We start from the raw sequence: 72,089 nt of genomic DNA, 5'->3' as shown, positions 1-72,089 counted from the left end.
TTGGCAACAGGTGCTAAACATCAGAAACAGCTTTATATGTTATATTTTGGAAGAACATGGTTCTCTCAATTGTTTCTTCAGTCATCTGGAGAAGTGCACCATATGAAGCTACTCCAATTCCATCTGACTTGATTTGCTGTACATCAATCATGTTAAGCAGATGGGAGGATATCAACAAGAGCTCAGATAGATTCTCATGAACTATAGTATTTCCCCATTGAACCACTATTTGGTGGATCACTGTCGACTTGTCATTTATAGGTCTGTGAGGGGATCTCCATTTCTCCCAGATCAGACTTGAGTTTTAAAAGGATCCTCCAATAGTTTGCCTGGACATGCCTGCCCTTTCAGCAGGTAAAATAGAAGCTTTTTGACCTCACCTTTCATCTCAATACCAGCATTGCTGCCCTGAGGAAGGCTCCCCACATTTCCTTATTTCCCATGGGCACTCAATTTCCCGTCATGCTCTCAGCTCCATCCTTTCCAGATGGTTGGGGTGGATAATGAGGGGGAACAGGGATTTGCGGATCACCTCAGCATCATCAGCCTGTCCAAAATCAGTTACCCCTCTTGTCCTCCGGGGCATTCTTATTTGGGCAGGAATGGGGTTTTTGAGCTCCTTTCGGGGAATTCTTTCACAATGGCTTCTGTCTGAAGTATCCATGCGCACTGATCAAAAGCAAGCTGCTTAAATCTTTCAAATTCCAAGTATGTCTGCTTAGACTGTTTCCTGATGTTCCAGAATTTTTATTGGATCATCTTCAGTACCACCTGGTATGCACCTACGGTAAGCTTTTTTACAGCATTGTAATCAGTGGCACTCCTCAGGCATGAGGGAGTAAAGGCTTGTGCAATTTTTCCGAAACTAGCTCTGCAGTCCTCAGAACCAATGTTGGACAGGCCACTTTAATGATATGTTATCTGATTGAAAGAGACAAAAATGCTTCTACCTTTGCTTCATGAAACTTTGGAATTAAATGAGCAAAGTGAGTTGTCTCCACAATTAAGTCTGAGCCAATGATGACTTCATGGGACACAGTAGGATTTCTGCTCCTAAGGTTGAGCTGTCTTAGTGCAAACTTCCTTGTTTTTCATCTTTTTTTTCAATTCCCCTCTCTCTCTTTCTTTTTCCCTTTCCTTTTCATTTTCTTGAAATTTTAGTTTCTACTGCTTGAGCTTTAACACCTCTACCACTATCCTTTCCATTTAATAATCTTCAATTTCCACACATAAACTCTTGGCCTCACTTTTAAAATGTTGGGTTTCTGAGTCTTCGAGTAAAATTCTAATCCCATTTGCTTTGCTAATTCTTTTAACTGTTTGAGAAACAGAATTTACATATCCTCAAAAATACACTCCTCTAATTCCTATAAGAATACATTGGTATTGACTGCAGACCTATCCATACTGGCAGGATAGGCTGGAACATTTTTCTCTAGGGCATAGGATGTTGAGAGGTGACCTTATAGAGGTTTAGAAAATCATGAGGGATTCAGTTAAGGTTAATGATAGGTGTCTTTGCCCTAGGATGGGGGTTTTCAAGACTAGGGGGTATATTTCTAAGGTGAAAGGAGAGAGATTTTTTAAAAATATGAGAGGCAAATCTTTTACACAGTGGGTGATTCACATGCTGAATAAGCTTCCTGAGAAAGTGGTGAATGTGGGCACAGTTACAGATTTTCAAAGACACATAGATTAGTACGTGCATAGGAAAGGTTTGTAGAGATATGGACAAATGCAAGCAGATGGGACTAGTTTAATTTAGGATTGTTTTCAGCATGGACTGGCTGGACCGAAGGGTCTGCTTCCATGCTTGAGAGTGTGGTGCTGGAAAAGCTTAGCAGGTCAGGCAGCATCCAAGGAGCAGGACAATCAACATTTCGGGCATAAGCCCTTCATCTGGAAGGGCCGGGGGACTGAGAGATAAATGGGAGGGATTAGGGTTGGGGGGAAGGTAGCTGGGAATGCGATAGGTGGATGAAGGTGGGGGAGAAGGTGGTAGGTCAGAGAGGACGATGGAGCGGATAAGTGGGAAAGGTGATGGACAGGTCAGGAGGGCGGTGCTGAGTTGGAGGCTTGGGACTGGGATAATGTGGGGAGAGGAGAAATAAGGTAATTTTGAAATCCACATTGATCCCATGTGATTGCAGAGTCCCAAGGCAGAAGATGAGGCATTCTTCCTCCAGGCATTGGGTGGTAAGGGTTTGGCAATGGAGGAGGCCCAGGACCTGCATGTCCTTGGCAGAGTGAGAGTGTTGGTTGAAGTGTTTAACCATGGTGGAGTTGGTTGGTACGGGTGTCCCAGAAATATTCTCTGAAATGATCCGCAAGTTGGCGTCCTGCCTCCCTGATGTAGAGGAGACCACGTCGGGTGCAATGGATACAATAGATGACATTAGTGGAGTAAATTTCATTTGGCTGTGGAAGGATTCTTTGGGACCTTGGACGGAGGTGAAGGGGAGGTGTGGGCGCAGGTTCTGCACTTCCTTTGGTGGCAGGGAAAGGTGCCGGGAGTGGTGTGTGGGTTGGTAGGGGGGCGTGGATCTGACGACAGTGTCGCAGAGGGAATTGTCTCTCCGGATCACTGGTACGGTGGGGAGGGAAATATAACTCTGGTGGTGGGGTCCGTTTGGTAAGTGGCTAAACTGGAGGAAGATGAAGCGATGTATAAGGAGGTTGGTGGGGTAGGAGATGAGGACTGGAGAGTTCTGTCCTTGTTGCATTGGGAGGGGGTGGGGTTCAAGGGCGGAGGTGTGGGAAGTGGAGAAGATGCGCTAGAAGGTATCGTTGACCGCATGGGAAGGGAAATTGTGATCTTGGAAGAAGGAAGCCATCTAGGATTTTCTAAGGTGGAACAGATACAGTGGAGGCATTGGGAATAAGGGATGGCATTTTTACAGGAGGTAGGATGGGAGGAGGTGTAGTCTTTTGTGTTGGTGGGTTCATAGTAGATGTCCATGGTTAGTTGGTTGCAGGAGATAGAGATGGAGAGGCCCAGGAAGGAAGAGAGTGTCTGAGATGGTCCAGGTGAATTTGAAGTCGGGGTGGAAGGTGTTGGTAAAGTAGATGAAATGTTCAGTCTCCTTATGGGAACATTAGGCGGCACCAGTACAGTCATCAATGTAGTGGAGGAACAGGTAGGGGGTGGTGCCGGTGTAGCTGTGGAAGATGAACTGTTCCACATACTGACAAAGAGGCAGTCTTAGCTGAGTCCCATGCGGGTCCTGGGACTCCTCCATCGTCAAACCCTTACCACTCGCCGTCTGGAGGAGGAATGCCCCATATTCCGCCTTGGGACCCTGCAGCCACAGAGGATCAGTATGGATTTCCTCATTTCCCCTCCCCCCACATTATCCCAGTCCCAAACCTCCTCTTGACCTGTCCATCACTTCTCTCATCCATTCATTCCAGCCTCCTCTCTGACCTTCTCCCCCACCTTCATCCACCTAACACATTCTCAGCTTCCTCCCCTCCCCCCCCACCCCCCACCCCAATCCCGCTCCTATCCCATTTATCTCTCAGCTTCCCGGCCCACAAGTCTCATTCCTGATGAAGGGCTTATGTCCGAAACATCAATTCTCCTGCTCCTCGGATGCTGCCTGACCTGCTGTGCTTTTCCAGCACTTTGATTTCCAGCACCTGCATGTTTAAACCTTAAACTCAGGAATTCCCTTCCGAAATGTGTCTACTTCTTTTAGCAATTCAGATCGTCATCAGATCATAGTATCCCTACAGTGTGGAAACAGGCTGTTAGGCCCAGCAAGTCCACACTGATCCTTCAAAGAGTAACCCACTCACAACCATTCCTCCACTTACTCTACATTTACCCCTGACTATGCATCTAGCCTACACTTCCTTGAGCACTATGGGCAATTTAACATGTCCAAATCACCTAACCTGCATATCTTTGGACTGTCAGAGGAAACGGGAGCACCCAGAGGAAACCCACGTAGATCATTTAGCCGCCTTTTAAAAATCTCCTTTGATTGTGTTTTTTGTTCTCCATTCTTTCACTTGGCATTGATTTTTGTCTAATTATACTTCTTGGAAAAATCATGGAACAATTGGCTGCATTCTCATCCATGAAGTTGAAAATGTTGCAGATAGCATATTTAGTGAGCTGGTTATGTCATCAGCAAGGGTTACACGCACACAGAAGAATTGAATGACCACCTAGAAGATGAGTAAGCATGGGTAGGAGGCGCAGGAGTTCTCTGTGGTCATTCTCCTCTTAAACAGGTATCCTGTTGGGAGTGATGGCTTCTCAGGGAAAACAGCAGCAGCAGCTATATCAGCGGCATCACAAGTGGCACTATTATGCAGCAGGGAGATTTGAAGTACAAGCGAGCAATAGTGATAGGGGCTGTATGTCAGGGGTATAGATAGGCACTTCTGAGGCTGCAAAAGAAAGGGAGGCAAGAGAGGAGTGGGAGTGGCATTTTTGAGAAGGGATAGCATTACAGCTGTGCTGAAGGAGGACATTCCTGGAAATACATCCAGGGAGGTTATTTGGGTGGAACTGAGAAATAAGAAAGGGATGATCACCTTATTGGGATTGTATTATAGACCCGCTACTAGCCAGAGGTAAATTGAGAAACAAGCTTGTAAAGAGATCTCAGCTGTCTGTAAGAGTAATAGGGTGGTTATGGAAGGGGATTTTAACTTTCCAAACATCGACTGGGACTGCCATAGGGTTAAGGATTTAGATGATAGGAATGTGTACAAGAAAATTTTCTGATACAGTATGTGGATGTACCTACTAGAGAAGGTGCAAAATTTGACCTGCTCTTGGGAAATAAGGCAGGGTAGGTGACTGAGGTGTCAGTGGGGGGAGCACTTTGGGGCCAGCGACCATAATTCTATTAGATTTTAAATACTGATGGAAAAGGATAGACCAGATCTAAAAGTTGAAGTTCTAAATTGGAGAAAGCCCAAATTTGACGGTATTAGGCAAGAACTTTCAAAAGCTGATTGGGAGAAGATGTTCGCAGATAAAGGGACGGCTGAAAAATGGGAAGCCTTCAGAAATGAGATAACGAGAGTCCAGCGAACGTATATTCTTCTTAGGGCGAAAAGAAAGGCTGGGAGGTATAGGGAATGCTAGATGACGAAAGACATTGAGGGTTTGGTTAAGAAAAAGAAAGAAGCATATGTAAGGTATAGACAGGATAGATCGAGTGAATCCTTAGAAGAGTATAATGGCAGTAGGAGTATACTTAAGAGGGCAATCAGGAGAGCAAAAAGGGGACATGAGATAGCTTTGGCAAATAGAATTAAAGAGAATCCAAAGGGTTTTTACTAATACATTAAGGACAAAGGGGAACTAGGGAGAGTATAGGGACCCTCAAAGATCAGCAAGGCGGCCTTTGTGTGGAGCCACAGAAAATGGGGGAGATACTAAATGAATATTTTGCATCAGTATTTACTGTGGAAAAGGATATGGAAGATATAGACTGTAGGGAAATAGATGGTGACATCTTGCAAAATGTCCATATTACAGAGGAGGAAGTGTTGGATGTCTTGAAATGCATAAAGATGGATAAAGCCCCAGGACCTGATCAGGTGTACCCAAGAACTCTGTGGAAAGCTAGGGAAGTGATCGCTGGGCCTCTTGCTGAGATACTTGTATCATTGATAGCTACAGGTGAGGTGCCGGAAGACTGAAGGTTGACTAATGTGGTGCCACTGTTTAAGCAGGGTGGTAAGGATAAGCCAGGGTACTATAAACCAGTGAGTCTGACGTAGGTAGCGGGCAAGTTGTTGGAGGGAATCCTGAGGGACAGGATGTACATGTATTTGGAAAGGCAAGGACTGATTAGGATAGAAAACATGGTTTTGTGTGTGGGAAATCATGTCTCACAAACTTGATTGAGTTTTTTGAAGAAGTAACAAAGAGGATTGATGAGGGCAGAGCGGTAGATGTGATCTATATGGACTTCAGTAAAGCGTTTGACAAGGTTCCCCAGGGGAGACTGGTTAGCAAGGTTAGATCTCATGGAATACAGGGAGAAGTAGCCATTTGGATACAGAACTGGCTCAAAGGTAGAAGACAGAGGGTGGTGGTGGAGGGTTGTTTTTCAGACTGGAGGCCTGTAACCAGCGGAGTGCCACAAGGATCGGTGCTGGGTCCTCTACTTTTTGTCATTTACATAAATGATTTGGATGCAAGCATAAGAGGTACAGTTAGTAAGTTTGCAGATGACACCAAAATGGAGGTGTAGTGGACAGCGAAGAGGGTTACCTCAGATTACAACAGGATCTTGACCAGATGAGCCAATGGGCTGAGAAGTGGCAGATGGAGTTTAATTCAGATAAATGTGAAGTTCTGCATTTTGGGAAAGCAAATCAGAGCAGGCCGTATACACTTAATGGTCCTAGTAAGTGTTGCTGAACGAAGAGACTTTGGACTGCAGGTTCATAGCTCCTTGAAAGTGGAGTCGCAGGTAGATAGGATAGTGAAGACGGTGTTTGGTATAAGACCAGAAGATCATAAGACATAGGAGTGGAAGTAAGGCCATTCGGCCCATCGAGTCCATTCCGCCATTCAATCACGGCTGATGGGCATTTCAATTCCATTTACCCGCATTCTCCCCGTAGCCCTTAATTCCTTGTGACATCAAGAATTTATCAATCTCTGCCTTGAAGAAATTAAGCGTCCCGGCCTCCACTGCACTCTGCGGCAATGAATTCAACAGGCCCACCACTCTCTGGCTGAAGAAATGTCTCCACATTTCTGTTCTGAATTTACCCCCTCTAATTCTAAGGCTGTGTCCACAAGTCTAGTCTCCTCGCCTAACGGAAAAAATTCCTGGCGTTCACCCTTTCCAAGTCATGTATTATCCTGTAGGTTTCTATTAGATCTCCCCTTAATCTTCTAAATTCCAATGAATACAATCCCAGGATCCTCACCCGTTCCTCGTATGTTAGACCTACCATTCCAGGGATCATCCGTGTGAATCTCCGCCGGACACGCTCCAGTGCCAGTGTGTCCTTCCTGAGGTGTGGGGACCAAAACTGGACACTGTACTCCAAATGGGGCCTAACCAGAGCTTTATAAAGTCTCAGTAGCACAACGGTGCTTTTACGTTCCAACCCTCTTGAGATAAATGACAACATTGCATTCACTTTCTTAATCACGGACTGAACCTACATGTTTACCTTTAGAGAATCCTTGACTAGCACTCCCAGCTCCCTTTGTACTTTGGCTTTACGAATTTACTCACCATTTAGAAAGTAGTCCATGCTTGTATTTTTTTTTCCAATGTGCAAGATCTCACATTTGCTCACATTGAATTCCATCAGCCATTTCCTGGACCACTCTCCCAAACTGTCTAGATCCTTCTGCAGCCTCCCCACTTCGTCAGTACTACCTGCCAGTCCACCTGACTTTGTATCATCAGCAAACTTCACTAGAATGCTCCCAATCACTTCATCCAGATCATTAATATATAACGTGGACAGCTGCGGCCCCAACACTGAACCCTGTGGGACACCGCTCATCACCGGCTGCCATTCCGAAAAAGAACCTTTTATCCCAACTCTCTGCCTTCTGTCAGACAGCCAATCCTCAATCCATACCAGTAGCTCACCTCGAACACCATGGGCCCTCACCTTGCTCAGCAGCCTCCCGTGTGGCACCTTATCAAAGGCCTTTTGGAAGTCTAGATAGACCACATCCACTGGGTTTCCCTGGTCTAACCTACTTGTCACCTCTTCAAAGAATTCCAACAGGTTTGTCAGGCACGACCTCCCCTTACTAAATCCATGTTGACTTGTTCTAATCTGACTCTGCTCTTCCAAGAATTTAGAAACCTCATCCTTAATGGTGGTATCTAGAATTTTACCAACAACCGAGGTTAGGCTAATTGGCCTATAATTTCCCATCTTTTGTCTTGATCCTTGCTTGAACAAGAGGGTTACAACAGCGATCTTCCAATCATCTGGGACTCTCCCTGACTCCAGTGACTTTTGAAAGATCTCAACCAACGCCTCCACTATTTCCTCAGCCACCTCCCTCAGAATTCTAGGATTTATCCCATCGGGGCCAGGAGATTTAGCAATTTTAAGACCTTTTAGCTTTTCTAGCACTTTCTCTTTTGTAATGGCAACCATACTCAACTCAGCTCCCTGACTCCCTTTAACTGTTGGGATATTACTCATGTCTTCCACTATGAAGACTGACGCAAAGTACTTGTTAAGCTCTCCTGCTATTTCCTTATCTCCCATCACTAGGCTTCCAGCATCAGTTTGAAGTGGCCCAATGTCTACTTTTACCTGTCGTTTGTTTCTTATGTATTGTGCTTCTTATGCCTCCCTTTATTGGTCAGAGTATTGAGTACAGGATTTGGGAGATCATGTTGTGGCTGTACAGGACGTTGGTTAGGCCACTGTTGTAATATTGCGTGCAATTCTGGTCTCCTTCCTTTCAGAAAGATGTTGTGAAACTTAAAAGGGTTCAGAAAAGATTTACAAGGTTGTTGCCAGGTTCGGAGGATTTGAGCAATAGAGAGAGGCTAAACAAGCTGGGATTGTTTTCCCTGGAGTGTCGGAGTTGAGGGATGACTTTATAGAAGTTTACAAAATCATGAGAGGCGTGGATAGGATAAATAGACAAAGTCTTTTCCCTGGGGTCGGGGAGTCCAGAACTAGAGGGCATACTTTTAGGGTGAGAGGGGAAAGATGTAAAAGATGTGTTGTGTTCTGTTGGCCGAGCTGGGAATTTGTGTTGCAGATGTTTTATCCCCTGTCTAGGTGACATCCTCAGTGCTTGGGAGCCTCCTGTGAAGCGCTTCTGTGATGTTTCCAGAACATCCAAGTCAGCTGGAACTGACAACCAGACGCGGCAGATACAAAGGACAGATATAAAAGAGACCTAAGGGGCAACATTTTCACACAGAGGGTGGTATGTGTGTGGAATCAGCTGCCAGAGGAAGTGGTAGAAGCTGTACAATTGCAACATATAAGAGGCATTTGATTAGGGATATGAATAGGAAGGGTTTGGAGGGAAATAGACTGGGTGCTGGCAGGTGGGACTAGATTGGGTTGGTATATCTGGTCGGCATGGACGGATTGGACCGAGGGGTCTGTTTCCGTGCTGTAAATCTCTACAAATCTATGATTCTAAGTGATGATGTGTTGGCTCCCTGGTGCCAGGGTCAAGGATGTACAGAATATTCTGAAGGAGGAGTGTAATTAAGCAGAGGTTGTGGTCCATATTGGTGCCAATAACATAGCCAGAAAGAGAGAGGAGGTCCAGCAAAGGGAGTTCACGGAATTATGTAGGAAGTTGAAAAACAGGACCTCTAGGGTTATAATTTCAGGATTACTTTCTGTGCCACATGCAAGTAAAGTTAGGTATAGGAAGAAAATACAGTTAAATACATGATTAAAGAGGTGCTGTAAGAAAGAAGGCTTTAGTAACATGGATAATTTGGATGTCTCCCAGGACAAGGAAGACATATACAACAAGGAGTTGTTGTACCTAAAGTGAAGGGACATCAGTATCCTAGCAGGGAAGTTTAGTAGTGTCATCCAGGAGCATTTTAACCCATGTAGCAGGGTGAGCAGGAACCTGAGCAATAACTCAGCAAGTAAAATGACCAAGAAGAAGTCTGAGACAAAGGCCAGTATGACTCAGAGGAAGAACAGACACGGAGAGGTTCGTGAACATGATGGGAATAACAGTTTGAAGTGTATTTGTTTTAATGTGAGGAGTATGACATGTAAAGCACATTAACTTAAAGCTTTGTTTAATACATATAACTATGATGTTGTACTGATTTGGAGACACCAGTGTTGGACTAGAGTGTACAAAGTTAAAAATCACACAACACCAGATTATAGTTTAACAGGTTTATTTGGAAGTACAAGCATTTGGAGTGCTGCTCCTTCATCAGGTGGTTGTGGAGTATAAGATCAGAAGACACACCACTACCTTATTGCCCCTACATCTTTCCTGATGGATTCTGACCCAGATGCAGATTTGATTTGATTTGGTTTGATTTATTATTGTCACACATCCCAAGATATAGTGGGAAGAATTATTTTGCATGCTAAACAGACAAATCATACCTTACATAAGTATATTAGGGTAATGGAACACAATGCAGAATATAGTGTTACAGCTGCAGCGAAAGATGAACTTAATATGAGAGGTCTGTTAACAGGAGGGAAAAAGCTGTTATTAAGGAAGAAGACAGGTAAAGGAGGCAGGTGAGGAAATTACTTGGGCCTTGTACAAAATATTTGTATCATCTTTAGTCATAGAGAAGGTCCCAAAGGACTGAAGAATAACTAAAGTTGTTCCTTTGTTTAAGAAGCTGAGAATGTGTTGCTGGAAAAGCGCAGCAGGTCAGACAGCATCCAAGGAACAGGAAATTCGACGTTTCAGGCATAAGCCCTTCATCAGCAACACATTTTCAGCTCTGATCTCCAGCATCTGAGACCTCACTTTCTGCTCCTTTGTTTAAGAAGGGCAACAGAGATAATCTGGGAAATCACAGGCTGGTGCACCTTAAGTCGGTGGTAGGGAAATGATTGGAGAATGTTCTTAGGGATAAGATTGATTCATATTTGGAAAAATATAAACAGGCTGCATGGCTGTGTGCAAGGGAGGTCATGACACACAAACTTGATTGAGTTCTTTTGAGGAAGTGCCAAAGATGCTTAATGAATGGAGGGTGCTGGATGATGTCTATATGGACTTTAGCATGGCCTCTTATGCCGACTGATACAAAATGTGAAGTTACATGGTGAGCTGATAAGATGGATATAAAACTGACTTAGGCACAGAGGACAGAGAATAGCAGTAGAAGCGTATTTTTCTGACTGGACACCTAGGACCAGGGGTATTCTGCAGGGATCACTGCTGGGGCCCTATATATATGTGTGTGTGTGTGTGTGTATATATATATATATATATATATATATATACACACAATATAAAGTTTTGGAGTATGATATAGGTAGCACGATGAACAAGTTTGTGGATGTCACCAAGATTCGGATAGCTGTGTATACTCAGGAGGATTGCCAGAAGGTACAGAGGATACAGAGAGGCTGAAGACTACATGGAGAAATGGCAGGTGGAGTTTAACCTAGACAAATGCAAGCTGATGCATTTTAGAAGATCTAATGTAGAATCTAATGTATCACCTGATGAAGGAGCGTCGCTCCGAAAGCTAGTGTGCTTCCAATTAAATCTGTTGGACTCTAACCTGATGTTGTGTGATTTTTAATAATGTAGAAAGGAAATATACAGTAAATGGTAGAACCCTGAGAAGCAATGACATTTAGAGGGATTTAAGTGTACAGGTCCACAGATCCCTGGAAGTGGCAACACAAGTGGACCACGTGGTGAAGCTTGCATTTGCCTGTTTGACTTCATTGATTAGGGCATAAAGATAAAAATTGGCAAGTCAAGTTGCAGCTGTATAGAACTTTAGTTAGGCCACATTTGGAATATTGCGTATTGTTCATATTGTCACAAAAGGCTGTGGAAGCTTAGGAGACGATACAGAAATGATTTAACGGGAAGTTGCCTTAGCTGTGAGGAGAGTTTAGATAACTTTGTTGGTTTTCACTTGAATGTTGAAGGATGAAGGGTGACCTGATAGAAGTTCACAAAATTATGCCTGGCATGGATAGAATAGGTAGTTGAAGCCTTTTTCCCAGGCGAAAAATGTAAATTACTACGGGATAGAGGGTTAAGGTAAAGAGAACAGTTTAAAGAAGATGTGAGAGGAAATTTTATTTTAAAAAAGTATGATAAATGCTTTGAATACTTGGTCAGATGAAGTGGTGGAGGTGGATACAGTAGCAATATTTAACAGGCATTTTGACAGATACATGAGTAGCAGGATACGGACTGCTCAGAGGCAAAAGATTTTTCGTTTAGAAAAGCATTTGTGTCGGCACAGTCTTGGTGCTGAAGGGCCTGTTCCTGTGCTGTATTGTTCTTTATTCTTAAAGTAACATGAACAGAGTCCTGCTTCTCATTAGTGTGAGATGTCTGGAGGCGGTTTAACCTGAGGGTCCCTGGCAGTGTGAGGCAGCAATACTAACAATTGTGGTACTGCCCCACCACTCCAGCAATACTGCAGCAAGAACACTATGTGGCAAGCTCATGGACAGAGCAGCCACTGTCAAGGCCCTGCACAGTCATACGGTATGAGGAATCGAATGATAGGTGGCATACCATTAACCTTGACCCTTTCTGCTCTGTTGTGAGCTGTTTTCCTCAATGAATTAGAGAGAAAGGCAAGGATTATGGGAGATGACAGTGGGTGGCACAGATATTACTATTGTTGAAGAAATGTTCCAAACAAGTGATTAGCCAGTTCAGAGGGTGTGTAGAGTTGGGTATTGGGGGTGGGTGAGAGCAAGTGAGATAAGCTGTTGCAGCCAATAGTGAGAGTGCTAGAGTATGAGCCTTGGTGTGATGTGTGTCCAGTTACAGAGATAAGTTGAGTATGAGGTATCAGAGAGAAGATGGTGAAACGTCCCCTGGCAGAATGGCAAAGGACATTGACCTTCTTCCCACAGAACTGGACATTCTTCCATCACTTTCACTTTAATGGCTGCCCCGGGGAGGAGGACGTCCTGCACCATAATATCCCAACCCCGAGAATGCTGCCTGTAAAACTGGATATCGATATCCCCCTATTTGTCGAATCCAGAGCAAATGTCAGAAACCATGCGGAATAGCTCCGAGTGACAGTGCCTGGGCTTTTAAAAATCATACAACACCAGGTTATAGTCCAACAGGTTTAATTGGAAGCACACCAACTTTCGGAGTGACGGTCCTTCACCTGATGGACTATAACCTGGTGTTATGTGATTTTTAACTTTGGGATTTTAAAGTTACTGTGAATACAAGAGATGCCAGTGAATTCCAGGATATTCACTGAGTGGTGAGTTGTTCTAAGACTGACACTTAGTAAGACTTAGCAGAAATTTGCCATGGCAGATGCCATAGGTACATGGTAGGTGATTAATGAGGCACTGGTTGTAAGATATCATGAGAGGTTTCACTCGGCATCACTGTGACAAACCCACCAAAAAACTTGACACAATTCAGATTCAGCCAAAGATAATCAGTTTCAACACCTTGTGCAGAATATTTAGCAAAACAATCAGTTTCCTTGCTCTTCCATGCATTGCCTAATCCCTTTTATGACCAAATTGTGACTACAACCGGATGCTATATTCAAGGTGCAATCTGAACTCAGCACCTTGATAATTACTTAACATTCCCCACAACCAACCATGCATTCCATTCAATTCAACTCCCCTACCTGTTGGAATTAGATGCTCAAGATATCCCACAAAAACCATGTTTTGCTGTGAAGACAATTACAGAGCTTCAACAATTATGACTCAAAAAATATTAGCAACAAATCTTCTATTTATTGTTCCAATGTGCATGTATGGAATGAGCTGCCAGAGGAAGTGGTGGAGGCTGGTACAATTACAACATTTTACAGGCATCTGGATGGGAAGGGTTTAAAGGGATATGGGCCAAATGCTGGTAAATGGAATTAGATTTATTTGGGAAATCTGGTCAGCGTGAATGAGTTGGACCGAAGACTCTGCTTCTGTGCTGTATATCTCTCTCACTCCACAATCAAATGGGTAGAGATTAAAAATCACACAACACCAGGTTATAGTCCAACAGGTTTATTTGGAAGCACTAGCTTTTGGAGTGCTGCTCCTTCCTCAGGTGTTCGTGGAGTATAAGACCATAAGACACAGAATTTAAAGCAAAAGATTACAGTATCATGCAATTGAAATGATATATTGAACAAACCTGGATTGTTGTTTAGTCTTTCATCTTTTAGAATGGGTTTTAGGTTTCAGCTCATTAATATGTAAATCCCAGAACGTTTTTTAAGTCACCTACTTGAGATAACTTAAGGTTTTATAACAAAAGGTGACATCTCAGCTCAAACAATGCATTAAAGGTGTGAGGTTAGAGTTTGTCTTTTTCCCAATTTTGAGTCATAGTCATATTTCCAAAATATTCATTAGTATACCTACAGTGTGGAAACAGGCCCTTCAGCTCAACTAGTCCACGCTACAAGTAACCCACCCAGACCCATTTGTTTCTATTCCCCCCTGGCTAACACTATGGTCAATTTAGCATAGCTAATTCACCTGACCTGCACACCTTTGGATTGTTGGAAGAAACCAGAGCCAACCCACACACAGTTGCCCAAGGCTGGGATCAAACCTGGGATCCTCATGCTGTAAGGCAGCAGAGCTAACCACTGTGCCACCATTGACTACCTGCATTTCATACCTATAGATTGTGCATGTTTTGAGCAAAGTAGAATGTATCTGCAAACATAATGCTGCAAATACAAATTCACTTATATGTGTGTGTATGTGCATGAGAGAAAAACAGATAGAGAAAGAGAGAGAATGTGAGTGTGAGTGCACTTGAGAAAGTGTATGATTGCGAGTGTGAAAGCTTGGTAATATGTGTGTGTGGGGTGTGAGGGAATATAAATGTGTGTGTGTGTGTGTGTGGGTGTGTGTGTGTGCGCGTGCCTGTACTCACTCTCTCTCGTGCATGCGCATACACATATAAGTCTATGAGGTGAATTTGTATTTGAAGAATTATATTTGCAGACACATTCTATGCATGACACTGTAATCTTTTGCTATAAATTCTGTGTCTTATGGTTTTATATTACACGAACACCTGGGAAAGAGCAGCACTCCAAAAGCTAGTGCTTCCAAATAAACCTGGTAGACTATAACTTGGTGTTGTGTGATTTTTAACCCTGTCCACCCCAATCCAACACGGCTCCTCCACGTCATAAATAGGTTGATGCAACTTCTCAGTTCATCAGAAGGCAATTGATATCAACTTGGAGATTTCAGCTTCCCAGTTGATTATTGCATTTCTTCTTTAATAGATTATTTTTCATACCTAACAAAATTTGATGAGTAAAAATGCAATACCTGAATGCTATAAGCCCTGTGGAGATTGATTTAAGACAAATGCTGGAAAGCAATGTGTATAGGCTGCTGCAAATCAGACTAGATAGTGCAGGGAAGCAAAGAATCAAGTTTAAAAACAAAACACCAAAAAATAGACTCTGGAATGACACTGCCATTTTTAAATTAACACTCTAGATTAATTACAAATGTGTTGTAAAGTAAAACAACATCTTATGTGCCCTAGAAGACACCACATTAGATTTCAGCTGAAGCTGTGAAATTAACTAGGTAGCATAATTCCAATACAACCTGCAAGCTGTTTGTATGTGAAAGTTTCCAATGTACCGTACAGTTCACAATTTGCTCCTGTATTTACAAATTGTGCTTTGTTTTTGTTTTCTTTAAGACTGCTTTGAAAGATAATAGGAAGGTGCTTTTCTAGGTCAAACAGGCAGACTGAATTCAGTACTTTTCATTGACAAACTACGCCAAGAACTTACCGGTTCAAAGTTGAAGTTTGTATCTGAACTGTGTTTCACAATCTGCAAAAATCTACATAATTTCTGATAACCTCTCACAAATCTAGTTAGCCTCAGGCCACTTGTCTGAGCACCTTTTATTTTCGTTCCTTTCTCTGAATGTGAGATTGTATCTTGTCTGGTTAACAGACAATAACAATGCTGGCTGCTTCCTTCCTGTTAAACAATATGCCTCACTTAGCAAACTCAATGCTTCTCGGCATTGCTGTAAAGATGATCCCGGTAACAACAACCAATAAAGAGATATCCTTGGCAGGCCTTTGTGCTGCACCAGTCCAGGTCTCATTTCATTTCTCTAACAGTTAAGGAGTACATTTTATTCGGTTAAAAATATACCATCTAATTTTCTACAGAAATGAAACAAGTATATGTAAACCAACAAATAAGTGGTCAAGCAAAAGCCTCCAAGTCAGAACTATAAATTTTATTCATATATCTCATCCAACTCAATGTAACCAGAGAGAAGGGGTTACCTTGGTCCCTTATGCAGCAATATCAGAAAGGTGTCATTATGCATTGTGATCACAGTATTCCAGGCAACTTTGCCTTAGTTTAGGATCTATGGAAATAGTAACTCCAGTAAAATTATTTATCAGTGACTGACTACTTTTTCAGAGCATTAAATAATTTGAATCCAATAACCATGAGGCATTTCAGACCTTGAAGAGTGAGTAAATGAGTATGTGCATATACATGGATGCACATAGTGATGAGTGTAGAGTTAAAGAATGAAATTTAATTTGAATGAATCAGATTTTTTATATGAATAATCAATCAGTTACAGGGTGTCCTTACTTAATATCGTCCCTTGTGTCATTTTGCGTAAATATCATTTCTAAATTAATATGCAGACTCACGCTGCATTGTTGCTGATTCACATTAATGTTGCTGTATGCTAGAACATTCCCACGTAAGTTACATGAGGTTAAGGGAGCTCGGTATTGGATAAAGAGGGGTATGGAGTCATTGTGGCACAGAGTCATAGAGATGTACAGCACAGAAACAAACCCTTTGGTCCGACTCATCCATGCCAATGATATCCTAAATAAATCTAGTCCCATTTGCCAGCATTTGACCCAAAACGCTGTAAACCCTTCTTATTCATGTACCCATCCAGATGCCTTTAAAATGTAATTGTACAAGCCTCCACCACTTCCTCTGGCAACACATTCCACACACAAGGAAGTTGCCCCTTGCATCACTTTTAAATCTTACCCCTCTCACCTTAAACCTATACTGTCTAGTTTTGGAGTCCCTTATCCTAGGGAAGAAACTTTGGCTATTTATCTTATCCATGCCCCTCATAATTTTACAAACCTTTATAAGATCACCCCTCAGCCTCCAATGTTTCAGTGAAAATAGCCCCAACCTAATCAGCCACTCCATATTGTTCAAACCTTCCAACCCTGGCAACATCCTTGTGAACCTTTTATCAACCTTTTCAAGTTTTACAATATCTTTCCTATAACAGGAAGACCAGACTTGAACATAGTCTTCCAAAAGTGGCCTAAATAATGTCCTGTACAGCTACAATATGATCTCCCAACTCCTATATTCAATGCTCTGACCAATAAAGTAAACATACCAAATGCCTTCTTCACTACCCTGTCTACCTGAGATTCAACTTTCAAGGAACTATGAACCTGCACACCAAGGTATCTTTGTTTGGCAACATTCCCCAAGACCACATCATTAATTGTATACGTCCTGTCATGATTTGCCCTGACAAAATGCAACATCTCACATTTATCTAAATTAAATTCCATCTGCCACTCGTCAACAGATTTGGCCCAACTGATAAAGGTCCCCTTGTACTCTAAGATAACCTTCTTCATTGTCCACTACACCTCCAATTTTGATGTCATCTGCAAACTTACCAACCATACCTCCTGTATTCACACCCAAATTATTTATATAAATGACAAAAAGCAGTGGACCCAGCACTGATCCTTGCGGCATACTACTAGTCATAGGCCTCCAATCTGAAAACCAACCTTCCACCACCACCCTCAGCCTTCCACCTTCAAGCCAATTTTGTATCTAAATGGCTAGCCCTCCTGTATTCCATGTGATCTTACCTTGCTAACCGCACTATCATGTGGAACCTTGTCGAACACCTTACTGAAGTCCATGTAGACAATGTCCACCGCTCTGCCTTTATCAATCTTCTTCGTCACGTCTTCGCAGGACTCAATCAAGTTAGTGAGACATGATTTCCCATGCACAGAGCCACATTGACTATCCCTAATCAGCCCTTTCCTTTCCGAATACAAGTAAATCCTGTCCCTCAGGATCCCCTCCAATAATTCCCCACCATTGATGTCAGGCTCACCAGTCAACAGTTTCCTGCCTTTCCCTACCACCTTTCTTAAATAACCATAGGCAATACTCTATTGAGGAGAATTGCAGAATCTTTAGGTAAGTTGCAAGTTGCAGTGTGGTTGACAGTACTGTGGTGGTCTATGGTGGTCTTTCTGAAGGCTAATGAATAAGTAATCACAGTCTTGTAGATGGAGTAATGTTCATGCCATTTCATAAAATACACAAAACAGTATTCCCTCACAGTGCCATCTTAGTTCTCTTGGATTTTCATACTATTTCTGCTCATATCTTTCATCATTGAAAAGACTCATGAGTGTCTGTAATCAGTACAAATTGGCCTCAGGAACCAAGGTAAATTGAAGTAAAAACAAGGCCATGTTCTTTAAGAACTGAGCTAAAAGATTATTTGTCACCTTCACAGTCAGGTCAGATTATCTGAAATTATTGGAAATATGATTCAGATGGACAGGGGCATGAACTAAAAGTGCTAAAGATACACTAAAAAAGTCACCAAAGTAAGGCAGAAGCTGAGCAAGTGCAAGCACTGCTGTCTCTCCATTTTGGGTAAAAGCCTGGTCATCAGGTTTGAAGTGTTCTCGGTGTGGCAAAACATGACACTGACCCATGTCCCAAGCCAATATTGCAGCAGCCTCCTGAGCCATCATCTGCTCTTTCGGGAGTTCAAAGATGGATTGTGTCTACAGGGACATCATGTTCAAAATTCTGGATGGGGGTTTGGGGGGAAGGAACATACATAATGACTATCACCCTCATTCTGATAGCCAGCTTTGTGCATGGCCACATCATGCTCTGTATGGACCCTCCTGTAAACAAACACCTAGTGTCACTATGTGCTCAAGTTCTGCCTATTGCCCATATTGTGAGAATAGGTCTGGCCACACTGGCGGGGAATGGTCCAAGTATTTAGACTTTACCTACCACTTGTCCTTTATGGAAAGATTTGTACAGAAACACTTTGATCACAAGTACATCAGACTGTGGTCAGAACATAACATACTTGAGACGCTGCCGATAAAGGAGATAGTCAAATAAATAATAAGGCATCAATGTTTCATGGTTAATATTTCTGCAAAACATTGCATTTTCTGGGAACCAATTTGCAAAGTTATCCGAGGACTTCCTTTTGTGTAATGATTCCCAAGCTTCAAGTTACTTTGAATTTTTATAGAGTGAGTCATGCAGCAAAGAAACAGACCCTTTGGACTACCATGTCTATGCAACTAATAAACACCAACTTATACTTATGGCATTGACCTACACTTGCTTCATAGCTTACGATGCCCTGGCATTTTAAGTGCTCATTCAGATGCTTCTTAAATGCTGTGAGAGAATCTGCCTCCACCACCACCACAGGCAGCATGTTCCATATTTCTATCACTCTCTGGAGGAGGTTTTTTTCTCAGATGACCTCTAAAGTGCTTACTCTTCACCTTAAACTTATACCCTCTGGTTTCAGACAGCATTTACAGTTGTAAATTACTACGTGAATCCATTCCCATTTAATTCTGCACTGTCAACTGTCACCATTTCATTGGAAACTTTTGTCTCTAGCGGATAAATTGTACGGTGGTCAGATTACCCTTCCCCAAGGTCACAAAGTCCACCGCTGCTATACTAACTAGGGAAAAGTGTGCCCCACAATTACTATATGTTTAGAAGAACTGCAAGATTTTTCTAATCAACCTGTTCACAGATGTTATTACTAACCACTTCAAAATGCACCCCAGTACTTGCTCACCCTAGAATCGTCTTATTGAGTTCTCTCAGAGGTATGAATTTTCATGTCCAATGAATAGACTCCTTTGCAATGACTAAATATGTCCGCAATGTTGGACCTTCCACCATCAGCAATTTTACAGTATAACAATTCCTTTGTAATTATCAAACACATGCACAGAATCTTCCTTCTGGAAAATAAAACTCTTCTTCCCAATTATTTCACACATTGAAATCATGCTATTTTTACTATGCCTAAAGTAGAGCGTCCCACCTGCCAATTCCCCAGCCATTGCCCACCCTCCACTATTCTCCCCATCCCCAGTCCTCCAACTGTTTAGAACCTCTCCTCCTAAAGTTCCCAAATCCAAGTCTTTGGAATTGGGAAGTGCCAACATTCAAAGTTTCCGCTACATAACACAACACAGATCCACCCTTACAGCATGATCAAAATTCCTACCCATCATTGCCAGCCCATGACATACCATTCTCTCAAGTTCCAGAATCAATATTTCTACACATGACCCCCTCTTCAATCTTTCCAAACCTCAGCAACCATACATTAACCAGACCTAAAACTCCTTCCAGTGTTGCCAGACACAAAACCGAATCTTTCAGCATGAGCAAACCACATAGTGCACTTTGAACTTCCCACTGCCACGTAGCACCAACTAATTTCAAACTTGGAATCTCTAACTTACCACTTCTTTGTGTGCTAAAACAAAACACAAATATGCAGGGAACAGTTGACATATTTAGAGGACCAGCAAAATCTGAAGAGGGAAACAACATAAACATTTCAGTAAATTAATCATAATGGGAGAAGATAGAGGGATGAGAGCTTTTAACTAAGTGCCAACAATAGAAAATGTTGGGGATAGGGGAGAAGAAAGAGCAAAAATGAAAGTTTGTGAATGCAGAAGAGATCAGATGACAAAAGGGATAATGGTGTGAGGCACAAGCGGATAGGAATGTCTGAGTAAAAAACAAAAGATGCATTTAAAAGAGGGGTAAATGACAATAGCAAGATCATTACCAACAGTTTCAGTCTCAAAAAAGGAGCTGTAGTAAAAATCTGAACTTGTTTAACCTAAGGCTCGAATACAACGACTCCATTGTGTTCAGTTTAAAGAGGAGATGCTACTTCTTAAACATCCATAGTGTTCCATTAGAACAATGTAGGAGACCAAGACCTGAGACAGAATGAGGCAGAGAATTAAAATGATCAATGATCAAATACTCAAAGTCATGCTTGCAATCTGAGTAGAAGGGTTCCACAGAGATCATTAATTTACATTTGATTTCCCCATTAAAGAGAAAAAAAAGTGATAAATTGTTCCAGTCTCCAGGATTAAACAGAAAAAGAGGACAAATGTTTGTCTGAGTGTGTTATGGACAGATGTCCTAATATGTGGACTGGAGTTCTGTGAGGGCCACAACTTTAAGAACAATCATTTTAAGCATCCCTTAACTGCAGGTAAAACCAAGGGAAAAGCTCTTTATCATTATAAATGGTGAAATTCTGTCGAAATGAATCAGAACAAGAGAACTTCTGACAAATTACAAAACCAAGAATCTTGAAATCAACTGCTCAAGTGCCAATGTCAGTGCTATTGCTGCCATCCAAGACTGATGGAAATATTTAGTTGAATATTATGCTTATTTAACTCATTTTCAGGCTGCATCAAGTCTTTTAGAAGTTTTTCGTTGCAAGGCCTAATTCTTGTCATACCTTATAAACTTGCCCCATTTAACTACCTACTCTGCCTCTATGGAGTCCCTATCATCCAAATCTAACACCATCCTATGACACAATTCCAGGGAGAAGCCATTAGGCAGCGGATATTCAGCATCCTTGCACCCACCCCATATTTAACATGCTGCTATGCACTCAGACAATCACTGGCATTCTGAAACTGCCCTGTTTGGTGACAGGTGGTCAGTCAGAAGATGTCAGAAAAGAAGAAGATTATACCATAATTGAAAAATGTGGTGCTGGAAAAACACAGCAGGCCAGGCAGCATCCGAGGAGCAGGAGAAATCGACATTTTGGGCATAAGCCCTTCTTCAGGAACGTCCTGAAATGACCGAAACATCGATTCTCCTGCTCCTCGGATGCTGCCTGGCCTGCTGTGTTCTTCCAGCACCACATTTTTCAACTCTGGTACTTCAGCATCTGCAGTCCTCACTTTCTCCTATTATATCATGATTCCCCAGCAGGGACCTGAAGACCCTCGTGGAAGGGCTGGTGCACAGGAGTGTCCACTTCTCGAAAAACCAGCACACAAGACCACGATACCAGATCCTGATGGCCTGATCTGAGATCCTCACCAGCTCACTGCTGCCCCCATGCTGTGGAGGAACTGCCAGCGGTGATAGAGAAAATCTCAATGATCTTCTCTATTTCACCGGGTTAAATATCGCACTTCTCTCTGCTTCCTCACACTTTACCTCTGCTACTGAACCAACATCCCACCAAGACTCCTGCTCTGCCATTCTCACTGTTGCATGCAACACATTCTCTCACTCACTCCCATTCTCCAACAACCTCCCATATCATTAACTGTACATGGCCTCTGCACTGTTTACTGTCTCCCTGCACCACCATTACCAGCCCTGCCAGGTACTTTCACATCATTCCATCCCTCACTTCCTCTCATTACAGGAGAAAATAGTCCACGATAAGGCAACAAGGGCCCAAATGGGTGAAGAGGTGCCTAACATTAGGCTTCTCACCTACTCTGAGGAGAGAATCCTATACCTGATAGAGGAAGACCGGGACTATTTATGTGAGGATGTTAAAGTATCTCACCAACCAAGTAAGTACCACTTTTCACACCACTGCAACTTTCACATCATCCAAACTGCCAATGTCATTCTTTGCACACCACTTTGAAGTGTTGTCCATGACACCATCTCTCCCTCATGTCTTGCAGACATCAGAGGGATGGCCATAATTTCAGTGGAGAAATGGTCAGTTCAACCAGAGACCACCATCTCAACCTTTGCATATGACAGTACTGAGGTCTCAGAGGAAGCATCAGCAACGCTCATTCTCTGCACCCCTTACCAGCTCAGATACTGACATTGCTGTGAGAACATTGTTCTTTGAAAGTTTGTGAGCAAAAGCTGGTGAGCACCTCATGGAGACAACACTGCGGCTGGCAAAGGAAGAAATGCCTCTTTCTGCTGGTACTCAGCGGACTCCAGAAACCAGGCTCCTGCTCAGTGCCAAGCAGGAGAGGAACCTTTGGTGTCTGCAATCAAAGACATTGTCCACATGAACAGGGAGGAACAGGCACAGAAATCATGTCTCCCGAACTTGATTGAGTTTTTTGAAGAAGTAACAACGATGATTAATGAGGGTAGAGCGGTAGATGTGATCTATATGGACTTCAGTAAGGTTCCCCATGAGAGATTAATTAGCAAGGTTAGATCTCATGGAATACAGGGAAAACTAGCCATTTGGACACAGAACAGGCTCAAAGGTAGAAGACAGAGGGTGGTGGTAGACAGTTGCTTTTCAGACTGGAGGACTGTGACCAATAGAATGCCACAAGGATCGGTGATGTGTCCACTACTTTTCATCATTTATATAAATGATTTGGATGTGAGCATAAGAGGCACAGTTAGTAAGTTTGCAGATGACACCAAAATTGGAGGTGTAGTGGACAACAAATAAGATTATCACTGATTACAACCGGACCTTGATCAGATGGGCCAAGGGCCTGAGGAGTGGTAGATTTAGACAAATGTGAGGTGCTGCATGTTGGAAAACAAATCAGAGCAGGACTTATACACTTAATGGTAAAGTCCTAGGGAGTGTTGCTGAACAAAGAGACCTTGGAGTACAGGTTCATAGCTCCTTGAAAGTGGAGTTGCAGGTAGATAGGATAGTGAAGAAAGTGTTTGTTATGCTTTCCTTTATTGGTCAGAGTATTGAGTATAAGAGTTGGGAGGTCTTGTTGTGGCTGTGGTTGTGGACATTGGTTAGGCCACTTTTGGAATATTGCATGCAATTCTGGTCTCCTTCCTATCTGAAGGATGTTGTGAAACTTAGAAGAGTTCAGAAAAGATTTACAAGGATGTTGCCAGGGTTGGAGGATTTGAGCTATAGGAAGAGGCTGAACAGGCTGGGGCTTTTTTTCCTGAAGCATTGGAGGCTGAGGGGTGAACTTATAGAGGTTTATAAAATCATGTGGGACATGGATAGGATAAATAGACAAAGTATTTTCCCTGGGGTGGGGGAGCCTAGAACTAGAGGGTATAGGTTTAGGTTGAGGGTGGAAAGATATAAAAGAGATTTAAGCGGCAACTTTTTCACGCAGAGGGTGGTACATGTATGGAATGAGCTCCCAGAGGAAGTGGTGGAGGCTAGTACAATCGTAACATTTAAAAGGCATCTGGATGGGTATATGAATAGGAAGGATTTGGAGGGATATAGGACGGGTGCTGGCAAATGGGACTGGATTAGATTGGGATATCTGGTCAGCATGATCGAGGTGGACCAAAGGATCTGTTTTCGTGCTGTACATCTTTATGATTCTATGACTCTGTGAATGGTGAAAGTGAGGATTGCAGATTGGAGATTAGAGTCAAGAGTGTGGTGCTGGAAAAGCAAAGCAGGTCAGGCAGCATCCAAGGAGCAAGGTCATCGATATTTTGGACAAAAACCCTTCATCAGGAATGAGGGGCTTCAATCCTGATAAAGGGCATTTGTCTGAAACATCGATTCTGCTGTTCCTCGAATGCTGCCTGACCTGATGTGATCTATATGGACTTTTTGACTCTATGAATGGTCCTCATTGCCCAGAGGTTGCAGAACTGCAGCTACACTGTGGGACCGAGTTGACTCAAACATGAGATAGTCCGTTTCCATGGATAACTGGTTAGATGACCAATCCTCAGATTGGTCAGTCTTGCAGCCCTCTCCCTCACAGGACAAGAAATTTACCCTGCCCACTTTGACTGTGATCATGGCCATTTTCATCCCAGTGGGTAGTTTTGATTTCCTGCACAATAAAAGGAGATGGTGAACACTCTTCAGCCAGTAGCTTCCACCTTCTATTTCAATGTGCCAGTGAGCATCCCCCCAAACATCCACATCCTCTTCCTAATTGCCCTTCCTGTAAACTCGATAGGCTTTGCAACTTCCAAAGTGCCTACCCAAACCATCTACATGGGCCTGTTCCTGCCCACCTTTACACTTGCCAGCCCGGGCACGTGAAGAGACCATGCCAGGTGCAATCATACATTGTCCCACTCCTCCTGAAGCCAGCCCCTTGAATTGCAGTTATTTCAATCCATGCTTTACTTTCTTTCCCCTTACTAGTACAGTTGCATGTCTTCCCAATTGTCATTCTCCTTCTCTCCACCTTGCAGCCCCCAATGCCCATGAACAGATTTCTGAGTCTCCTTCACACAGCAGTAGACCCGCCCTTTGTCCCTTCACAATCCCTTTAGCAAGATAGGAAGCTGCATATTAATGAGGTGAGATGTCTTGGTAATAAATTGGTTAATAGCCCTTTGTTTAAATTCATTTGTGGGACATGGGTGTTGCTGGTCAGCATTTATTGCATGTCCCTAGTTGCCCTTGAGAAGGTGGTGGTGAGCTGCCTTCCCGAACTGTTGCTGTCCACTTGCTGTGGGTTGACCCACAATGCCACTAGGGAGGGATTTCTAGGATTTTAATCCAGTGACAGTGAAGGAACAGTGATATATTTCCAAATCAGGATGGTGAGTGGCTGGGAATGGTGGTGTTCCAATGTATCTGCTGCCCTTGTCCTTCTAGATGGAATAGTTGTGGGTTTGGAAGTTGCTGCCTGAGGAGCTTTCGTTAATTTCTGTAGTGCATCTCGTAGATCGTACTGAGCATTAGTGGTGGAGGGAGTGGATGCTTAATTGACAATTCCCTGCTGTCCATTGAGAAGCTCACCCCAACGATCAGTGGATATGTAAAAAATGCAATGAGTTGCTCTTAAGGTCGAGACCGGCCTCAGCAAAATTTCCTGCATGATTCTACTGCAAATCCTGCCATAACTGTCAGGCTCCTATAAAGTTACACCCAGCTTCATGAACAATTCGGAGGCTGATATTCTTCATTTTGTGTTTATATTTTTATTTCTGCTCTGTGTGAATGCATGTTATATTGCTAGTGCTTCTCACATTTAATAATTAATAAACTTACTCTTTTTATTAATTCAAAAATGCTGGTCAAATTGATTCATTTTAAACTAAAGTTCATTTGAGACAAGAGGAGCCAGCTTTTCCCAACTTACCTAAGAATATAATGATCTAGGGTATTCTGTCTGTAACTCTAAAACCTGGGGTACCTTGCTCATAGTCTGGTCATAACATAATGTCATCAGGGCAATAAAGAAGATATAAAATAAACTGTAACGTTAAATGGAACAAACTCTTACCTATACTCAAGAATTTTTTGAGGTTTCGTTGCAAATCTGGACATAATATTATATTTCATGACTGTAATTACTGTTATGAATTTAGGAACATGGGACCAGAGGTAGGCCATTCAGCCCATCGAGTATGCCCTGTCTTTCAATATGATCACATACTTCTATGTCTTTTACCCACTTCTCCTTCAAAACCCTGAACAACTCTGTTAAGCAGAAATCTATCAACCTCATCTTAAAAATACTTAAAGACTAACCCTCCACAGCCCTTCATGATAGACAACAGCCATCAGAGTAAAACAATTTTCATCAAGGACCTAAGTACCACCCACTTATTTTAAATTGTGTCCCCGGTTGTAGACTCTCCAACCAATGGAAACGTCTTACCTACATCTACCCTGTTTTGTAAATTTCAATGAAATCACCTCTTATCCATCAAAAAAAAATCTAAAGAATATACAGGGCCAATTTGCCCAGTCTCCCTTCATAAAACAGCCCTGTCATCCTGGGAGGAAGTCTGGTTATCTTCATTGAACTCTCTCTATGAGAATAATATCTTTCTTGAGATAAGGAGACCAGCATACAATACTCTGAATATGATCTAAATGAGCTCCTGCACAACTGAAGCAAGACTTCATTACTTCTGTACTCAAATCCTCTTGCAATCAAGGCTAACATTCTGTTAGGCTTCCTAATAGCTTGCTGCACCTGCAAGTCAGCTTTCAATGATTTATCAACAAGAATACCCATGTCAACCAACATGGATATCCTCACATTTTTCTACATTACCTTCCACCTGCCATACCCTGCCATTCATTAAGCCTGTCAAAATTCTCCTGAAGCCATTGCATATCTTCTTCACAGCACCCATTCCCATTCAAGTTTGTATCATCCTCAAATTTGAAAATATTACATTTAGTCCCCAATTCAAAATCATTGTGAAAGATTGGGGCCCAAGCTCTGATCATTGTAGTACCCCACTAGTCACAAATATCATCAATTTATTCTTCTTTTTCTTTTCTGTCTGTTAGCCAATCATTGATCCATGACAGGACATTACCTCCTATCCCATGTGCTTTAATTTTTCTAACCAGCCTGCTGTGCACCTTATCAAAAGCCCCTTAAAATCTAAGGATGCTATGGCCATTAGTTCTCCTTTCTCTGTTTCGGTGGTAACATCTTCAAAACACTCCATGTTTGTCAGATATGACTTCCCATTTGCAAATCCATGCTAATTATGCCCAGATCATTATTAATCAGGTGTCTATTTATCCCATCCTTTACAATAGATTCCAACATTTACCCTACAAGTGATGTAGGCTAACAAGTCCTGTTTTTCTCTCCCACTCCTTTCTTAAATGGAGATGGCATTTGCTAACTCCCAATCCATCTCAATCATTCCAACATCATAGAAAATAATCACCAATGATTATTGACTATCTCCAATGCTACCTTCTTCAACACTCTAGAATGCATACCATCAACTTTTAGCTCCATTAATATTTTTTCTACAATCTTCTTACTGAAACTATGTTGGGCGGCATGGCGGCATGGTGACACAGTGGTTAGCACTGCTGCCTCACAGCTCCAGTGACGCGGGTCCAATTCCCACCTCAGGTGACTGACTGTGTGGAGTTTGCACATTCTCCCCAAGTCTGCGTGGGTTTCCTCCCACAATCCAAAAGATGTGCAGATTAGGTGAATTGGCCATGCTAAATTGCCTGTAGTGTTAGGGGCAGGGGTAAATGTAGGGGAATAGGTCTGGGTGGGTGGTGGGTCAATGTGGACTTGTTGGGCCGAAGGGCCTGCTTCCACAATGTAAGTAATCTAATCTAATTTTCTTTCAACTCGTCATTCTCCCGAGTCATTTGGCTCTCTAGTTCTTGGAAATTTCTGGTACCTTCCTCAGTGAAAACAGATACAAAGTAACGGTGGTTCAGTGGTTAGCATTGCTGCCTCACATAGTCTAATTTTCTTTTCCTGATCAGTTTCATGTTGAAATTTATAATCCTCCCAATCCTCAGAATGACTGCTATTTCTTACAACTCTTTTAAAATGTGCTATCTGAACTATTAATTTAGTATGTAATTGACTGTACATTTTTATCTTCGTGTTCTGGTGCAAGAATACTTTGCAAAGGACACTGACTGCGTTTGAGGAATACACCGCATTTGCAAAGAGATGAAGCTGCATGATTTGAGTCACCAAGTCTGCAATACAGTGATAGAAGTCACGTGACACAGTTTCCAGTTGTAATAAAACAATTGTATTTGAATATTCCAACGAGATATCTTTTCCCTCTGTTTTTCTCTGAAATCCTTCTCATCAAAGTTAATAAGTTGTAAATCCAACAGAAGACTTCATCACCACAACTGGAGGATTCCCAAATAGAGAATTTGAAATCCACATCACTATCTTCAGAAAAACAAATTCAGCCAGCCATCGCGATTCAGGAAGACATTCCAACCAACAGTTTTCATGCAAAGTAACTTGACGACAGACCAACATTAGGCGCATTTGAATCATGCTATTTTTTTCCAGAATGTAATTACAACTTGGCCAAAGTACTTTCAGGATGAAACTTTGAAGAATTGTATATTTTTTCCAAACTTGGAGAGTGTATTTGTGTGTATGTTAGTTTTCAGGAAGCATTTATATACATATATATTACATATTCACATAATTTAAATCTTTTGTTAATAACCTGTACAACTTGACATTTTTTTTGCAATAAACAGATCATTTATTTCTTATAGAAGCTGTCTCACTTGATTCGTATGCTGAGCTATGTAAAGAACAATATAAATACAACAATGTCCATCACTTGTTAAATTAAAGCTTTACTGTCACCAGTGGAGGAGACAAAAGAGTAACTAGGGAGAGAATAGGGCCTCTTGAAGATCAACATGACTCCCTATATGTGGAACCACAGGAGATGTGTGAAATATTAAATGAATATTTTGCATCAGTACTTGTTGTGGAAAATGACATTGCAGCTCGGGAACTGGGATAAATAAATAGTGATGCTTTGAAAAGTCTCCATATTATTGAAGACGAGGTGCTGGAGGTTAGAAAATGCAGAAAGGTCCCATGCCTAGGACCTAATCAGATGTATGCCAGAACTCTGTGGGAAGATAGGGAATTGATTACTGGGCCATGGGTGAGGTGTCAGAAGACTGGAGGTTGGTTAATACGGTGCCATTACTTAAGAAAGGTGGTAAAGAAAAGCCAGGGAACTTTACATGGGTGAACCTGATGTCAGTAAGTTGTTGGAGGGGATTCTGAGGGATAAGATTTGCATGCATTTGGAAAGGCAAGGATTAATAAGGGATAATCAGCATAGCTCTGGAAAATTGTGGATCACTAACTTGATTGAGATTTTTGAAGAGGTAACAAAGAAGATTGATAAAGGCAGAGCAGTAGACCTTAATTATATGGATTTCAGCAAGGCGTTCAATAAGGTTCAAGAAGCTAGACTGGTTAGCAAGATTAGAACACATGAAATAAAGGATGAGGTAGCCAATTGGAAACAAACTTGGCTTGAAGGCAGGAAACAGAGGGTGGTAGTCGAGTGTTGTTTTTCAAACTGGAGGCCTGTGACCAGTGGCATGCCGGAAGAATGTGTGCTGGGTCTACTGCTTTTCAGCATTCATATAAATGATTTGGATGTGAATATCAGATGCATGGTTAGTAAGTTTTGTAGTAACACCAATAGTGGTAGTGTAGTAGACGAAGGTTATCTCCGAGTACAATCAGACCGTGCTCAGATGGGCCAATGGATCAAGGAGTGGCCTATGGAGTTTAAGTTAGATACATTTGAGGTGTTGCATTTTGGTAAGGCAAACTAAGGCAGAACTTATACACTTAATGGTGGGGCCCTGGGAGTGTTGTCGAACAAACAGATCGAGGGATACAAATCCATAGTTCCTTGAAAGTGGAGTCCTAGGTAGACAGGTTAATAAAGAAGGCATTGGTATGCTGGTTTTCATTGGTCAGTGCATTGAGTTTAGGAGTTTGGACATGATGTTGTGGCAGTACAGGACATTGGTGAGGTCAGTTTTAGAATACTGCATACAATTCTTGTCTCCCTGCTATAGGAAAGATGTTGTGAAACTTGAAAGGGTTCAAAAGAGATTTATAAGGATGTTGCCAAGATTGGAGGGTTTGAGCTATAGGAAGAGGCGGAGTAGGCTATGTCTATTTTCCCTGAAGCATCAAAGGCTGAGGGGTGATCTTATAGAGGTTTATAAAATCATGTAGGGCATGGAAAGGGTGAATAGCTAAGGTATTTTTCCCAGGGTAAGGGAGTCCCAAACTAGAGGGTGTAGATTTAAGGTGAGAGAGAAAAGATTTCAAAGGGACATGAGGGGTAACTTTTTCACGCAGTGGGTGGTGCATATATGGAACAAGCTGCCAGAAGAGATGGTGGTGGTGGGTACAATTACAACACTTAAAGGGCATCTGGAAGGGTACATGAATAGGAAGGATTTATACAGGGATACAGGCCAAAAGCTGACAAATGGGACTAGAAGAGTTTAGGATATCTGTTCGGTACAGACAAGTTGGACCAAAGGATCTGTTTCAGTGCTATGTAACTCTATGTCTCTGAGTGAGATGGGGTAAGAATTCAGTTCACCCATCCTAATTTGGTTGTAATATTGCCAATAACAACACAACTGATGGCGTAGCACAGTGGCTAGCACTTCTACCTCCCAGCACCAGGGACCCAGGTTCAATTCCTGCCTCAGGCAACTGGCTGTGTAGAGTTTGCACATTCTCCCTGTGTCTGCATGGATTTCCTTCCACATTCCAAAGGTGGGCAGGTTAGGTGAATTGGCTGTCCTAAATTGTCTGTAGTACTAGGTGCATTAGTCAGGAGTAAACATAGGGGAATGGGACTGGGTGGGTTGCTCTTTGGAGGGTCAGTGTAGACTTGTTGGGCTGAACAGTCTGTTTCCATGCTGTAGGGAATCTAATCTAACTGTGCTAATCATTAAAGATGCAATTTGATTTATTCAGAAACTGTAGCTCAATGCCCCTAATATGTTAAATTTTATGAGGTGATACAAAGCATCCTTCAATTCACCGTGAACAATGCCACTGCAAATTGATATTGTACAAAACAATAGGTAACCAGGGATTAAGGTATCAGCTTGAATCTAATCAAAGGCTTTGAAAGGTTTACAAATAAAATAGCAATATGGATATAGCTGATACAAGTCACGACTTTTGACTTGCCTTGTTTACACCTTTATATTGTTTTCTGAAGATAAGGAATAATTCTGGGCACTTCATAAGGAAGAAAGTAAGAAATTGAAAAATAGTTAAATAATTTTGGGAGATAACTGATCATTCAGATTTTCTCGAGAATGTTCTTCAAGGCAAAGAGGTAAGAAGCAAAACTGAAGTGCTGTCAGAGGCGAGAGTCCGAGGGATATACAGGATGTTAAAGTGCAATTAAATAGTTCAGACAATAAATTTATTATCAACATTGGTGGAACAAACAAAAGTGCTGTATATTGCAGAATTTTGCCAAATGGAATTGTTAAGGTTTTATACATTCTCTCTGCTGAGTAAAGGGATCTTATTCAGGGCGTCAAAAGATTGCTACAATTTGGTGACAGCCTGCCTATGCTAAAAGGCAATTTCCAATCCTAATTGATAACATATTGTTGTTAGACAGTAGACATCTGTGGATATCACATGAAGGCATTAATTGTTTTAGTTGTGACACCTTTCCAGGCAAATAATTTACAATATTCATTCACATGTGAAAGTTAGCACTTATTTAAGTCATTTCAGCACTGTTAGAGTCCCTTGCCCATTTCAAGATAAGGAGACTACACGGGAAAATTACACAGAATTTGGAACATAAATTTCCCCTTTATTTATCTTTGGAACAATGGCACAGCTTTGGCCAAAAATTTGATCCTTTACCTGATTCCTCTAAGAGATGAACAGTTGTCAGCACAAACAACGTTTTCACATGCTTTTACTAAAGAACTTATTGTGTAAATAAGGTTTGTTTAGTAACATTGAAAAATCTGAAGGGGCTTTTTATTCTCCCGACTTTATCTACATCACTCTCTCTCACTATAAAATTACATCTGCCCCAAAAAGCTCTTTCCAACACCTAACCAATGGCACAAAAAAAGCCTGCTGAGTCAGATCATATCAGCCTGCCATCAATTTGGAGTAGTTCCTATGTAACATGGTAAAAAAATGGAAATAAAAAGCACGATTCCCTCAATCGTCTGTTCTTAATCTCTGGCACCATTGTTTTACAGGCTATTCAAAGGTAAACTTATGTTCGTATTGCTCATTATCTACCTTGCCAACAGGCCAAGTGCTTGGCTGAAGTCAGTTACAAGTTCATACCTGATGCCTTGGAGTTACTATTACAATTTGACCAGAGAACCTCAAGAGAGATATAGACATTGAATTATTTCTCTAGCACAGGATGAAGGTGTCCACAAAAGTTTTATGCTTGAGTTCATACGTGTTAGCAACATTTCAAATTTTTTTTTATTTTAATGAAGTTAAAATTTTGTTTAAGTCCGATACATTTTAATGTAGTTACAACATCTATTTATTATTGATCTGCAAGAATCAGGGATTTTAAACAAATGGAAGGTAAATATTGTTTCCCAACTAATCTGAGCTTGCTTGAGTGTATACGGGTTGGGCAGTTATATGGTCACTTACCTCAGAGGTATTATGGGAACTAACTGAGGACTTCTTAGAAAAATCCATTGCTTCTTTCAAATTGGCAACTGGTCATCAACCCAGAGTTGACACTATAGTTAATCCAAGATCATGACATTAGTGTTGGTCACAGAAGGGTGGGGATAGAATGCCAATTACAATGTTAAATTGTTCTTTGGACAAGATTAAGAAATCCAAATCTTACAAATGTTCAGAAAGAAAATTTAATGACATTGTCAGATAACCTTCTTTCCTAACACCATTTCTAATATTGTGAAATTTCAGGAGTTTTGTGCCTTTTCAAACCTCTTCAATTGTCTGATCTGAGATGCACAACATAAAATTAATGGTGACCTAAATTGAAACTTGCAATTCCAAACAATCAATTCCATGTGATATGGAAATTTTTGGCAGAAGCACAGAGTTCAGGGCATATTTTTTAAAAAATTACTGGATATCTAAAGTTACTTTTCTACTGCTGCCATTTTAATTTCAATTGAGTAACCAACATCAGCGATTCGATGTTAGACCTTTCCTCGATCCCCCCACCATTTTGTTAACAGATTGGGATGAAAATAATCTGTGGATGATTTTTTTTACAGCTTTTCCACCATTCCAGCAGCATGAAATGTCGCTTGCTAAGAATTGCTAAACTCCAACCTAAAATATTATTGTAAAGCAGTATCTTTGCAATTTCTAATGTGAGTGACCTTAATATTATTATTAGATTCAATGCATGCCAACTTGTATTTATATAGCTCTTATAACGCAGTATAATATCCCAAGGCACTTCACATGGTATTCTGAAATAAATGCAGCAGTGAGCCACAGAATGAGATATTGTACCAAGGAAGAAAACTAAAACTTTGGTCAAAGTGGTAAGTTCTTAAGGAGAGTGACACTGGATCAAAAATGTTAGCTGTTTCTCTCTCCACAGCTTCTGCCAGAACTGCTGAATTTCTCCAGCACTTTGTGCTTATTAAAGTTTAAAGATGTATCTTAAGGTGAACGTGAGGTAAAATTGTGCAAATCTTTAGGGAGGGCATTCTGGAGTTACACTTGCCTTGACAGCTGAAGGCACAGCCATCAATAGTAGAGCAATTAAAACTGGGCATGCTCAAGAGGACCATAATTAGAACAGCATAGAGTTCTTTTAGAGGGTTGGGGCTAGAATATACAGATATAAGGTAGAGAAATGGGCAAGGCCATCAGGGATTTAGAAACAAGAATGAGAATTTTAAAACAGAAATGCACTTATCCAGGAACCAATATAGGTCACTGAGCAAAGGGATGTTAGTTAAACAGAATCTCGTGTAAGTTAGAGCAATGGCAGCATTGCTTTGGTTTCCTCAGGTTTATAGGGGATAAAGTCAAGAGTGTATTAGGATAATAAAGTATAGCAGTAACAATCACATCAATGAGAGATTCAGCAACAGATGAACAGAGACAGTAGCAAAGTCAGATGATAATCTGGTACGGAAATAATTAATGACACATGGACATATGGCTGAAAGCTCACTGTGACAACAAGTTACTGAAAGTCTGGTTCAACCTCACATAGCTGTCATGGAGAGGGAAAGAGGTGGTGATTAGGGAGTGACATTTGTGTTGGGTCCAAAGACAATGGCTTATGTCTTCCCAATATTTACATGGTAGAAATGTTTGTTCACTCCTACTCGAAGTCAGACATTGGACAATCATAAGTGCTGATATTGTGGTAAAGCTATGTGTATCAGCATAGCAGCTAATGTGCATGCACTATAATATTAAATCCATTTTCATTTGCTTACCCTCAATTATAATCAAAAAATCAACAAAAGAAAACTAAACCAAATAATGTACTTAGCTAGGTCAGAAGGTGTCCCCCGAAATGGCTTTTTAATTACAGATATTGGTAGGTTGACCAAGTCATGATTCATTGCTTCGGAACTGGACTCCATGGTGACTCCTTCACCAACGACATCCTATGACTGCTGCATGCATCATCTACAGGATGTACTACAGTAACCCACCATACTTATGTTAACAATATCCCACAGCCCCAACCTCCAACAGTGAAAAGCATGAGATCAGCAAAATCAGAGGAAAGCCATCAGACATGAATCACTCACTACCTTCACATTTCCATTTGCTCATCACTGGTTGAAATTTAATATTGAGAGTCTCATCACCAGAAAGAACTTTTGCAGTTCAAGTGCAAAGCTCACCACTCTTGCTGCAAGGATGATAAATGTGATGGACACTCATTTTCATGTCCTGCGGATTCCCCTTCACTCTAACTCTCAAAATAAAGATTTAATAAATGGTCAGTTTAATCTTTATGTATGTCAATCTACTCAGTATAAACATCTATTCTTCTAATGCAGTTGCGTTTCCCAGTTTGTGAACCAGGTGTTCTGCAAAAAAGTAAAGGCCATCGGCCACATTTCATATTCAATGTTCGTCTGTGTATAAGCTCTGAGACTCTCCACTGCAACTCCCTAGACTTTGTGGTACTGAACCCATAGTGTTCTGAAATCATTCCTGCTTCTCAAAGAAAGATAAACATTGCAAATGGTGTTCAAAGACAAAACGTTTCCTTCCAGGAAAAGCCACAGAATAAAACTTAACAAAGCAATTTAATTTCAAAATTAATATATTTCTATTTTATACTTTATTCAGCTCTGTAGTGCCACCCTTACATTTTTGCAGCAAGTTCTGTACAAACAGTTTCCGTCTCTAAAGGGTGTTGTGTTTAAATAAATATTTTATAAAATAAAACTCCAAATAAATATTTAGACTAATCAACATATTGGCAAAAATAGAAAAAGAATCAGTAACGTTTTTTTGATTGATATACTGGATGCCAATTGTACCTAAGCAATGCAATAATTGGAATTTGTATATTGGGTAATACAGCCCGATGTTAGCGGGAGAGGGAGTCGGACATTCACCTGAATGCACAATGTACCAATAACCGGAGTCCTTCCTTCATATGGCACCATTCACAGTATTATTGTGGTATATACAAAAATATATCAAAGTAACTCTAACAAGGAAGCAGGCTCTTGCTATTTTCACAGCCCAAAGAAAGCAAGAAAATGCCTGTGAATACAACGTCGGGTCAGAACTCTCCAAGAAGGCCCAGTGATTCGTCCTCAAACTTGTCTCAAGGTCCCGATTGTACGCTGAACTGATGATCCGATAGGTGCTCCATAAACATTCAGGCAATAAAGTGTCACTGCATTATAGTTCAAAAGGTGTTCTTTTTTTCTCTCTCTCTGGGATCCTCAGGCAGATTCTACATGGCTTATTCCATCCGATTTCAACCCCTGTTTCACGTTATATGATTGTTAAGAGAGAGAGAGAGAGAGACCAGGGAAAAGGCTCGTCCACTTCATTGCATAACGTCAAACAAACCAGTCCAGCAGCTTGTCTCCTCGCGGGTGGCCAAACAACTTTTAGGAAAACCATCAGCTGCCATTCACTATGTAATCACAGGGCAGTAATACTAAAGGAAAGCGGCCCCTCTTGTTATCGTAGTGAATATGGGCCAGTTTGTATTATGAATTACTGTACTAGATTCAGGTTTACATGGAGGGTCAGGATTGGTCCAAGAATGCTCATGCTTAAAAATATAAATATATAATTCAAGAAACCGTTCTGATGCAAGGTCCTGCAGGGAGAGCAAGATGGAATTTAAACCCACCTTACCACACACTCACACTGTAAAAGGCCAGGCCATCCCAGGGGACATCTGAAACTATAAGGTCTTTGCTTCATTTAACTGCCAGTCTACATTAACCAGTGTGAAGAACCACATACGTAGTCAAGGACAAAATAGCCCCCTCGAGCAATTCCAAGGCAAACTAATCTGACAGGAGGTCACTTTCTGCAAATTTGTGTATGCAACGGCCAGCCAGAGGACTTGAACTTCAGAGATTGCCTTGTGTCGCACGCTATGGTGAGGGGAGGAAAGGTTACTGAAGGCACTGTATAGCAATGTCACGGCAGATTCCTTGAGATTGCACATGATTAGACTGTTCCTGAAGAGAATCGGGTAACTCAGTTAACAGCTGAAAATGTGTTGCTGGTTAAAGCGCAGCAGGTCAGGCAGCATCCAAGGAACAGGAAATTCGATGTTTCGGGCGAAAGCCCTTCATCAGGAAACCTAATTCAGTTAACAGGCAGGCTTGAAAAGGATTTCAGCGCTTTCCCCTTAAGAGGAATCGAGTCCACACACAATAGTTAAGGGGTGGGGGTTAGCAAACTCCTTCAGCACGCAACTGACAATGGGATTAAGTGGATGCACATCTCAGCTAACAACAGAACCGATTTAAAGAATAAGTTTAAAGGTGTTCAATGCATCCCTTAGGTTTCCAACGGTAATAGCCCATATAGAACATAGTATACCCCCCGTGATCAGCTTCAACCTTCTAGGAGTCCTGATTTTTCAGGCTCCATTGAATCCTGGAGAGAAAATAATTGATCATTCGAGGTACAGTTGTCCTGCATTATTAAGTCACATGGAATGGGGCTCAACAGAGATATTCTCAAACGGAATTTCATATAACGTGTACAGTTTATCAAAGATAATGTTAAAATTAAGTTTATGAACGGAGTGTTAAAAAGATTTTTAATAGAACTTTAGAACGGATCCTCATTTACTGCGGGTGTCTGCGTATTCCGCAGCTAGCTTCACGGAGAGTGGAGAGAAGCATGTTCTGACTCAACGACGTTAGTTGCACTGATTAGGTTTTAAAACGGGACCGGGGAGCTCTATCTACCTTGACCCTCCTGAGAGCAGTTCCCAAGCGCTCACTTCCCGCCTGCAAGCCAACTCCAGGCAGAAAAGGCAGCGCATTGTGCAACGGAGAGGCCACTACCATTGAGAAAATATTGGATAAGTGTTCAGCAGCGCATGGCGAATGGTTTCATTCATTCAGCGTAGGAGGTGCTATTGTGCCTGGAACTGCGCATTAAAACAATGTTTTAGCAATGTTGCTGAACACACACACGTGTGTGTGTGGCGGGGGGAGGTGGGGAAGGATACCTTTCTCACTATCACATTGGCATTGTGCAACGCTGCTTTTCAAGGCATCAATCAACATGCCTGCTCAGCAGTTTCTGAGTGAGTTGAAAATGCGTTGCTGGTTAAAGCACAGCAGGTCAGGCAGCATCCAAGGAATAGGAAATTCGACGTTTCGGGCATAAGCCCTTCATCAGGAATTCGGGCTTATGCCCGAAACCTCGAATTTCCTATTCCTTGGATGCTGCCTGACCTGCTGTGCTTTAACCAGCAACGCATTTTCAACTGTGATCTCCAGCATCTGCAGACCTCATTTTTTACCCGAAGTTTCTGAGCGAGGTCAGCTTCAGTCATCGCCCCCAGCCCTCAGAACCATTGCAGAGAAACACATCAAACGCTCAGTTTCCAAGACATGTGTAGCTCCTACACATCGGAAAACGAGTCCTCCCTATCTGAACACAGCCAGTGATTCACCAACATCACATCTACACCGCGCGCAACCTTCAGGAACCCTCTGAACCCCACAGCCAACCCATCAAAACGGTTTCAAATTTGCGGCTACATACAACTGAACTACGCGAATATGTAAATATGCAAATAATAACGATGTTTGTGATTGAGGAGGAGAATATATTTCCAGTGGACGATATCACATTTCCAAGCCAAGCAATAAATATTGAATACGTCTATGGTGAAGGGCAGACTGCATGGTTTTCCCTTGAGCTGAGTGGGCCATTGGCTGCTCTCTAGTCCCCATGCTGGGCAGTGCTGGAGGAGTTGGGGTGAGGGCCGGGTGGGGGTGGGGGTGTATAGGTAAGTCCCAGCCTCAGTTCCTCAGGTGGAAGTATCCTCACTGTGTGGCCTGCTTGGGGGAGTGTGTGCGCTGGGAGGTGGATTGATCCCAGAGCTCTCTGGTCAGGCAAACGGAATCACAGGCATTGGCCGGCAGAGGAACTGACTGGGTTTAGATCAGGAACACAAGGAAGATCCCACAAAAAGGTGCGACACATGAAGAGGATTGATCGTTCATTTTCCCCCCTTCCCCTGTAGACTCCAGGTGGAGGTGTGGCTTTTGTTCCGTTTTTCAGGAAGGGATCTATCCAAAACATCCAGCCGAGAGTTGAGCAGCTATCCTCTGCCCATGTCCCCTCTCCCCCACCCCAAGGACCCACATCATCATCGTCCTGTCCATGTCCTGGGCTGGTCTCGGATTCTCTCTCTCTCTCAGAAAGCTTTCTGTTGGCTTGTTTGTCTTGAAGAGAATGTGCCTTCTGAACTTCCACAGGGTTTTATTTAACACCGGTCACCGGAGTGAGCGAGAGCGTCCCGGTCATAAAGGCTTCTCGATGGTTTTGGTGCAAGGCGCACTGGAAAATTTCCTGCACACGGTGTTGGAGTTCCTGCACCGGCAGCCCGGCCGCTTGACGCCGTCGTAGCATCCCTGGCACAGGCGGAGGCCGCCTTTCGCCGGCAGGTAGCACCACAGGCACGGCATGAGCAGGGAGATGAGCCCCATGGCGGTCCAGCGGGCACAGCGGTGGCCCTGGCTGCAGGAGCACGGGTTGTCCGCGCAGTTGTCCTCGTCGTCGCTGGAGCAGTGGTAGAAGAGGCCCTTCACACAGCACACACACGTGCCGTACTCCAGGGCGCTCTGAAAAGAGCAGAGACACCTCCCCTCACAGAGCCAGCGCGAAGGCAGAGTCCTGGGAGCCGTGCACTCGCTGCACTTACACTTGCCGCACTGCTCACACCGCAGCGAGTGCTGGCTGCAGTCCTGACCGCCCGGAGCCTTCTTCAGCTCGGCTTTCAGGTCCGCCTTGGGCTGCGCCCGGATAATCCCCTGGCCCGAGGGAGACGCGCTCAGGCTGAGCAGCAGCCTCTGCTCCGAGGCGCTGCTGCTGCGGGACGCCGAGCTGACCGTGCTGGTGGAGCGGCTCAGCTGCTGCTGGGGCCCCGAGGCCCGGCGGTCCGCCACCCCGCTCAGGCTCGCCTCGCCAGGCCGTTCCCACTTGTGGGCCGAGCCGCCGCCGCCGCCGCCGGAGGGACTGCTCCTCGGGGGCCCGCTGAGCACCGGGCGCTCCACGTAGTCGTTGTTGGCTCGGATGGCCCGGATCTGGTCGATGGAGAGCACCGGGCCGTGCTGCAGCTCGCCGGGGTCAGGATCAAGCCGCTGCCGCCCCCTGTCGTGAGCGAGCTGGAGGGAGAGGGGCGATGTGAGCGCTGCGGGAGTCTCCATCTGAATGTGGTCGCTGCAGGCCCGGGGGCTGGGTGCACATTGGTCAGACCTGGGGTGGGGACAGCACACACACACACAGACAGAGAGAGAGAGGTCAGCGAGGTACTTACTGCTTGCAACACTAACCCCCACCCATCCCAGAGGGGCCTCCTTCAGGAGGAGCAGCTCCCTGGACCAGCCCATACCCCAACCCTCCTGGTACACCCCCCCAGCCTCATCCTAAGAGACGGGGGATGAGGATTCGTACCCTGGAACCCAGCACGACCACCCAACACCCCGCAGCCCCCAAACACTGCTGCTCAAACATCCGTGCCCAGCCACCCTTTCAACAGAGTGAAAACATCGCCGGTATTTCGGAGAGACCCAGGCCGGGGCCGGCTGGGATCGGCTCCCGGTTATCCCGCCCACTGCCATCCCCAGCTGGACCAGCCCCGGGGGTTTAACCTTCGGGACGACGCTGGCTTGTCAATGCTGGGGCCGGTGAAGATTGGCACCAAGCCTGGCATCTTGGCACAGGGAGGCGCGGATGCTCCAAAACTTGAATTGATCGGGAGCAATGTGACCCCAGTGATAGGGACACCCTCCCCCCCCCCCCCCCCCACCCCCGTGCTCCCATTCCCGGTGAAGAGAGCGCTGAAAGCTCTTTGGCAAATTTCAGCTGAAGCATGGTCACTCTTAACCCCAGTCGATAATTGCTTTCGATGAGAGATGAAAACCCGGAGATTTCAGGCCCTTCCTCTGCCGGGTGGTACCTCATACCCCAGGGCCAGAGCTTCCAGCCCCAGGGAATACTTCCTAACGGGCGCATTGGGAGCCGGGGGCGAATCCCAGTGCCAGTGTCCCAGGGTCAGTGAGACAACAGCGGTGAGACCGTTCTTAGCTCCCGCTCAGCGAAAGACCGAAAATATCAGTCCCAGCCATCGTAATCCGGAGCAATCCGAATTATAGTCTTTTTCTAAACATCAACAAGAGCACCTCGAAAGAAATGTTCTCATCCCGCCCTCCAGAACTGCTGTGTTTTCAAAGCGAGTTGGAATCATGGTAATTCCCAAACCGGAGATTCAGCCTCACCTAACTGAACATTTGCAGCTTCTGTCTTTGTTTAAACTGAAGGGAATCACCGCTTCGGGAGCCAGGCAAGAGTGTAGTGCTGCGGAGTTGGGAGTGTGGCCGGGCGGTGGGACCCGGTGGAGCAGCACTCTTCCCTATTGAATAGCAGGGAGTTTGCAATTCCGGATGTGCCGAATCCGATACAGCAAGCAGCCTTGAAATGGATACTACATGGCGAAACTCAAATACTGTAGCAGGGCCATTAGACAGCGCCAGGGACTGAGCAGTCTCCCCGTTCACACACACACACACCAGACAACTAACAGGAGAGCATATGTACTGGGGGTCACATTCACCAAGCCCCCCCCCCCCCTGCAAATCCGATCGCGACTCCAGCAGCATTTAACAGAACATGTTTACTCATCCCAGCCCGAGTACGGTGTGGGGGATTAACATGTCATTTACATTATAGGTGACAAGGTTAATCCCAAGTAAAATTGTAAACACAAACATACAAACACAACTGCAAACAGGGGACAACCAATAAATGTTATTTCAGAGAGGGAAAAAAAATCACCCGGCCTTTCTCCCTCAGTTAGAGTTGAACATTGACCATAACATTGAAGGGTTGTCAGTGAAGTTTACACACTGCCTTACGCCCCTGTACAGATTCTTTAATGGATATGACTGGAGCCGGCTACTCACCCACAGTTACATTAAAATGAGGCTACTCAGGCATTTGATCGATATTAAATATTATCTCTTCCCTCCCTCCCTCCCCCTCACACAAGTAACAGGCTGCTGCAGCCAAGTCTAGTTTAATGCAGTCCCCTGTGTGGAGGGTGAAGTGATCATTGATCAGAAAGATCTCTGCAATTGCCTGAGAACAGCGTTAACCCCTGGCTGTATAAGATATCCGACTCCAGTCTGCCACATGCTTCCCGAGGCGAGTGCTTACAGCTGGTGTGTATACATTTGGGCAGTATGCACAGATTACAGCAGGTCATGTCCTATCCTGGCGGATGGGGTGCTCACCTCGCCGGCAATGTGAGCTGCTCCTTGGCTTTGCTGCCAGTTAGATGGGACAGACACCTTGGCGGCTGCGCTCCCGAGTCCAGCCACGCTGCCCCCCGGTCAATGACAAGCCCCGGGGAGTGAAGGGCGCCCGATCCTGGAGTTGTCAGCGCTCACTGACGCGCTGGAAAGAGGGGCTCTCGACCACACATCCCCTTCGCCAGTGCCGCAGCTCTGCTGCTAGTTACCTCCGGTGCATGGAGGCAGACTCTGCTGTGGGAGGGGATGGGGGGCGGGTGGAGGGGGGTGGGGAACAGGAAGCATCAGGAAAATGCACCACACACAAACACACAGTTCTCTCTCTCTCTCTCTCTCCTCTGTGTACAGGGATTTGCCCGGTTACAGCTAATGGCTAAATGGCGTCATCCACGTGAAACTGAATAGGCTATTTGCCGTCCCAAAGGTTTCTCCGCATCCGGTAGTGGGCCATTGGTGAGGGCGAACTACTGTTTGTAAAGGCGAGCGTGTTAAATCACCCAATCTGTGGGGGCACAGTCAGCTGGCTCGGCTCAACCTCTCCGCGGAGGCGCTGGTCATACCTACCCCGAACTGTTTTATGTCCTGCCCTGAGCTTCCGCTCGGAAACACCTCCGAGATCTCCGTGCCCAGACATAATACTTTTTTAAAAAAACGTTTTAAACGGGGCAGATGGCGTGCTATTTTGTGATTTTACTGAACTCGGACAAAAGACAGACACTTGAATAAAGTGGACGAGTGTTTCCCATTCATTTCAAAGCCATTACTGATACTTTCAAAGCTGGTCTAAGCTGAGAGTTGGGGAGGATGGGGGGTCGGCAGCGGAGATAGGAAGATGTTCTCCCGGAACGGAGACTTCCACCTGTTAGTGTATTCTGAATGGGACATCAACTCGGCTTCCCGTTCCCTTAATTCATAAAATGCTTTTTCCCTTACACTGCATTTTCTAACCTTTTGTTGAATAAAGCTTTCGAATTCTCATATTAATGACTGAAACCCGGCTACTAATTACGTCCAAGGCTTACAATAAATCTGTTTGTGATTTACAGCAATGTATATCTCACCGCTCTGTATCCGGTTTGCGGACGGGGAACTGTGGTGGTGAATCAAAGCCGTCATCAAGTGGTATGATTTGGTTCTGCAGATGTCTGAATGACTGTTGGAAGAAACATTTCACAGCCCTTGTTCGCTCCTAACCATGCTTCTGAATCATCCGCCAACATATGACATCAGGGTACAGGAGGGACTCCAGTTCACCCTCACACTGACTGAGAGGTCACTGGGTTAACAAAGCCCCTGAATTGGTTGGCCAAGACATACACGATTTGGCATGAGCGTGATTCCGTTCGCCTAGCCCATACTTTCATATCGATTTTCTGACCAACTCCCCAGAGAATTAGGATCCGAGAGACTCAAACTGTTCTGTGTTTTGGAGAACCATCTCTTCAACGGCTATTCCCACCTTTTGAAATAAGTTGTTTTGTTAACTGCCTTTTCCTGATCAGGGATTATGTAAGTACTCCTTTGCGGATATCTCCAAGGAAATTGCTCATCACTGGTTCTGTTGCTTTTCATCTCGCAACGCTGTGACTCGATCAGCATTAATTCATCACTGAAATATCACTCCACGTACTAGTGTGCACTTAAAAACAATTTTAAATCAGCAAGGACTTTAATCATATTGTCCTTTGAACACCACTCCCATTCTGTTTCACATCGTTGAAGTTTCAGCCAAACAAATATAACATTTTTAAAAATGGAAATAGTGATAGATACGTTTTAATCCTAGATTTTACTTCAAGCTTCCAAGAAATCTCTTAGAGAATTTACAAATCGAATTTTCATTTATCTTAAAACTCGCCTAACGCAGAGGAGGAACACCGACCGAGATACAGCTGTCTCTCCTACAAACTATGCAGATCTGGCTCCCAGGAGCCCAACAGCGAGGAGATCAGCGCTGGGAGGCTTAAATGCCAACACAAAAAAGCACAAAATCTTTATCCTAAGGAATGCAGGCCGTCAACCAGACTGTCTCAAATAGACATTCTCTTATATAGAGGTAGGAATGAGTATTAGAGCAATTTGACGGTTCTTCCCCGATCAAATAAAGAAACAAACAGGCCATAGTTCATCCCCCTTCAGCATCCACCTTTCACACTAAAGTCCAGTTACCCAAGGCTCGCCATACACATACAAGCCAGCTCCATTTCACATTAACAAGAATATGGCTTTTTTTTGCATGAAAAGGTGAAAATCTTTCTACATTTAGCCCTAAAGGAATAGTTTGCAGCCCTAGATCTAAGTGACACTTTTCCAAAACTGTATTGTGCCGTTCACGGTGTTATATTCCAAACAAACTTTGTAATCATTTAATTTACTTTGTGCACGCCAGGAATTTACAAAAAAAAGTATACAAAAAAGAAAATTCAAACTTGCAAATGTTACATTTCATGGATCAATGTTTAATGGGGTTATTTCATTTTCTTGGTGACTGCTATATGTTAACTAATTAAAGGTATGTAACTAGCATGAAGTAATTTGTAAATACTGATACAGGACTAACACCTCTATTATTATATTCTTCAGGGATTCCAGTGGCTATTGTTTCAGAACAGCAGGACCACAATTCCAATATTCTACTGCATCATAAGAATGTGGCCATTTATCCCATGATTCTACTATAAAGATACATGTGTTTAACAGGAGTGCCTCTTTAAACTTGAAATATCTGACTCCATGTTTGGAGTTTAAAAAAATTGAGTTTAATTTTTCAAAAACATAGAAATAAGAAGCTGGTATCAGCACTGTAAAAAAGATATTTTAAAAACAAGTTCAATAACGCCTTTTAAAGGTTCACACCTGTCATCCCTCCCAGTCTACATTATATTTAATTCCAGTTCAATGCCATATACCCTCCAAAATAGCCTCATATACCATTCAATTGTAATAAGCCTAGTCAAATGAGGGTGGAAATATGTATCAGATTTTTCAGAAATCCCGCATGCTGAGAATGCATTAAAACAGATAACTGTGTGAAAGAAGGACATTTTAGGATCAATTATGGGTTCATTGCTATTAATAGGGACACATTGCAGATTACAGTGCAGGAGGAGGTCACTCACTTGGCCATATCTGTAACAGCTCTCTGGGTCAGCAGTTCAGTGAGATCCACTCTCCCAAGCTTTCCCCATAATCCAGGGAAATTCTTTCCTTCAAGCATTTATCCAATTCCTTTTGAAAGTCACAGTGAATCCATCTCCATTATTTATCAGGCTGTGCATTCCAAACTTTTACCACTCGATGAGTTAAATTAAATCTTTTGCTGAACACCTGAAATCTTTATCCCTTGACTGTCAAACCCTTCACAAAAAAAACAGTTTTCACTGTCTGCCCTTTCCATACCTCTCATGAGTTTGCATACCTTTCAAATCTCCTCTCAATCTTTTCTTTACTAAGGAGAACAACCCAAAGTTCTCAAATTTACCTTTATAACTAAAGCCCGTAGTCCCTAGAATCACTCTCCTATATCTTTCTAAACTCTCACATACTTCCTGAATTAGGGTGTCCAGAATGGAAAACAATACTCCAGTTAAGGCAGAAACAGTGTGTGAAATGAGTTCATTATGGTGTGCACGCCATTCTTCCATTTATAAATCCCACTTTCTCAAGTTGGCCCACCATTGTTAATGCCAAATGTGCAAATAACCACAGGTCTTTCTGTTCATGCACCCACTTCAGAATTGCATCCCTGATATTATATTTCCTCTTTTCCTTCCTTTTAATGAGGTGCTGTGAGAAAGGGACTGAGTGTCGAGAGCCATAGAGAAATGGATGACGGTGTTGCAATACAGTTTTGGAATGCATACACAGGAAAACATGTTAAGTCTAATACTGGACGTGGTGGAAATCATGGAGCAAGATTTTTGAGTGTGGAAACTCATGGATTGAAAGTGAAGCCAAAGAAACTTTATCATCGTTCTGGGAGACTGGGAATGAAGTGACAACAGAAGTGTAGGAGGAAAAGGTTATATATGGTTGATGACTCTGTCAAGTACAGTGTCGGGGGCAGGAGATGGGGGTGTGGAATTCTCAGTGAATTCTCAGTAAAGTAAGACATGTCAGAAGGACCACTGTGAAAGGTAGCTTCATCAGAACAATTGTGACCGATGTGGGGAATCCAGGAGAATACGAAGGATTCTTTGATGGAGGCAGGGCATGAGGCACTCAAGATAATTGCCAGTGTTGATGGGTTTATACTAATTATTAACAAATAGTCTATTCCCAGATATTGAGACAGGAACGTCAAAGAAGAATAGGTCATTGTTGAAGATAGACCACGTGGAGATGAGAAAAAGGTGGAAATTAGAAGCAAAGTTTTTGCTTTATTTCCAGTGCTGGGTCAGAGCAGGAGATGGCACCAATAAAATCATTGCCACACCACAACTGTTGGGGATGGAGTCTGGAAATAGAAATGGAACAAGGAAGGTTCCACAAATCCTGCTAAAGGATAGGCATAACTTGTTGTCCATATGGATACAGGAACATCCTTTATTAGGAGATCGTGAGACAAGTTAAAGGAGAAATAGTTCAATAAGGGAACAGTTTCAATCAGGAAAAGGAAGGCTATGTGGGTGGAGAAACTGTTCAAAGAAGAAGAGAGCTCTCAGATTGTCCTGTGTAGCGAGATTGAACATTTCTAGTGAAGAGAAGGCAGATAGGGCCAGGACACTGGAAATTGCTGAAATGACATAGGCTGTCAGAAGAATCACAAATTTAAGTGGGAAGAGATTCAATAAAGTTAGAAAAAGTAGTATCAGAATGGGAAGAAATGAGTTCAATGGAGTAGGAACAGACTGAAACAATGAGTCTACTCGCACAGTCCTGTTTATGGATTTTGAAAGGCAGGTAGATGCAGGATGTTGGGGTCAGGGATTATTTGGTGGGAAGCTGTGGAGAAGACATCCAGTGGGGCTATGTTCAGTGACAGTCATGGAAGCCATTGCTTGATGTGCAATTGTTGGGTAATCCATGGGGAGGTGGGAAGAAGTGTCTATGAGTTGGTGTTTAATCTCTGCAAGGTAGTGATCAATACACCAGATAACAATGGTACCACTCATGTAGATTAGACCTGAGAGAATAGGTATTGCAAACTTGGGGAAAGACTGTCTAGGTTAAATGTGGGCAGAGAGAAATTAAGATGACCAAATTAAGCTGACAGTTCTCAATTTAAAAATTGAGAGTGAGTAAGAGGCCAAATGAAGGTTCCAAGTGGAGGGAGAATACTCTGGTAAAAGGGCCCACTAATCAATGGTAAGGACATCTGTATAACTGTTCAGAGCGAGACAGACTGAGATGTGCATTTCAAAAGATAACTAAATTAGTGCATTAGTATGTGAAACAATAATTGATAGGGGTTGTAACTGCCTAGCAGTTTATTCATTTTCCCCTCAGTTCCTATGATATTAAATAACTATTGCACCAAATCAATTGCTTTGTTTTCAATTTCATATGGCAGTATTCAAAAATGAAAGAAACAAAGAAATAAATGTCTTTCTTCCTGGAGCTCTCATTACAGGATACATATTTCTCAGTTTTGTATTTCTCTCTCTATATATATACATTTAGGCCACAGCCCAACAGAATGGAAGCAATTTCACCACTTGATCTTTATATTACAATTTCACTTGAATTTGTAATTATTAATAAGTATGCCCTCATTGTCTTGGTTTGGCAGGCTGATTTGTCTGGTCGACAAGGTCAGAAAAAAGATGCCTTCCAGACTACACTTCTGTCACTGGAAAGGATCACATTGCAAGCTGTCCTAGTTGGCCACCTCTATGAAGAGAGGAAAAGAAAATCAAAAGCTAAATGGGATGATTTTTATTACATCCCTGCCTTATAATGGTGTTTAGCTAAGTTGAATAAAATTCTTCTAATAACTGCATGTTTTAGAATTCATTGCAAGGTATTATTTCGAGCCATAGAGACTGAAGGTCTCATATTAAGTTAATTGATTCAAGCTGCAGGGACAGTTGACTGCTACAATTGTTATTCATTCCTGGGATATGGGTGCTGCTGGCTAGGCAAGCATGTTCCTCATTCCAAAATATCTTGTAGAAGGTGACAAAGACTTGGCTTGTTGAACTGCTGTCATCTTTACAATGTAGGTACACTCAGAATGCTATGAGGGAGGGAGTTTCAGGATTTTGACCCAGTGAAAGGGAAGGGACAGCAATATAGCTACAAGTCTGAATGGTGTGTGACTTGGAGGTGAGCTTGCTGGTGGTGGTGTTCCCATGTAACTACTGCCCTTGTCCTCTGGGTGGTAGAAGCCACATTTTTGGAGGGTGCTATTGAAGGAACTTTGGTGAGTTGCCGCAGTGCATCTTGTGGATGATACATACTGTTGTCACAATGTGTGGTGGTGAAAAGTGTCAGTGTTGAAGGTCATGGATAGGGTGTCAATCAAGTGGGCTGACTTGTCCTGAGTGGTGTCAAGCTTCTTGTTGGAGCAGCATCAATCTAGACAAGTGGAAACTATTCCATCACACTTCTGTAGATGGTGGAGAGGCATTGGGTAGACAGCTGGTGAGTTGGTTACGGCAGAATTCTTATCCTTGACTATGTTGTTGAAAATCAGTAATTTTATTTCTTGTCCAGTTCAGTGTCTGGTCTTGGATGTTGATAGTGGTGAATCATCAATGGCAATGCCATTTAATGTAAAGAAGAAATTCTTGATTCTCTCTGTTTTTCTGATTGTCTTTGTATAGCAGTTCTGTCGTGCAAGTGATACTTGCCAATTATCACTGTTTCAAGAATTAGGAATGGGCAATACACACTGGTCTTGCCTAAGACATCCATACCTCATATTTGAAAGAGAACAAGAAAAAGGGACTACATGTTAGTGATTACATTTTCTTGACTGAGCATATTTGTCCAGGTCATGTATAGTAGACTTCTACCGCTTCAGTGTCTGAGAAGTTGTAAATATTGTGCAATCATCAATGAACATCCCCACTTCTGGTTTTATGGCACAGAAATCAATGATGAAGAAGTTGAAGATCGTCGAAGTTAGGATGCTATCCTAAGGAGGTCCTGCTGTGAAGGGCTTATGCTCGAAACGTCGAATTCTCTATTTCTGAGATGCTGCCTGGCCTGCTGTGCTTTGACCAGCAACACATTTGCAGCTGTCCTGGTATTCAGATGAACTGAGTCCCAGGAACTGCTGTGAACCAACTGAATTAATTTCAGCATCCACCATAAGTATGCTCAGTCAAGAAAAAGTAATCACTAACACGTGGTCCCTTTTTCTTGTTCTTTTTCATATATGAGGTATGGATGTCATAGGCAAGACATTTATTGCCCATTCCTAATTCTTGAAACAGTGATAATAAGTCACTTTCTTGAATTGCTGCAGTCCCTCATGAAGAATAGTTTTTGTATTACTGAAATTGCTTATGAAACTATTTCAGGGATAGTTAAGGATCAACCACATTGCTCTGGATCTCTAGTCAAATACAAGTGCCCACTGGTAAGGAAGGCAGAAATTAATGAACCAAAATGAGGGCAATCTGATGATTTAATGGTTATCATTACAGAAACTAGCTATTGTAATCCTTATCTAATGAATTAATCTGGCCAAGCCATTCCAATATAGCTAGACCACTAACATCCATCTGACAAATTTGAGAATTGCTTGATTATGCCCTGTCCACAAACAAAAAGGACAAATCCAATCTAGACAATTATGTTGCATCATCTACTCTGAATTATCAGCAAAATTATTGAATACATCATCAACTGTGCTATCAAGAGGCACCTACTCAGCAATAGTTTGTTCACAGATACTCAGAAGGGCCATTTATCTTTAGATCTCATTTCGGCCTTGTTTCAAACAAGAATTAAATTCCAGAGTTAGATGAGATCGACAACCTTTGCCAACAAAGCAGTATTTACCCAAATGCAGATTCTGGGAGTTCTAGTAACATTGAAGCCAATGGCAATCAGGGTGAAAACTCTCTATTGGTTGGAGTTGTGACTAGCACAAAGGAAGATGGTTGTGGTTGTTAGAGGTCTGTAATCTCAGGTTCAGGAGTTTCTTGGTAATGTCCTATACCCAGCCATCTTCAACTGCTTCAACAACGACTTCCCTCCACCATAAGGTCAGATATGGACATACTCGCTGATGAGTGAACAGTGTTCATTTCCATTCACAATGTCTCTAATAACAAAATGAGTTTGTATCCACATACTTAAAGACTATGACAACATTGAGGCTCAGGCTGATAAGTGGTAATTAATTTTCATACCACACAAATGCTCGGCAATGACTACTTTCAATGAGAGAGCCTAGCCATCTCCCATTGACATTCAACTGGATTACTGTTGCTGAATAAAATTTAGATTTAGACTTTATTGTCATGTGTCCTCAAGTACAAAAGAGTATTCCTGTTGAAGGGCTTATGCCCAAAACGTCAACTCTCCTGCTCCTCGGATACTGCCTGACTTGCTATGCTTTTTCAACGTCATACTTTTCGACTCAGACTCTCCAGCATCTCTCACTTTCTCCCATAAAAACTTAGAAATAAATAAGGAACGAAGTTAACTCTTAAACATTACAGTCTTCTTAGCATTAAGTCACAAAATTAAAAAAAAATAAAAGGAGCAGTGTTATCCTGAGAACAGAACACTTGAATTTGTAATTATTGCAACAACAAGGGAACACAGTGAGAGTGGGTGTCACCCAAGAACACAGCTTGGCTAAAATGAGAAGCAGCCACCAAAGAATATAGAGCAGTAAGACTGGTCCAGAAACACAGCTAGGACAAATTACAAAATTATGTTACTGCACATGGAGTTAGTGCAGTGAATACATTGGGAGGATTTATATTAATTTAGATTAAATTAATTAAGTAGTATAAAACAATAGCTGTTCAATTAATTCATCAAATCGGGGAGATAAAGATTAAAATAAATTGCAAAGCATAAAGAGAAAATGTGCTGAAATTTTCATCAAGTTAAAATCTGAGGTATATACATGACAAGAGTTAAGTTAAACATTTAAATTAACTTCCCTTTAAAATGAAGTGAGTACAAAGGAAAGTGCTGATTGGTTAGTGACTGGTGAATATTTATTTATTTTTGTATGAAGCTTATGTCTGTAAAGTTAGTTAAATATCTAATAAATAAAGGCAGAAAGGGTGTTTTGATTCCATGGAGTACACATCCTACTTCATGTGTGGGATCTCAAAGAAACCTCCTGTGTCCTGGACAATTTCATGTGCAGGAGGTGTCATCAGCTGCAACAGCTTGAACTTTGCGTTTTGGGAATTGAGCAGCAATTGTGCATCTGTGAAGCTGACCACGTTGTGGATAGCATGTTTTTGGATATAATTACCCCATACCTTAAGAGAGTACAAGCAGAGAGTGGGTGGTAGCGTTATTCAGTCAGGGACGATCAGGCAGGTGGTGCAGGGGTTCCCTATGGGCATCTTTCTTTCTTTTATTCTGTTCTGAATGTTAGTGAGAGTGATCATCCCCTTTGGGAGTCCAGTCAAAGCCAAGTCCATGACTGTTCAGCTGTACAGGAAGGACAGGAGGAAGAATGGAAAATAAATAGTGATAGGGGATTTGATAGTTAGAGGAACAGACGGTCATTTCTGCAGCTGCAAACATGAATCCATGTTGCTTCTCTGGTACCAATGTCACAAATGTCACTGAGTGTTTACTGAGCACTCGGAAAGACAAGAGTGAACAGATACTGTCCTTATCAATACCAACAACATCAATACAAAGAGGGATGAAGTTCTGCAGGCAGATTTTAGTGATCTAAGAAAGAAACTAGCAAGTAGAATCTCAAAGACTGAAATCTCCAGATTAGTCTTGGTGAGTAAAGAAACAGAAAAATCGGTAAATGAACGTGTTACTGGAGTGATAGTACAGGAGGAAGGATTAGAAGTTCCTGGAACATTGGGACCAGTTCTCTGGGGTGGAGACTACAGCGAGATTTCTACAGACTGCACTGTTGGGCCAGGACCATTAGCAATGTATTTGGCCAGCCCAGCCATTAGGAACATGGGAGCAGAAGTAGGCCCTTCAGGCCTTCAAGCCTGTTCCAGCATTCAGTGAAACGTCAAGGCTGACCTGTGGCGTAACTCACTTGTTTTGGCCCTTATCACTTCAAAACTCTGCTTAACAAAAAAGAAAGTGATCTATTTCAGATTTAAAACTCACAACTGATCTGGCATCAATGACCATTTGCGAAAGAGAGTTCAAAATCTCCACCACCCTTTCTGTATAGGTGTGCTTCCTAACATTTCTCCTGAATGGTCTGACTTTAATTCTCAGACTATGCCCATTAGTTCTAGAAACTCCAACCAATGGAAATAGTTTATCTTTTTCTGCCCTGGCTTTTCCTCTTAATACCTTGAAGATTTTGATCAGATCATCTCTTAAATTTCTAAATTCTAGAGAAAACAGACCTAATTTGTATAATCTCTCATCATAACTTAATCTCTGAAATTCTATCATTCTTGGAAACCTGAGTTATACTCTCTCCAAGGCTAATGTATCCTTCCTAAAGTATGATGCCCAGATCATCTCACTGTATTCCAGGTGAGATATAACCAGAATTTTGTACATCTGCAGCATACATTTAGTTAGATCATGACTTATCTGATTATTTCACATTCTCAACTCCCAAAAACCTTTCACCTGTTGTTCCTCAACAATCCACCCACCACGGCCTAAGAAATATCTAAGACCCTGCTTCCAGTATCTTTCAAAGAAGATACATCCAAAGACTTGCCATCCGTTGTAAATTGTCTTTCTCATTTCTGTTTTAAATGACAATTCCTTATTTTGAAACATTGACCCCTAATTCTAGATTCTCTGACAAAAGGAAACTTCCTCTCCAGATGCACACTGTCAAGAACCCTCAGGATCTTTTAAGACCCTAAAATTAAGTCCATAAAGACTCAAAGACATTTCAGTCTGTAGCTCCACCAATTTGCTCAGTACCACTTGCCTGATAATTATAATTCTTCCGAGTCTATTCTTCCCTTCCAGTTCCTCGTTTACAGTTTTTTTTTGGGATGATCCTAAGATTTACTGCAGTATCTGTTGAATTCTGTTATCTCCTTATTTTCCAATATCAATTCCCTAGATTAATTTCTGTAGAACCAATACTCACCTTGCTAACTCTTTTCCTTTTTAAATATCTGTTGATATGTTTGCTACCTGTTTCTATATTTCTAGCTAGCTTTCTCTTGAATTCTGTAATTTTTATCTTATGAATCACATAGGCAATCTTTGAATTGCTTATATATTTTAGGCAAAAGTGGGGACTGCAGATGCTGGAAATCAGAGTCGAGATTAGAGAGGTGCTGGAAAAGGACAGGAGGTCAGGCAGCATCCAAGGAGCAGGAAAATCAACATTTTGAGCAAAAGCCCTTCATCAGGAATAAACTGTCCTGATGAAGGGCTTTTGCCCAAAACGTCAATTTTCCTGCTGCTCGGATGCTGCCTGACCTGTTGTGCTTTTCCAGCACCTCTCTAATCTAGATTTTGCTCATATATTTTGTCCAGTCTTCCAATCTGACATCCAATTTTGCACAATTGTATGCCCATTCTTTAGGTTTGATCTTAACTTTAATCTTTTAATTAACTCCAGATCATGGTGGATTAGATTCCCTACCATGTGGAAACAGGCCATTCGGCCCAAAAGTCCACACCAACTCTCTGTAAAGTAACTCATCCAGACCCATTCTCCTAAATTTATCCCTAACTAATGCACCTAACACTTTGGGCAAATTAGCATGGCCAATTCACCTGACCTGCACATCTTTGGACCCCTGCTTGGAGCATTTCTTTCTTGTTGGAAGGTATCTATTTTGTATATTCTGAAATCCAGAATTGTCTGCCACTGCAACAAATACAGCGATAGAGCCTAGAGTCATTCAGCACTGGAATAGATCCTTCGGTCCCACTCATCTGTGCTGACCAGATATCCTGAACTAATCTCGTCCCATTTGCCAGCATTTGGCCCATATTCCATGCCTTTTAAATGTTGTAATTTTACCCACCTTCACTACTGTCTCTGGCAGCTTGTTCCTCTGCATGAAGAAGTTACCCCTCACGTCCTTCTTAAATCTTTTCCTTCTCACCTTTAAACCGATGCCCTCTAGTTTTGGACTCCCCCACCTTGGGAAAAAGACCTTGGTTATTCCTTCTATTCATGCCCTTCATGATTTAATAAATTCCATAAGGCCACCCTTTAGCCTCAGATGTTCCAAGGGGGAAAAAAAAGCCCCAAACTATTTGGCCTCTTGCTTTAACTCAAATCTTTTAGTCCTGGCAACATCCTTGTAAATCTTTTCTGCAGCCTCTGAAGTTTAACAAGATTCTTCCTATAATAAGGAGCCCAGAATTGAATGCAGTGTTGTAAAAGTGGCCTTACCATTGTCCTGTACAGTCACATGACAATACCCCAAGCCCCATAAACATCAATGATAATGGCCAGATTACATGTTTTTGTGATATTGGATAAATGATAAATTTTGGTCCGGACAATGAGGATAATTCCCCTGTTCTACTCTGAAAAATTGCTGGGGGATCTTGTACATTTACTTGAGCTGACAAATGGGCTTGGTTTAACACCTGAGTGTCAGTCTTTGTTATGGGACTCAAATTCTGGAGTGGGACTTGAACCCAGAACATAGTGACTCAGACAAGAGCCCTGTCAATTCAACATTCTTACTTGGTGCCTTCATTATAATCTCAACTGATGTTATTACTGGACAAGTCAGAACCCTGACTGCAGTCTGGCTTAATCGATCATATTTTGTCTTTTTTAAATAAAAAGGTGATCTTTAATTGAAACACAAGCACACAATGCTGCAGATTTGATTTTGACAATAAAATGTAAGTCTATTATGCAAAAGAAAATAAGACAAAATAGAATAAACCAAGCTATTTACATATAATGCAACTTGAAAGATTTAGACACAGACAGTAAAAGTATAATCCCATCTATCCCATCACCATCATATTAAAGTACTCGGACACCAGAGACAGTCCCCTCCTCTATACACATATCGACCTGATTTTACTGTCTCTTTTAATGCCTGGTCTTGAGAGTTTGCCAGCTTGTTCCTTGATTAGTCACACTGCAGAGCTTAAAGCTTCAAAGCTTCAAAGAACTCCTTCAAGGAAACTATTTTGTACAGGTTACCTCAGTGGAAATAAGGGAGGTAGGGAGAATTTAAACTAGGTAGTGAGGCAAGAGATTAAATTTGGGATGATGTGGTAAATCAGAAAGTGTAGACAAGGTAAAGTGTAAAGTTATTAATATGAGAAATCATAAACAGATCGAGAGAAACAGAGGGAGAGAATTCCGATAGCTAAGAGTTAATAAATACACCAGACTCGAGCTTGCAAAATAAATATAAGGGTGAAGCAAAAGGCTCAGTATCTGTTTGTGTATAGTCTTTGAAATAAAACAGATGAACTGATACCATAAAAATATAAGACATAAGAGCAGAAATTAGGCCATTCAGCCATTGAGTCTGCTCTACCATTCAGTCATTCTCAACCCCATTCTCCCCATAACCCTTGATTCCTTTTACAAGCAAAAACCCAGCTGCCTCCATCTTAAGTATACTCAGTGAACAGGCCTCGACAGCCTTCTGTGGCAGTGAATTCCATAGATTCACCTTTCTCTGGCTGAAGACATTTCTCCACAAATAAAAAATATACAAGTACAATTTGCTATCCATTACAAAGACATGGCTGCATGATGATGTAGATTTGGATCTGAATATGAAAGAATAGGGAGGAAAAAGTCGGGGGGGGGCTTGGTGGCTGTGTTAATTAATTGTTTTATTAGTGCAATAGAGAGGGACATGACTTATGTTCAGGAAACCACAATATAGAATTGGTTTGAGCGGAGATGAGAAATGATAAAGGTAAGCAGTCACTTATGCAAATTGTATGCATAAAAACAACCACACAGCAAGCACAGCAGTAAATATGGAGGAATTCAATTTACATGTGGGTAGGGAAAATCAGATCCAGAAGGTTAATTTCTTAGAAGAGAATATCCTGAAGATGACCAGAGAGCAGACTATTCTCGATCTGGTATTGTGCAACCCGAAAAGATTAATGAAAGCCGTCAGGGTAGCAGCTATCATAATATGATTGAATTTTACTTTCCTTTTGAGGTAGAGAGGAATGAATCCAAAACTAGCATTTTGAGTCTGATCAGACTCTTCTTCAAAAAATGGAGACACACTCATTATTTTCACCATGCAAGTTAAATTTTATCTGAAGCAGATCAGGGCTTGTTTTTCTTTCTTAACTTATTTACTCATGGGACATGGGATGTGGGTATCACTAGCTGGGCCAACATTTATGTCCATCCCTAGTTGCCCTTGAGAAGGTGGTGTTGAGCTACCTCCTCAGTAGCCTCCTGTGTGGCACCTTGTCAAAGCCTTCTTGAAGTCCAGGTAAACTGCTGCAGTCCCATATACTGTCGGCTTACCCATAATGCCCATAATTCTTTGCAATTGTAAGGCCATAAGACATACGAGCAGAAATTAAGCCAGTCAAGCCATCAAATCTGCTCCACCATTCAATAATGCTGATAAGTTTCTCAACCCCATTCTCCCGCTTTTTCTCAGCAACCCTTAGTCTCCTTTATAATCAAGAAGCTATCTATTTCTGTCTTAAATATACTTAATGATCTTCCTCCACAGCCTTCTGTGACAGTGAATCCTTAGATTCGCTACTCTCTGGCTGAAGAAGTTTCTCCTTATCTCCATCCTTTACTCTAAGGCTATGTCCTCGGGTCATAGTCTTTCCTAACAATGGGAACATCTTCCCAACATTCACTCTGTTCAGGCTATTCAGTATTCTGTAAGTTTCAATTAGAACCCCCTCATCCTTCTAAACTCCATCAAGTTCAGTATAGATCCAGAGTCCTCAAACGTTTAGCATATGTTAAGCTGTTCATTACTGGGACCATTCTCATGAATCTCCTCTGAACACGCTCCAGGGCCAGTACATCCTTCCTGTACACAATACTCCAAATGTGGTCTGACCAGACCCTTATAGAGCCTCAGAAGTACATCCCCGCTTTAATGCAAGTCCTCTCGAAATAAATGTCATCATTGCATTTGCCTTGCTAACTACTGACTCAACCTTTAAGTTTACTCTGAGAGAAGCCTGGACTAGAACTCCCAAGTCTCTTTGCACTTCAGACTTCTGAATTTTCTCCCCATTTAGAAACTAGTCCATGCCTTTATTCTTCCCACCTAACTGCATGACCTCACACTTTCTCATGTTGTACTCCATCTGTCACTTCTTTGCCCACACTCCTAAACTGTCCATATCCTTCTGCAGCATCCCCAGCTCCTCAATGTTACCTATCCCTCTACCTATCTTTGTATCATCAGCAAACTAAGCCAGAATGCCCTCAGTTCCTTCATCTAGATCATTAATATATAAAGTGAAAAGTTGTGGCTCCAACACTCAGCTGTGTGGAACACCACTTGTCACCGGCTGCCATCCTGAGAAGGAGCTTTTTATCCCACTCTCTGCTTTCTGACAGACAGCCAGGCTTCTATCCATGCTAGCATCATGCACCTAACACCATGAGCCCATATCTCACTCAGTAGCCTCCTGTGTGGCACCTTGTCTTGAAGTCCAGGTAAACAACATCCTTTGGTTCTCTTTGGTCTAATCTGCTCGTTTACTTCCTCAAAGAATTCTAGCTGATTTGTCAGGCATGACCTCCCCTTGATGAAGCCATGCTGACTCTGCCCTATTTTACCATACACTTCCAAGTATTCAGAAATATCATCCTTCAAGATGAATTCCAGTATCTTACCCACAACCAAGGTTAGGCTAATTAGTCTGCAATTTTCTGTCTTCTGCCTTACTCCCTTTTTAAACAGGGGTGTCACATTAGCGATTTTCCAGTCCTCTGAGACCCTCCCTGATTCTACGATTCCTGAAAGATTATCTCCAATGCCTCCATTATCTCTTCAGCTGTCTCCCTTAGAACTCTGGCGTGTAGTCCATCTGGTGCAGGTGGTTTATCCCCCTTCAGGCCATTCAGTTTCTCTAGCACCTTCTCCTTGTTGATGGCCACCATACTCAGTTCTGCCCCTCACTCTTCTGAATTTTTGGGTGTCTTCCACTGTGAAGACTAATGCAAAGTAATTATTGAGTTCCTCAGCAATTTCTTCATTCCCAACTACTATCTATCCTGCATCATTTTCCAATGGGCCATAGTCCACTTTTGCCTCTCTTTTGCTGTTTGTATTTCTAAAGAAACTCTTACAGTTTTCCTTTATATTACTGGAAAGCTTACCCTCATATTTAATCTTGTCCCATCATATTTCTTTTTTTCATTTCCCTCTGTTGGTCTTTGTCACCTTCCCAATTCTCTGGTTTCCCAGTGTTCTTCACTACTTTTTATGCTTTCTCTCTTGCTTTATGCCATCCCTGATGTCCTTAGTCAGCCATGGTTGCCTCATCCTCTCTGTACCATGCTTCTTTTTCCTTGGTATGAATCGCTGCTGTGACTCCTGAATTACTCCCAGAAACTCTCTGCCATTGCTGTTCCACTGTCTTTCCTGCTAGGTTCCTCTCCCAGTCAATTATTTTAGATAGTATTATTACTTTGGATGATATATTCTCACAATTGGGGCGTGCTTACCAAATGTTCTGTTGAACACAATTTAGTACAAGTTTACAAGTCATCAACATTTAAATGCAGACATAGTGCTGATAGAAAATTGATTTGTTTTCTCTCTGTGTTGGTGTTTTATTACTGAATCATCGGAATATTTTTTCCAACCTTGCACTGAATATGGTAGCGAATTAGCTTATAAACCGCAAAATGCTAAGGATCCAACCTTGGTCATCTCAGAAATCAGCATTGTGTTGATTTCACTGAACTCCGTGAGGGAGGAGTGTCTTTCATAATAAGGAGGAAGCACCAGGTGCATTTAGATCACTGGGACACGAATGCAACAATTTTCATATCTGACTTTGTGACCATTAGTAATATTGTTGGTTGCAAGTGGGATAGTGAAGAATAGGCAGATGCTGAGCTGCCAATTGTTGGGTGAAGTGTTTCTCCAGCTGAAAAGAAAGGCTTTCGCTTAAGCTGCATTTAGAATTATGGAACTGCTTCTAGTGGGAGTGGTTTAGAGGTACGTACGCCCAGCATGATTTGTAATCCATCCTGTTGTTATTATAGGATGGGTGGCATAACACAGCTGGTTAAAAGTCACAATTGTGCATTTTGAATTTCTAGTCCCAGGTTTTCACCAATTGTCAGCAATGTTAAATTGAATCATTGGTCTATATTCAGTCAGGCCAGCAAGCTGCATTTCTGTTTTCCTCTGGTTGAACTTTGTTCCATCAGATGCAATGTATCGAGATTTTGTGAAGTTTTTGGGGGAAGAGGGGTTGCAGTTGATGTGAGCTGTTAGCGCTAGTTGCCATTACTCCTCTGAGACTCGTTGGAATTTCCAAATTAAACAGAAAATGCTGGGAATACTCTGGCAGCATCTGTGGAGACAGAATCAAGATAATCACTGCAGTGGTGTAGACAGGAATTGTGCATTGGGCCTCAGCTAAATGCCCAGGAATTGTCTCAGAAGTTGAAACTTCTATAGGGCAATTACTGAGTGTCTGGAACCCTCCAGAAAATGTCCCAAACTTTTTATTAGAGTAAGAGTCTCCAAGGGATTAGACTGATACCTTAGCTCAATTCCAGGATAACTGGTGAATGGATCCCTAAGTTACCATTGACATACCTGGCAGGCACCCAACCTGTCCCTGTCATTCCATCCCAACTACTGATAAATGTGACCTATCTTCCACTGTGTGGAGCCCCACCTAGACCCAATTCAATGCCTGACTGCCACCTCTGTAACCCCCACACCATCCCTCAACCTGGACCAGCTCCCCTTCCAAATCCCAGACAGTCATCTGCTACACCTGACCAAAACACAATTAAGAGACAGTGAGGTCTGCAGATGCTAGAGATCAGAGTTGAGAGTGTGTTGCTGGAAAAACACAGCTGGTCAGGCAGCATCCGAGGAACAGGAAAATCGACGTTTCGGGCTAGAGCCCTTCCAAAGCATCGATTTTCCTGCTCCTCGGATGCTGCCTGACCTGCTGTGCTTTTCCAGCAACACACTCTCAACAAAATGCAATTAACCCCTACAGCCCCTCAGACCACCTGATGCTACTGTTCAACCCAGACTGAAATGCCTCCAAACCAAACTTCTAAAATTATCCCTAAACCCCCACAGAGGCAAGAATCTTGACACTATCCAGGACAAAGCAGTCTGCTTAAGTGGTACCATATTCACAAACATTCACTTCCTCCTCCTCCGACATACAGTAGTAGCAGTAACTCATTAAAGCACCTAGATGTCACCTTCTAAACCCCAACTACTATTATCGAGGGTAGCAAATATACTGGAACTCCATCACCTGTAAGTTCCCTTCCACGGCATTCATCATCCAGACTTGGCAATATGTGTCCATTCTTTCAGTGTTGCTGGATCAAACTCTTGGAATTCCCACCTCAACCGACTGAATTACAGCTGTTCAAGAAGACAGGTCATCATGACCTTCTCAAGGGCAAGTAGAGATGGGTAATAAATGCTAACCTTGCCAGCAACACTCACATCCCATCAATGACAAAAAACATCCAACCTCTTCATTCCCAAAACCATTATCCTGATAAGACTTGCCATCCCAGCCCTCACCTCTCAACCCGACTTGGCTCTGCTTCTGAGTTACTTTATGCATTTAGCCATTTATTTGGCACTTAGCAACACTCCCCCACCCCAACTGGCATTCCAACCCTCACCCACAGTTGCAGTGTGGGAAGAATTGCCCCAGCGATGGTCAACAAATGTAGGTTGGCACATCAATTTGCTAATCTTGTAAACTCTTCCATCAGTTTGTAATATTAAGTTTCATCAAACAACAGAAAAAACATTAAAAGATGATACAATTAATCTCCACTGGCTTTGGGATTATGCAGGGGAACATTTACACTCAGTGGAAGATAACTCCATGTAACTCAGTTCCATTGAACAACCTTCACAAAGAAGTCCTTTCCATGTTGCTTCGGCTGACACTGCTGCTCTCTAGGATGCTAAAATGGCTGTTCCTTCTTAAGAACATCCTCATGTTCTTACTCAGCACAGCGCTGTGGCTCTCACAGACAATTATCGCGCATCATAAAGCCCTGGTTCTCTCTCCTGCTGTCCGAGGCAGAGATTCCATGAATTAAGTAGTGCCTCTGTATGAACAGTGCTGCAATAAACCCCCAGACAAAACCTACATAGCAATCTGATATGGAGGGCATATTTTATAGCATCGTTAGCCTCAGTGGATGAAGTTGTCGGATTACGGATTGACTGGACATCATGACACAATATTCTGATTACTAAGTCTGGGCAGAGTGTAGCACATCTGCCCTTCTCATATCTGCATGGCTTTCCATGGAAAATGAGCGACCCCAGCTCTCCTGCATCTTCGTTACATCATGAGGGGCTGAGGAATGAAAACTCTGCCATGAGTAGGCTGCTCCACAAACACTGAAAGTTGATGCTGGTCCTAGGCTTTCAGATGCATGTGTTTACATATCCATTGCTTTTAGTGCAGCAGACACTGGGATGACCCCAACTTCTATGCCTGGATCACTGGGGGCAATTCCAATGAACTTATATCGGCAATATCAGAACAAAGCAGGTCCTCCTGAGTTGATAACTATAACAAACATCCTGGCTTTGTGTCTGCTCTAAAAGCTTTCGTTGCCCACCACTAATTGCTCAAACAGCAGTTAAGAGTCAACCACGTTGGTATGGACCTGGAGTCACACATAGGTCAGACCAGGCAAATATCCTTCCCTATGGGGCATTAGTGAACCAGATGGGTTTTTACAATAACTGATTATAGTAACTTAGGCACCATTAGGCTAGCTTTTAGTACCAGGTATTTTTTATTCCAGATTAAAACATCATCATCTGTATGGTGGAATTCAAACCCATGTCCTGAGTTGGGATTCTGAAATACTAGTGCTATGATATTACCACAATGCTACCTCCTCTTACTGACCACAACTTCAACAAATATCAGCTAAATGAACTTAGGATGAGCACCAAATGTGGAACTTTCCTGATCTCTAGGATAAGACTCATAATTAAATAACATGTGGGTATGAGGAACCTATTCAATATTGTCAGATTGTTCTTCCAACTAACTACAATGGTCAAGTATTTCCTTGAAGCTGCTCCCACACTGTGCCGTGAACAGTGCTTCTGCCGGACTTCTGTCAAAGTTATTACTGTGAAGTGGGAGAGCCTCCAAGGAAACAACTGAACAATACAGTTTCCATGGCGCAAGATCCCAAAGGGTTGTTGAACAATTCATGAAAGCTGGAATGCTTTCCTGAAGCACATTCCTGAATTTCTCCAGACTTTCTTTCTAAAGTTAACAACTCCAGCAATTTACATCTGCACACCCCATTCAACGTAAGAAATTATCTCAAGGAATTTCACAGGAGTGCAATCCAATATTATTTGACACTGATCCAAAGAAGAAAAAGTGGAGACAAGTGACCAACACTTGTCCAAATAGATTGTAAGGAACATCAAAGAGAAACAAATGGATGTGCAAAGGCAATAATATTTGGGGAGGAAATTCCAGAGCTGAATGTCTAGATGGTTTAAGACATAGCATTAATGATGGAACTGGAATTAATAGATGGTTGTAGATTTTCTGGAGATTAGTGATAGGAGTAGTAAGACTATGGAGTGTTTTGAAAAAGAGGGTGCAGCATAGCACATGATACTATTGTGCACAGGCCGAAAAAGGCAGAATAATAGATTGAAACTGATAAGTAAGGGGGGGGTGTGATTTTATAATGCAACCAGAGTATATAAGTTGTTCAACTCTTATCTAGAAGGACACATACAGCAAAGGTTGTTGTTAATTTTGCAGATGACACAAAATAAGTAGAGGGACAGCTAGTGTTGAAGAAGCAAGTAAGCTGGAGCAGGATTTGGACAAGCTAGGGAAGTGGGCAAAGAAGTGGGAAAGTGTGAAGTTATGTACATTGGTAGAAAGAATGAAAGCATAAGACTATTTTCAAAACAGGGAAAGGCTTCAGAAATCTGAAGCACAAGGGGACTTGGGAGTCCTTGTTCAAGATTCTCTTAAAGTTAACATGCAGGTTCAGTTAACAGTCAGGAAGGCAAATGCAATGTAAGTATTCATTTCAAGAGGGCTACAATACAAGAAATGTACTGCTGAGGCTGTTTAAGGCACTGGTCAGAGCATGTGGAATATTGTGAGCAATTTTAGATCCATATTAGAGGAAGGATGGGTTGACATTGGAGGATGTCCAGAGAAGGTTTTCGAGAATGGTACCAGGGTTGAAGGGCTTGTTATATGAGGAACAGTTGAGGAGTCTTGGTCTAGATGGTGTTCAGAAGGATTAGGGAGCATGTCATTGAGATTACAGAATACTGGGAAGCTTGGATGGAACAGATGTGGAGAAGATGTTTCCACTAGTAAGAGAGACAAGGACCAGAGGGCACAGCCTGTGAAGGGACAACCTTTTAGAATTGAGATGAGGAGGAATTTCTTCAGCCAGAGGGTGGCTTATCTGTAGAACTCATTGTCACAGAGGCTGAGTCATTAAGTTAATTTAAAACAGTACTAGATACATTCTTGACTATCACAGGGATCAAGGATTATGGAGAAAAGGCAGGGGAAAGGGGTTAAGAAACATATCAAACATGTTCAAATGGCAGAGCAGACATGATGGACCAAATGGCTAATTTTGCTCCAGTATCATATGGTCTTATTAAGAAGAGGAATCCTTCTGATCAATGGTCTTTTCCCTATATAAGACCATTTTTCATTTGCGCTGTAGATTTTTGGTATTCAATGGACATATCTATCAAAGGCACTTTGTTCCAGTCCTTGATACCTTTCGGCTTGCAACAGTTCAGATCTGCTCTCTGCATCATTTATTACATATATTGAGGATGATAATATTTGTGTAAATGGATTTACTTTGCAACATTGATAAGCATGAGTCATTTTGGTACTTAAAGCATCATTACCAGGTAAAATGTTTTAAAAAATTCAATCATGGGACATGGGCATTGCTGACTGGCCATCCCTAGCTGCTCTTGAGAAGATGGTGTCGATTTGCTTTCTTGAATCACTACAGTCCAAGTGCAATGGGCTGATCCACAATGGTTTCAGGAAGGGAATTCCAGGATACCGACCAAGCCAGAGTGACGGAACAGTGATACATTCCCAAGTCAGGATGATGATTGACTTAAGAGGAACTTGCAGGTGGTGGTGTTCCCATATATTTGATGCACTTCGTCTTTCAGATGGAAGTTGTCCTGCATTTAGATGGTGTTGTCTAAAGATCACCACACTCTGTCATCTACCTTTGAGCCAGTTCTGTATCCAAATAGCTAGTTATCTCTGTATTCCATGAAATCTAACCTTGCTAACCAGTCGCCCATGAGGAACCTTGTCAAAAGCCTTACTGACGTCCATATAGATCACATCTACCATTCTTCCCTCACCAATCCTCTTTGTTACTTCTTCAAAAAACTCAATCAAGTTTGTAAGACATGATTTCCCATGCGCAAAGCCATGCTGACTATTCCTAATCAGTCCTTGTCTGTCCAAATACATGGAAATCTTGTCCCTCAGGATTCCTTCTAAAACTTGCTCACCACCTACATCAAGCTCAACAGTCTATAGTTCCCTGGCTTGTCCTTACCGCCTTTCTTAAATAGTGGCACCATGTTAGTCAACTTCCAGTCTTCCGGCAACTCACCTGTGACTATTGATGATACAAATATCTCAGCAAGCAGCCCAGCAATCACTTCCCTAGCTTCCCACAGAGTTCTCGGGTACACCTGATCAGGTCCTGGGGATTTATCCACTTTTATGCATTTCAAGACATCCATCATATCCTCCTCTGTAATATGGACATTTTTCAAGATGTCACCATCTATTTCCGCACATTCTATATGTTCCATGACCTTCTCCACAGTACTGCAAAAGACTCATTTAGTATCTCCCCCATCTCCTGTGGCTCCACACAATGGTCACTTTGCTGATCTTAGAGGGATCCTATTCTCTACCTCGTGACCCTTTTTTCCTTAATATATTTATAAATACCTAATGGATTCTATTTAGCCCTATTTACCAAAGCTATCTCATGTCCCCTTTTTGCCCTCCTGATTTCCCTCTTAACTGTACTCCTACTGCCTTTATACTCTTCTAAGGATTCAATCGATTTCTCCTGTCTATAACTGGCATATGTTTCCTTCTTTCTCTTAATCAAAACCTCAATTTCTCTAGTCATCAGCATTCCCTACACTTACCAGCCTTGCCTTTCACCCTAACCGGCATATAAAGTTTCTGGACTCTCGTTATCTCATTTTTGAAGGTTTTCCATTTTCCAGCTGTCCCTTTACCCGAGGACATCTGCCCAAAAACAGCTTCAGTCCTATTGCCAAATGTTGTCAGGCCCATAGACTTTTCAGTGTCCTGTGCCTCCAACTGTTTCTTCATACCACGTGGAGTGAATCGAACTGGCTGAAAGCTGACATGTGATGGTGGGGTCCACTGGGCAAGATTGAGATGGATCATCCTCTTGGCACTTTTGGCTGTGAATGCTTCATCCTTATCTTTTGCACTGAAATTTTGGGCTCTTCCCTCATTGAGGGAAGGGATGTTTGTGAAGCCTCCTCCTCCAATGACTTGTTTAATTGTCCATCAACATTTATGACTGGACATGGCAGATCTGCAGAGCTTTGATCTGATCCATTGGTTATGGGATTGTCTATCACTTGCTGCTTATGCTTTTTGAAATGCAAGTAGTCCTGTTTGGTAGTTTCACTAGGTTGACACCTCATTTTTAGGTATGCCTGGTGCTGCTCCTGGCATGTCCTCCTGCATTCCCCATTGAACCAGTGTTGATTCTTTGGCTTGATGGTCATGGCAGAGTTGCAGATTGTGTTGCAGCATGGTTTGCTGTGTTGATGGCTCACAGCGCCTCATGGATGCCCACTCCTGCTAGATCTTTTCAGAGTCTGTCCCATTTAGCATGGTGATAGTGCAACATAACGTGATGTCAGGTAATCTGAATGTGAAAGTGGGATTTCTTCTCCACAAGGACTGTGCAGCGGTCACTCTTAGTGATATTGTTGTAGACAGATGCATCTGCAACTGGTGGATTAGTAACAATGAGGTCAAGTGTGTTTTTCCCTCTTTTCGGTTCCCTCACCATCCCCACAGTCTAGTAGTCATTCCCTTCAGGACCTGACCAAGCTACTCTTCTTGGTGAACATTAAAATCCCACAACCAGAATTTTGCCCCCTTCTATACTTGTTTTTTTTTCCAAGCATTGTTCAACATGAAGGAGTACTGATTCATCAGACGAGGGAGGACACTACATGGTAAAAAATTAGGTCTGCAGATGCTGGAGATCACAGCTGAAAATGTGTTGCTGGTCAAAGCACAGCAGGCCAGGCAGCATCTCAGGAATAGAGAATTCGACGTTTCGAGCATAAGCCCTTCATCAGGAATGAGAGAGAGTAGCCAAGCAGGCTAAGATAAAAGGTAGGGAGGAGGGACTAGGGGGAGGGGCGATGGAGGTGGGATAGGTGGAAGGAGGTCAAGGTGAGGGTGATAGGCCGGAGTGGGGTGGGGGCGGAGAGGTCAGGAAGAAGATTGCAGGTTAGGAGGGCGGTGCTGAGTTAGGGAACCGACTGAGACAAGGTGGGGGGAGGGGAAATGAGGAAACTGGAGAAATCTGAATTCATACCTTGTGGTTGGAGGGTTCCCAGGTGGAAGATGAGGCGCTCCTCCTCCAGCCGTCGTGTTGTTTTGTTCTGCCGGTGGAGGAGTCCAAGGATCTGCATGTCCTCGGTGGAGTGGGAGGGAGAGTTAAAGTGTTGAGCCACGGGGTGGTTGGGTTGGTTGGTCCGGGCGGCCCAGAGGTGTTCTCTGAAGCGTTCCGCAAGTAAGCGGCCTGTCTCTCCTCTATATTGGTGAGACAGGCCGCTTACTTGCGGAACGCTTCAGAGAACACCTCTGGGCCGCCCGGACCAGCCAACCCAACCACCCCGTGGCTCACTTTAACTCTCCCTCCCACTCCACCGAGGACATGCAGGTCCTTGGACTCCTCCACTGGCAGAACACAACAACACGACGGCTGGAGGAGGAGCGCCTCATCTTCTGCCTGGGAACCCTCCAACCACAAGGTATGAATTCAGATTTCTCCAGTTTCCTCATTTCCCCTCCCCCCCACCTTGTCTCAGTCGGTTCCCTCAACTCAGCACCACCCTCCTAACCTGCAATCTTCTTCCTGACCTCTCCGCCCCCACCCCACTCCGGCCTATCACCCTCACCTTGACCTCCTTCCACCTATCCCACCTCCATCGCCCCTCCCCCAAGTCCCTCCTCCCTACCTTTTATCTTAGCCTGCTTGGCTACTCTCTCTCATTCCTGATGAAGGGCTTATGCTCGAAACATCGAATTCTCTATTCCTGAGATGCTGCCTGGCCTGCGACACTACATGGTAACCAGTAACAGGTTTCCTTACTTATGTTCAACTTGAAGCCATGACACTTCATGGTGTCTGGAGTCAATGTTGAGGACTCACGTGGCAGCTCCCTCCCACTTGTATACCACTGTGCTACCACCTCTGCTGGATCTGTCCTGCCAGTGAGACAGAACATATCCAGAGATGGGGATGGTGTTGTCCGGGACATTGCCTGCAAGGTATGATTCAGTGAGAATGACTATGTCAGGCAATTGCTTGACCCGACTGTGAGACAGCTTTCCTAAATTTGGCATGATCCCCTAGGTGTTGGAAGGAGGACTTTGCAGGGTCGACAGGCTGTTTCTACTATTGTCCTTTCTGGTGTTCGGCTTGATGTCAGGTAGTCCGTGCAGTTTCATTTTTTTTGTTGACAGTTCTTGCAATTGATACAACTGAGTGACTTGATAAGCTATTTCAGAGGGCGGGCAGAAAGTGAGGTGCAGATGCTGAAGATCAGAGTCGAGAGTGTGTTGCTAGAAAAGCACAGCAAGTCAGGCAGCATCCGAGGAGCTGGAGAATTGACGTTTCGGGATGGAGCCCTTCATTCCTCTCATTTCAAAGGGCGGTTGAGACTGAACTGCATTGCTGTGGTCCACCTCAGTAACTGTCATTGCAACGGTGTAAGAGACTTTTGTCACAGAAACCTTCCCAGGATAGTCATTTCAGATAAAGGCCCACAATTCACTAATGACTGCTTTAATTACTTCATTAAATCATTTTTGTACACTTTACCAGTTCACTTCAATACCTGCCAGCCAACGAGGCTGAACAGAAAGCTTATATTCACATGCCCTGTCAAAGAAAAACCTCTCCTCCAAGAGAAACAAAGACATGGTCAGGCAGATTCGTTAAGACATTGCAATGTCTTATCACTGATCCAAAGGGCTTGCATTGACTTCAGTGGGACAGTGGGTGAAGGGACAATGAAGTGGAGAATACAAATGAAACAGAAACAGCTCATAATGTAAATAGTTCATGGGCATAGCAAATGTGCTTGGGGGGGACCGGGGAGACGTAGTATATATGATTAATAGCTAAACTGCATCATCAGTGATGACAGATCATCGGGAACAGGAGTCAAATGAAGAAAATTCTTGCAAAGTCCTACTGGACTTTTTTTTTATACAGTGTAACTAGTTATTAAATATTCACCAGGTTGCACCAGCATGGTGTTCAGTTCTCATCTGGTGATGACAGGTGTGTGATTTAAATATACTGATATCAGTTTTTTTATTTGTATTTTAAACTAGTACTGGATGGATATTCATCCATTTTTGAGAAGAGGTTTAATAAGTTACCTGGTCAGTCTTTCTGTAACCATGAATTTAAACGTGTATGTGTCAGAAAGCAGGCGTCTGCCTGGATCCCTGGAGTGTCAGTGAATGCTTGTTAATATTGTGGTAATGCACAACATGACTTTTAGCTCAGAGAAACCCAAAGATTAGAAAGCGTTTGTGTAGTTTGAAAGAGACCTGACTGAAATCAGATGTAAGTATAGATTGTTCAGAGCAGTTAGAAAGAAAGTTACCTCAACGCAAGGGAGTTTTTTTGTGAAACTTGCAGACCAGAAGTGTTTTGTTGGAAAACTGCATTGAGTATTCCAAGCTGAGAAAGTCTAAAATCACAGTGTTGTAAGGTTTCAAGGACAAAGATTTCACATTCCTCTAGGTTGCAATAGGGAAAAATCTATTAAGCAACCTACAGATTTGATAGGAATGGAAATTGTTGTTTCCATAGTGTAAAGCCATAGTGTTTGGGGAATAGATGGATTTTACTTTGTCACGTGCTGTTAAACCATTCAAAGTGTGTTATGTTCAGATAGCTTTGTTTGGTATATTTTCTTTTTGGCTATTTTACATAATGAGCTACTATTTTACTGTTAAAACCAAATATGCTGCTTTTGTGCTTATATTTCTGTGAAAGACTACTTTTTTATGTTGAAAGAAAGCAAAATATTATCTATCAAGCCAGATTCCATTCTGGGATATGACTTATCCTGTAGTAACATCAGTTGAGATCAGAATATCTGCCAGAAGCATCAAGTACCCAGTTGTAATATTTATGCATAAAGTGCCTTGGAATGATATTCTAATGTGGGAAAACATGACAGCCAATTTATACAGAGCAATCAGCTCTGACAAGGAATTGAACCCAGAGCCTCCAGGTCAGTATTGTCCAAATAACGCATTGAGCCCTAAAAGAGAATAAGACCAACAGTTGAAAAGGTACATGATGATTCACAATCTACTGAGATAAATGCCAGTCACTTTGGATATGGTTTAGGTCTGGAAGGCTTTCATTTATCTTCAGCTTCTGTTCCTATGTTGTTATGATCAGAGGATTCACCAGTTTGTTTCCTCCTATTCATTAAATCCATCCAGTCTTAACACCTGATTCAATAAAGAGAAACATGGTGTTTAATTCCAGGTCACATTTTTCATCTGCATTAAAATTATTTCCACCAAAAAAAGTGTCTATAATATCTCGTAATTTAAAAAAAATTGTAATGTTTCACATTTTGAAATTATATTTAGCTTGCTGACTGGACACTTGCAGACTACAGTCAAATGAGATGATGAAATGGAGAATGCACGCTGATCAATATGTTAAACATCAGATCATTTGACTGACACAATATTCTCTTCTTTCCAAATACTATTAAAATCAAATGTTTAATCATTCAGAAAGGAAAAAGATCTAGCCCTAGATATATTTATCAAAAAACAAAAGTAACAGTCAAGTTGATGCTTTATTGCAGCAGCATGCATGTAACAATCTTATCAATGGGAAGTAAATCTATTATGAGATAGAACTTTTTAACAAGAACTACTTAGCCTTTCAAACGTATAAAACATTCATTATACAGATCACAACTTAATGCATCATAAGACTTTATTAATAATAACTTAAACTCTATATTAAAGCTTATAGTAGATATCTCTAGCTCATAATGTCACTGATGTAGTATTACCATGATAGCCGTATAAATAAAATTCTACAATTTGCATCAATAATGTACTCTGGTATCTTAATCACTGAATTAATGGTGTGGGAAAGTTTGGGCCTATTAGCACTTGTGAATTTATCAATTTACAAATGAGCTTGAATATAAACTAACTCTAGATCAGCTCCTGTATTACAGGATATATATGCCTCATTGCAGACTGGCACCATATCAGTTTCTGTATTATTGGATATATAGGCCTCATTACAGACTGGCACCAGACCAGCTTCTGCATTACAGGATATACAAATTGACACTGAGTAATTGACTGTGTATAACCTATTTGGCTGAGACTGTCTTGACAATCTGCAGTCATTGTTCAACGTGTATAGCTTATTATGACCATTTGAGTTATGCCAAAGGGTTTGTTTTGTGTAAAGATCAAAAATGCCCAGTGGCAGACCATTTTAAAAAGGAAGCACTCAGCTTTCTTTGTAGTAGCATCAACCTTGCATTCAGATATGAATGGTGAAAATTTGCATACATAAAAGCTTCATATTTCTTGTATTGTAAAGTAGTTGTTCTATTTTCATTATTACGAAAGTTGTATGGCCTACAATCATTGATAACTGGGTCCTAAAATGGTTTAATATCCATTTGCAATGGTTAGGAGAGACTTCAGCATTTTACTTTCACTTATGGTCACTACGGTAGACCAATGTAACTAGTCTGAATTTTAAAGAAGGATAGCCATTTTCATGCTGCTGTTTATATTAAAAGTGATAATTTCAAAGACAATTCCAGATTTCTGGCTTTGGATCTCTTCCACAGATATGTCAATTTGAGTGTGATCATGCAGAAAATACTTCAGTCATAATTTTTGATGAACAAATATTATAAATATATACTTCACTCTTGACAACCAGTTAAAACACAATCCATTATAATTTGCTGTGACAAGGCACCTTTTATAATTTGGATTTAAACTTCACTTTGACAATTGCTGTTTGTGCAAGCTGATAATTTTGTAACCATGAAAACCAGGCATTTGAGACATTAGTAAACAGGGCAATCCACTGCATATGACCAATCAAACTGACTGGTCCAAAGATTGTGAAATTAACAACAAAAGGACTGAAAACGAAGTATAGTTTCGGGTGGGTGAACTTAATGTTATTTCAAGCATAGAAAGAGAATGAGAGAGAAAGAGTAAATGGGACTGTGAGGGAAGGAAAGGCATAAAGAAAAAGTGAACACGAATATTTAATTTTACATTTTAACATGTATAACAACAATTAAAATCTGAAGGAATGAGACACCATAGATTAATAATTCATGTTCTGCATCAGAGACAGTAATTAAAACTTCCCACGTCATTTAACTGGCATCAATAAGATAATGTGAGTATTACGTGGCTATGACTGAAATACAGAAATTGTACATTGTGCAGTGCAGCAC

General features: G+C 42.2%; 1 protein-coding gene across 4 annotated transcripts; it reads right to left on the bottom strand.

Annotated features, from left to right (window-relative positions):
* Positions 1-37,921: 37,921 nt before the first annotated feature.
* On the bottom strand, positions 37,922-43,195 carry LOC132820498 (protein sprouty homolog 2-like). 4 transcript variants are annotated; one of them, XM_060832703.1, is made up of 3 exons: positions 43,071-43,195; positions 41,992-42,243; positions 37,922-39,955 (listed from the first exon to the last, which is right to left on the bottom strand). In XM_060832703.1, the coding sequence occupies exon 3, from the start codon at positions 39,904-39,906 to the stop codon at positions 39,001-39,003; it is 906 nt and encodes a 301-aa protein (XP_060688686.1). In that variant the 5' UTR covers positions 39,907-39,955; positions 41,992-42,243; positions 43,071-43,195; the 3' UTR covers positions 37,922-39,000. The 4 variants fall into 4 exon arrangements, with proteins under 4 accessions (XP_060688686.1, XP_060688685.1, XP_060688688.1 ...); XM_060832702.1 differs by having other exon boundaries at positions 41,992-42,240; XM_060832705.1 differs by lacking the exon at positions 41,992-42,243.
* Between the last annotated feature and the right edge of the window lie 28,894 nt (positions 43,196-72,089).

The sequence above is a fragment of the Hemiscyllium ocellatum genome, chromosome 11 (genome assembly GCF_020745735.1).
Source record: "Hemiscyllium ocellatum isolate sHemOce1 chromosome 11, sHemOce1.pat.X.cur, whole genome shotgun sequence".
Taxonomy (NCBI): domain Eukaryota; kingdom Metazoa; phylum Chordata; class Chondrichthyes; order Orectolobiformes; family Hemiscylliidae; genus Hemiscyllium; species Hemiscyllium ocellatum.
The sequence above is the reverse complement of the archived record's forward strand: the minus strand, read 5'-3'. Positions and strand labels throughout refer to the sequence as shown.

Excerpts from the sequence above, each read along its gene's own strand:
- LOC132820498 (XM_060832703.1), bottom strand. The coding sequence starts at position 39,906 with ATGGAGACTCCCGCAGCGCTCACATCGCCCCTCTCCCTCCAGCTCGCT.